This window comes from Ceratotherium simum, chromosome 11, assembly GCF_057802395.1.
Source record: "Ceratotherium simum simum isolate JZ-2026a chromosome 11, ASM5780239v1, whole genome shotgun sequence".
NCBI lineage: Eukaryota > Metazoa > Chordata > Mammalia > Perissodactyla > Rhinocerotidae > Ceratotherium > Ceratotherium simum.
The window spans coordinates 17,646,161-17,718,249 of record NC_141910.1 but is presented as its reverse complement, the minus strand read 5'-3'; the positions used below and the strand labels follow the sequence as shown (position 1 = coordinate 17,718,249).

Sequence of the window (72,089 nt, the reverse complement as noted above, 5' to 3'; positions counted from 1 at the left end):
ATGATGTCAAAATGTCACAGAATAGTGACGGAGGCTATCTGAAGGCTTCACCACTAGAATAAACATTTGAACTTAGAATTGCTGACTTGATCAGGAAACCTTCTTTAATTTCAGTTGTTTTCCTTAGAATCAGCTTAATACAGATAAGACACAAATATATGGCCAATGCTCAAACCAAAAGTTGTGTGATCATTGTTGGAACAACTACCTATCAATCATCTGCTTCTTCTACATGTGGAAATTATATGTAAGAATCTAGGCTTTACTACTTGGACTCAGGATTTACGAGTTCCTGTGTAGATAGTGCAGATCTATTTCCCCATAACATACCCCTAAAGCGTCTAGTAGCTTAAAGACTCTCCAACCTTTTAGCAGATGCCTGGACAGGCAATCCAGGCTTATGGTAAGTAATAAAATCTTTCTTTTCATGACTAAGTCAGAATCATTCTCACATTAAGAAAAATCTGTCCTTCAGCCATCCAAAATAATGTAGAAATTTTCTCTTTAAAGATCCATTTAAGAAGTTTTTAATCAAGTCCTTTCTAAATGGTTTGAGTTAATCTTCCTCTCCAGTGTTTTGTTTATACCTATAGCAAAAAAGGTATGAATCCATCCTTCTAAGACCAGAGACCCAGGAGGGAGCAGCAGCCTCAGGAAGAAACCGAGGAAGTTACAGCTCTGGTGCCCCCAGCCCATACTGGCTCCAGAGAGAAGGTCCCGAGGTCTCCTCTCCTGTTCTGTGAATACTTGGAAGAGAGGGCACAGTCTTATCTATGGTGGCCTCCTCTGCACTTGACCCAGTGCTCAGCACAACTTCAGTGAAAGAAGGAACAAATTAAAGTGAGCTCATTTGCCTTCTGGGCTCTCATTAAAATTCTGGTAACTTTAGTATCTGCAGTTCTGCTTCAAGTTAATATTTCCTTTTAACTCTAATTACATATGCTATTCTTGAGACACATGAGTGGAAGGATATTTCTTTGATATGATAAAAGAGATTTATTTTGATCCAACAGCCCTTTGTTGGATATGTGATTGGCAAATATTTTCCTAGAAATCTAAAAATACATTTTAAAATGTATTTCTGTAGAAATGGATGGTTTCCTCAGAAAAACAACTAAAATGGACCAATAAAACTCCCAAAGCTCCCAAAAGGCAAAAGTTATGGACTAAATTGAAAGTTAAAGATATTCCCTTCAAATACGTGCCTTGACGAGTGGTGTGTAGGTCCGTGCCCAGGATCCGAACCTGTGAACCCTGGGCCACTGAAGCAGAGCACATGAACCTAACCACTACACCACCAGGCCAGCCCTGGACCCTGACTTTTATGGGGAAATTCTGTCAGACTTTCAAGTAATAGCTAAGTCCTATACTAAGGAAATTGTTTCAGAGCACAAACTATAAAAATGTTCCCAGTTCATTTTATGAAGCTATTAACCCTGACACCAAAACTTAGCCTGCAAGGACTTCTAATTGTTTTTCACCTTTCTCCCTTTCTAATCTACACATTGCTACTAGACTGATTTTAACAACATGCAAATCTCATCACATTACCAGGAACTAGAACTCCTACACTGAAAGGTTTTTAAAAAAGGGGAAGATGGGCACGGATGTTAGCCCAGGGCCAGTCTTTCTCAGCAAAAGAGAGGAGGATTGGCATCAGATGTTAGCTCAGGGCTGATCTTCCTCACACACAAAAAAAGTGACTAAGTGGGGCTGGCCCAGTGGTGTAGCAATTAAGTAATGTGCTCCGCTTCGGCGGCCCAGGGTTTGCAGGTTCGAATCCCAGGTGCGGACCTACGCACTGCTCGTCAAGCCATGCTGTGGTAGGCATCCCACATACAAAATAGAGGAAGATGGGCATGGATGTTAGCTCAGGGCCAATCTTCCTCACTAAAAACAAACAAACAAAAAAAGTCACTAAAAGCAAGACAGAAACCGGAGGAGATTTACTGTTGAAAGACCTCTACTGTAACAATTGAGAATTGTCTTGGTGGCTTTTTTACCTGAGGGTACTCACCAATCCCCTGCAGGTCTGGCAGAAGAAAATGCAGCTTTATCTGCTAGAAGTGGCAGGAGACAGTGTTCAGGGCTGGCAGAGCGGCTGGAAAATTAGGGAGAAAATTCTGGAAGCAAGAGAGCTGCAGAAGAGGTGACACTCAAAGTCTGCCATAATCTATAACTCTGCCATAATCCCTGGCTAAGTGTATGTATGGGCTGGTGGGAGGGGGCCACACTGGGGGATCTATTGAAAAACGCAGACAAACCAGCAAAGAGTCAATCCTTGAAAGAGAAAACTACACTGAATAAGATTTGTAAGTTCATTGTCTTTTTTTTTTTTTTTTGATTGAGTGCATTCCCAAACTTGAGAAGTTGAAGCCTTACTGGCTTGAAGTGTCAAAGCAAAGGGCTCAGGACTGGCAGAGCAGCTGGAAATTTAGAGGAACCTCGAGGTGGATGGATCCCAAAATCTCAGTATAAACTGTCCAATTCCTTGGCTGACTGCTAAACTCCACTGGCACAAGGGCACCAGGCTAGAAAAGCAGCAACTGGAAGTTGAAAAAAATTAAGCAGAGATATTAGCTGCTACACACTGCTGGGAAGACAGAGTTTGTAGTATGAGTCCAGGAATGTTACTGCATGCTATAATATAAAAAGATAATAATCCTCAGAAGAATAAAATAGAAACTAGAGTCAATAATATATTATCTACAATGTTTAGTTTATAATCAAATATTACCAAACATAACAAAACAGGAAATTATGACCCACATTCAGGAAAAATGTCCTTCTATAGGAACTTACTCTAAATGGGGCCAGATGTTGGATTTACCAGATAAATGTTTCAAACTGGCAATTATAAATATGCTCAAAGAAGTAAAGGAAACATGGTCTCAATGAGCAAACAGACAGGGAATCTTGAGGAATGGAAACTACAAAAAATCCAAATAAGAATTCTAGAACTGAAAAATACAATGTATAAAAAGATTCAGAAGATAAACATAATAGCAGACTGGAAATGGCAGACATTAATTTATTGAGTCAAGAAATTCAGTGAGTCCCAAGCTGAAAAGACACAAAGTAAACCATACTTAGGTGCATATGGTCAAGCTACTGAAAACCAGAACTGTACAATATACAAAGAGATTATTTTACTGTATGTGTGTATACATTGTGTGTGTGTTTAATACCTCAATTAAAATATCTTAATGCAAAGAAAAGAAGTAAATAAGGATAGGACCAAAAATCAAAGAAATAGAAAATGGGACAGTGAAACATATGAAAACAAAGCTGAGTTTTTTTGTGTGTGTGTGAGGAGATCAGCCCTGTGCTAACATCTGCCAATCCTCCTCTTTTTTTGCTGAGGAAGACTGGCCCTGGGCTAACATCCGTGCCCATTTTCCTCCACTTTATATGGGACGCTGCCACAGCATGGCTTGCCAAGCAGTGCGTCGATGCGCGCCCGGGATCCGAACCGGCGAACCCCAGGCTGCCACAGCAGAGTGCATGCACTTAACCGCTTGCGCCACCGGGCCAGCCCCCAAAGCTGAGTTTTTGAAAAAGCTGATAAAATTAATAAATCTCTAGCTAGACTGATCAGAAGGGAAAAGAGGCAAATTATGAATCTCAAGAATGAAAGAGAGGACATCATTAGAGATCCTAAGACATTAAAGGATGATAGGGGATTATTACTAACAACTTTGTGCCAATAAATGTGACAATTTAATTGAAATAAATGAATGACATCAAGGACAAATTACAAAAATTAACTCAAGAAATAAAACCTGAATAGCCCAATATCAATTAAGAAAATTGAATTTGTAACTAAAAACCTTCACAGTAAAATGCATGCCTTAATTGGTGAATTCTATCCAACATTAAAGAAGAATAATATTAATTCTATGCAAACCCTTCCAGAAAACAGAAGAGTGAACATTTTCCAAATGATTTTATGCAGCCAGCATTATTACTCTGATACCAAAACTAGACAAAGACATTACAAGAAAAGAAAACCACAGACCAATATCCCTCAGGAACATAGATATAAAATTGTCAACAAAATATTAATGAATCAAATCCAGTCATATATACAGAGACTATGCCATGACAAAGTGGTATTTATCCCAGGGATTCAAGGTTGTTTTAACATTGAACAAGCAATGTAATTGAACATAGAATAGAATAAAGAAGAAGACATCATATGATCATCTCAGAAGAAAAAGAAAAAATATTTGAAAACATTTGACTACATATTCATGATAAAAACTCTTAGCAAACTAGGGATAGAAAGGAACTTCCTTAATTTGGTAAAAAGCATTTGCCCTTAAAACCTACAGCTAACATCATTAACTTAGTGTTGAAAAACTGAATGTTTTCTCCCTAAAATTGAGGGACAAGGATGTCTACTCTCATCATTTCTACTTAGCATCAAACCGGAGGTCCTAACCATTGCCATCAGGACAGAAATAAAAGGAATATGGATTGGAAAGGAAGAAGAAAAACTTTTTATTTGATGATAACATTATAGCATATATAGAAAATCTTAGAGATTCTACAAAAAAAAACTATTAGGACTAATAAGCGAGATTAGCAAGGCCTCAAGATTCAAGACGAATATAGAAAAAGAATTTTATTTCTATATACCAGCAATAAAAACATCATTTATAGTTGCACTCAAAATATGAAATAATTGATGATAAATTCAACAAAATACATATAAAATCTGTACAGGGAACACTGTAATATATTACAGAGAGAAATTAAAGAAGATCTAAATAGAGATATATTCATGTAGTAGAAGGATCAATATTAAAGTGTTAAATCTCTCTAACTCGACCTATAGATTTAACACAAACCCAATTCACATTCAAATTTTTGGAGAAATTGACAAGCTCATTCTAAAATCTATATTAAAATGCAAAGGGCCTAGAGTGGCCAAAATAACTTTGAATAAAGTAGCCAAAATAACTTTGAATGAACAAAGCTGGAAGATTTATGTTACCTGACTTAGAGACTATAACATAATTCATGAAACAAAATTGTTTGGCTCTTCTAGGTCTTTTGCATTCCCAAATTTAAAATACATAATTAAGTACGTAAAACAACTAGAATTCTCATATATTGCTGGTAGAAATATGGTACAACAGCCTGGATATTTCTTATATAGTTAAACATATACTTACCATGTGATTCGTAAAATCTCCTCTTAGGTATTTACTCAAGAGAAATGAAAATGTGTGCACACTAAGATTCATACTTAAATGCTCATAACAGCTTTATTCATAATACCAAAAGCTGAAAACAACCCAAATGTCCATTTATTGGTGAAGGGATAAATAAACTGTAGTATATCTATACAATGAAATACTATTCAATGATAAAAGGAACCAACTGCTGATACATACAACAACATGGATGAATCTCAAGAACATTATGCTAAGTGAAAGAAGTCAGACACAACAGCATGGTTCTATTTACATGAAATTCTAGAACAGTTAACAGTAAATTATTGAGACAGAAACATCAGAGTGGGCTAGGACTGGGAGGACCAATTACGAATGGTTATGAGGGAATTTTTTCGGGTGACAGCAATGTTCTATATTTTTATTGGGGTGGTGATTATACAGTAGTATCTACTTGTCAAAACCTATGTAACTGTACACTTTAAATTGGTGCATTTATATATTTACATACAATTTGTATGTAAATTGCATATCAAAGTTGATTTAAAAACTTCAATGAATTCCTATAGGCATTAGGATAAATCCAATAAGGAAAGAAGGTCTTGTAACATCTAACCTCTACTTATCTCTCCAGCTTGATCTTGAGCCAGTCTCTGCCTTACTCTCTACTCCAGCCATGTTGGGCTTCTCTTTTTCAATGTAACACATTATGCTCTCTCCCAGCTCTTGAGCTTTGTAGCTCCTCTTCTTCAACTGCTCCCTCTTCCCTCAACTCTTATTCATCCTTTAGTTCTTTCTCAAGAAAGCCATCCCCAAAATTTTCGACTAGGACCAGACCTTGGTATATGCTCCAAGGGCACCACTACTTTTTCACTACACTTTCTATAATAATAATTCTTTACTTTATTATTGATAATCATGTATAAAGTATGTTTTCCTCCTCTAGATTAGAAGCTCCATGAAGCCAGGAATATCTATTTTGTTCGCCACTCTTTTCCCAGTGTCTAATATATAGGAAACTGTTATATATTTGCTAACAAATCAAGCAAATAAAAAAATGAATAAAATAAAAATCTAAAAACCCTAAATAAAATATTAGCATATTGAATTTAGCAATATATTAAAAAATAATACATGATGTTAAGTAGGGTTTATTTTAGGAAATAAAGGGAAGTTTAGTATTTGTAATTAGTCCATTAATATATCAAAGGAGATAAATTATCTCCATAGATGGGAAAAGGAATTAGATGAAATTCAACACATCTCTCAATTAAAAAAATACCTCTTAGTGAACTAGAAAAAGGATGCTTTAACATGATAAATATTTGAAACTAACATTGTGGCTAATAGTGAAACCCTGGAAACAAGGATGCCCCTTACCACCATTAGCAGGCAACATTATTCTAGAAACATTAGCCAGTGCAATAAGGTCAGGAAAAAAATCAGAAATTGACACAGTTATATATGTAGATTATGATTGTCTATCTGAAAAACCTAGGATCATTAAATGAAAAATTTTAGTAACCAAGTTCAGTAAGGTGGCCAGTTACAAAATACATGAAAAGCAACCTATTTAAAACAATGCAGTACTGGCATGAGAATAGACAGATCAACGGAACAGATTAGAAAGTGTATGGAAACACTTAAAATTTTTGCCATATAAGAAATTACTATGAAACTGACCATTGGAGAAGCATGGACTATTTAATTAATTGTATCAGGACATTATGGACAAATGGATTCCAATATGAAACCATGAATTGAAATATTTCATAATTTCATAATATTTCATTTTGTATCTTTTCTTAAGGGAAGACAGTGATTGTTTTCTTTTCCATGATTTCCATTTTCTCTGTTACCACACCTCAACACCCCTAAACAGGCCTTACCGGCATGGTGATCTGAATGGGTTGCCGTTCTCCACTCTTGGTTGGGGCCACGCCTTCTGTGTCATATGTGCCCGTATAAACAACTCTGTCCCCATCAGGCTCTTTAGACTTCAGCTCCAGCGGGACAACCACACCACCAATGGAAATGTTCCTGCAATGGACTTGAGTTCACCACATATGGAAGGAATTAGCTTAGGCACCCTGTCCTGGTTTGGACCACAACCCTAAGCAGGAACCCTACAGGGTGTGGCTAAAGGAGACACTGTGGTATGGTAGAAAGTTCTGAAAGTTTAGGAGGCTTGAGTTCTCCAGCTAACCAGTCATGTGACCCTAGTCCAACTACTTAATCTCTCTGAACTGACCTCAGTATTCTCATCCAGAATACTTGTACAAGGCCAACTCAGTCTCTATCAGGTCCTCCTCTTTAGTTTCCATCTATGGAGCTATCAAAAACCTATCTATACCCAGCTCCATCCCAAACCATAGAGATTAGGACTCAATTGGTCTGGGGTGTGGTTTGGGCCTGCACTGGTACATTTATTTTAAAGTTCCCTAGGTGATTCTAATGTGCAGGTGGGATTGAAAACCACTGAACTAGTTCTCTCCTGATTTTTCTGTTCCAACAATCAGGGGGGCCCATGATTTGGGATACTCTTCCTCAAGCCAGTCACACCACCAGAAATTCTCACTAGCATTATTCCCTTGTGTTAGGGTAATGGTTCTCAAAGCGTAGTCCCTGGACCAGCAGTATCAGTATCACCCGCCAACTTATTAGAAAGCAAATACTTAAGTCCCACTCTAGTCCAAGTAAACTAGAAACTCTAGGGTGGGGCTCAGCCAACTGTGTTTTAATACACCCTCCAGGTGATTCTGATGTACGCTCAAGTTTGAGAACCACTGAGTTAGGGCATTGAAAAACCCTTGAAAAATTAAAGTGCAACTAGAAAAAGATGGTTTTATCATTAACACAAATTTGTTTTTAGATTAGCTTGAAAAATAGAGGAACTACCCTGAACAAAACAGCATATAGAACAGATAACTTGGGAAAAGAGGTTGCCGGGAAAGAAGGAAAAAGAAAAGTCTGGATCATGTTGAGATGCACAGAACACTGGGAAATGTGAGGGTAATGGGTGCATGCAGCTGTGGGGGATGCTGACAAATAGATGGACAAGAAGCATCAGAAACAAACGAGGCTTTGGTTCTAGGTCCTTGAATTCAGGCCCGCACCTGGAAGGCCAATACAAGTTTATTGAATTAATGACTAGGATGGACACTTAAGCTATAAAAGGTGTCTAATGGATTCAAAGCCCTCACCACCCCCAACCCCAAGCTCAGCATATGGTAGAGACAATACATGCTTGTTTATTTTCTCTTTCCACACTAGACTTCACACCATGCTTAGGTAGAAGCTGAGAGGTAAAGGACTCCACAGCTGGATTCTTCCCCATAAGCTACGGCACCCTCCCATACTGACTTTCCAGCCAGAGGTCTACTGGGTGCATCGATCTGTGGTAGCAGGGAAGAGATAATCCCCGCCACGAATAAATAAAAAAACATCGGTTTGTTGTGAGGATGTTGCTAAATCGCTGGCACCGTCACCAGGCTAAACAGACAACTCAGGGAAAAAGAAAAACACCAGGAAAAGAAACCGCGAGACTAGGCCTAGGCAGAGGCTGCCCTCTGACTTGTGGCTGCTCCTCCAGCCCTGGGGTCCCAGCCACATAAGGGCAGATGGAGGAATGTGAAGCATCCCTCAGGGAGCCCCAATAACTGCCCAACCCCCGCCTTTACACCTCATTCCTCAGCCTTTTCCCCTCCTTCAGCCTCGCAGGCAGAACGGGGCTGGACGCCAGGACCAGGGAGAGGAGCACCGGGATTGCGGTAGGTGAACCCCGCGGCGAGCTTCTCCCTCCTGCCCCACCCCAGCCGCCCCGGGGTCTGCGCTGATGGCTGGACAGAAGGGATGAGAAATTTACAAGAGAAGGCACCTCCCCCTCATCCCCCCCCCCGCCCCCGCCCCAAACCCCTGGCTTCCTCTCGCTGTTTTAAACATCCTTCACCGCAATGGGTGGAGGAAAGCGAGAAGAGAGGAAAGACAAGCGTAAGGCAGAAGAGGGGATCAAGGGCAGCAGGGACCTGACCTCTTCTCCCCATCCCCTGCGCCCGCTGGGCGCGGCGAGAGGCAAGAGTGGCCCGGGAGAGGCTCAGGCTGTCCCGGGGACCTCGGTCCTCCGCCCGTCCCCTAAGCGGGGCTGGTCAGCGGTGGCGCGCGCCCGCACTCACTCGACCTGCAGCGTGGGGGGCTTAATCTTCACCTCCACCTTGTAGGAGGAGCCGGTGAGCAGCTTGATGGTGCGGTTCTGGCCGAAGCGCTGCCCGTCCACCTTGAAGAAGACCGGGCCGTCGTTGGGCTGGATGCGCAGCGCGATGGAGAGGCGCACGAGGCCCGGCAGGTCCCCCATGGCTGGGCGCGGGGCGGGCGCGGCGGCTTCGGGGGGCGGAGGACAGCGCCGGCTGCGCCCGAGCGGCTGGAGCGCGGTGGGCGGAGAGGAAGCGCGGGGAGGGAGAGGGAGGTGGCGGAGGGGAGGCTGCCTCTAGGAGCCCGCGCCGTCGCGGCGGTCCGCTCGGGCTTCTGAGGAGCAGCTCCAGAGGCTGTGGCCCCCCGCCCCACCCGGCGAGGAAGCGCGCCCCGGAGACAACTCCGAGGCCCCGAGCTTCCCCATCCCCCGCTCCCTGTGCTGCGCCCTCCGCGCACCCGTGGCCTCGCTTCGGCCAGCAGGCCGCTGGAAGATCAGCGCAGCTGGGGGCGAGAGAGTTAATCCTGTTTACGCACCACAATCCCCTTCAGTGGTGGAAGAGGACATTTAGGCTCCTCCTTGTGCGGCGCGGGGCGGGCAGAGGAGAGGATTGGGAGGGAGGAGGTAGGTATGGGGTTAAGCGACACTGCACCAAGGAGCGAGACCTCGGAATCTGGGTACCACCTTGGTCAACTAAGGGATGTGGACACCATTACTTGCTGATCGGGCCCCAGCCGGGCAGGAGGAGGCTGAGAAGCGAAAGGGAGACGGGAAGCGGGGGGCAGGAAACCGCTAGCCAGTGATGTAAATTCCAGGAAATAAGAGTCTTTCCAGAGCTTAGGGGAAATGGCCGAGGGAAGGCGCAATTCCAGCTGATGTGGACTGCAAGCCACACTGGATTAGGAACGTGTGCAAAAGGAAAAGCAAATAACCAATACATATTCGAAGAGCTACGCCTTCTTGTGGTGTGTATTTTCATTATGCATATCCTTATCTCAAGAATGACAGTGTGTAATTAGTCACATATATTTACACATCTTAAAGGATGAGCTATTAATCCTGTAAAAGACGACTGGCTTGAAGGCATAGCTGGTAACAATGGCCAAGAGGAGGGATCGGTCAAAAGATTATTGGCAGGGCACCCGGTGCGACCCCGCAGAGTTTAGATTTGCATATTAAGCGTGATTAGAGAGTCTTCATGGCAGATGTCGGTTGACAACTCGTGATTTTGGAAGCCAAGGGAGCCAGACGTCTTAGGGCTCTACTGGGAATGGCTTCAGATAGTGGAGAGTGAGCATCTGCTTCAGCACCACCTAGGTGGATAGTACCAGAGCCCGTGATCACACCTGGGGAATGGAGAAGCCGGTTAGTGAGGACAGAGGGTAGGGATGGGTCTGGTTGGTAGTGTTTGTTCACCCAGGTTAGCATTGCTTTTCTTTAGAAATAGCATCATCTCGAAAGTGGTTTGTTTCCTACATTATTTTACAGAAATAAATCAGCTTTAGTTCTCATTTCAGAGTTGTTTGCAATGTTCCCTACACTACTCTGAATAGTATTAAATTCCGTAGTGCTGCAGAATTTTGTGTGATTGTTCACTTCTCTGACATTGGATAGATTTGCTGGCCACACCACAGTTACTGCATTAAATCATATCCCTTCTTAAAAAACTGATATATATATTCCTTACATATAAATGTATTTTGGTTCCCCAATAAGACTTTGGGGCAGGAGCTTTGCTTCTTCAGATCACCCGATAATATCTGCCACAGTGTCTTCTGCAAGGAGAATCTTCAAGTGTTTGCTAATTTAACCCAGTTGTTCAGATTTCACTAGAAGGGAGGAAGTAAGACGGGAGGGAATGGCTTAAAGACATTCCTGGCAGCAAAGGCACTTTGTGTAGTGGTTAAGTCCAGAAGCACTACAATCAGACTCGTTAAAATCCCCACTTTACTGCTTTGCCAGTTGTGTGACCTTGGGTAAGTTTCATAACCTCTTGCAAATATTTTCTCTTCTGTAAAATTTGTGGGGGGAAGCAGATGCTATCTCTCTGACAGAGTTGTTGTGAGGATCAAATCAGATGATGCCTGATTCTAATGTTAGAAATTATTGTTAAGTGGAGCTGCAGATGGTCAATAAACAAATGCAAGGATGCTCAACCATCTCTAGTAGAAGAGCCAGAGGAATGCAAATTAAATCAGTTATATCAAACTATTTTTCGCCTATCAGCTCGACAAAATTTTTAAAGACTTAAAAAAACTCAGTGTTGGTAAAGATAGAGGGAAATCAGAACTATTATAAGCTGGTAGAAAAATATAATTGCTACGGCCTTTTATTAGAAGTAATCTGATGAATTTATGAAAAGTTATACCATATATGTGCACGCTGAGTCAGCAATCCTACATTTAAAAACCTATCCTTCAGAAGAAATAAAGGCATCATTACATTGCATGTAGTTCATATGGGCATTTATTGCAGCATTGATTGTAAAAATCAAAATAGAGCATAAACTGAATGTCAAACAATAAATAAATGGCTGAATAAATTCTCATATACCCACACTATAGAATTTATGCCACTGCTAAAATAGTAAATTCTATGTTATATTAATAAGCATACTAAAACCCGTTAGTGATAAAAGTGGAATTGCTACACAGTGGCAAGCTATGGAAGCCTGGCGGCAGGCATTTTTGTCTATTCATTGCTGTATCCCCAGGATGCACAGAACAGTACTTGGCACATAGTAAGTGTTCCATAAATATTTTTTGAATTGAATTTCTGTTCTCGTTTTAAACATATTCATGTGTAAATTCTTCCATATCTTGAAAAGTAATTAGTTAGATTCGTTTGATTTGTATGGAATAATGTAAAAAGAAACAAATCTAATTGCAAATAATATCTATAGAATAATGGTATTTTAAAACATTAATAATTTTAAAATCATATAAATTTGTATGTGTCTTTATTAGCACTTCTAAAAGCATTAGAGGTACACAGCAAATATAATGGTTACTCTGGTGGTTGGGGACTGGCGGGTGATACTCTTCTGGAATTACTTTAAAGTCTTTTTAGAAATTTCACTTTTTTTCCTCAACTTTTTGTTCCACAATCCCACAATCTCAAGCCAACTTCCATCTGTGTATTGAAGAGAGTGTTGGACACGGAGTAAGATGACTTCGGTTTGAATCCTGGCTCAGCTTCTAATCAGATTCTTTATGCAATGCACTTAAAATCTTTGCAATTCAATTTTCAGTATTTGTAAAATGGGAATTAAAACACTTCTTCCCCAACATTGTGAGAATTAAATGAGAAAATGGAAAGCATTTGAAAAAATAAATTACTTTGCGAATATGAGGTATTACTAATGCTGGGCAACATGAATTGGGAATAGCATTTTCAGAACTGTAAAATGCAACTTCTTAAAATGGAATTAATAAATGTAAAAGTAACTGGAAAATTTCTCATCACTGATACAAATGTGCAAAGAATATGGAGTCTAATGGATCTGTGTTTATATCCCAGTTCTGCTGAGTACAAGCTGGGTGACCTTGAACAAGCCAAGCTACTTAGCCTCTCAGAGACCAATGTTTTCATTTGTACAATGATGATGGTAACATATATGATGCTCATAGAACCAAATAAGATTATATAAAAAACACAAAAGTATCAGTCACATATAGAAAGTCAACAAATTGTAGCTATTTTTATTTCTTTAAAACTATATTTACTGTATTTTTTAAGGTGTCTAACGTTATTACCTCAAATTGATGACCTTAAACATTGTCTGTCAACAGGGCATCTATTATTACTATTCTTTCGGAATTGGCATATTAAACCCAAATGAATGGTGGGCTTGACAGAGGAATCAGGCTGACAACATTCCATGTTCACTGTCCCAGTCTCTGTGCTGAATTCATATTATAGACTTCAAAAAGTAATCAGTGTTATGACATGGGACATAGCTGTGTGTGTTTTGGGTGTGTGTGTGTGTGTGTGTGTGTGTGTGTGTATATGCATAAACATATATGTAAAATCCAATCCCAGCACAGTTTACTTTCTTTTTCATTCAATCTATGTTCAGGTACAGTTTAATATCTGCAGGAGTTATTTCTTATTTTTATTTTTAAATCAGTGTCAGTGGTTTATGATGTGCCAGACTCCTTCCCTTCTTCTGCCTCAGGATGTCTTAGCATCAGAGATCTCAACCAGTTCACTGTACATTTGTAGTAGGACTTCCTCTCTTAGTTTTATTTGCTAGACTTGAAGACAAAACCATCCTTCTGGACCGATTCTGAAGAATCCAGATCCTACCTTAGGCCCAAAGGATTTTGTAGCCATGGCAATGAGCAATAGGCCTCCTGTTTGTCTGCTAGCCTCTAGGGGGAATCTGGTTACTTCCTCACACAGTCCACATGCAGACTCTGGCTCAGTGATGGTGATCCTAACATCAGTTCATGCTTGCATTTGTTCTGGACCAATTTAGCATGGGAATTTACATTCCAAATAAAACTTTTGCTGTTTCCCACTATGGATGTTATCGTGAATAACTAGGACAACAGTACTCACTTTTTCTCCACAGATGTAAGTAAATATTCAATTAAAACTAGATTCCATAGAGATGGCTTTCTACTCTTTCTGATATTGATACAGACCTTTTAAAAAATTCTGATAAAATATGCCAATAAAATTGACCATTTAAACCATTTTAAAATGTACAGTTCTATGGCATTAAGTACATTCACTGTTGTGCAACCATCACCAACATCCGTCTCCAGAACATTTTCATCTTCCGACTCATACTCTGTACCCATGAAGCACTAACTTCCCATTATCCCCTCCCCCAACACCCTGGAATGCTATTCCTCTGCATCTCTGAATTCCTTATTCTTTCTCTCCATTCAGGCTCCTGATCAAATGTTAGCTCATTAGAGAGGCCTAACATTAGCACCCCATGCCTTCACTCTTCTCTATTACTTTTTTCAGAGCACTTATCACCATCTGGAATTATAAAATACACATTTACTTGTCTACTTGTATACTGTTTCCCCCTCCAGCATATAAATACCTTTAGGGCAGAGATTGTATCCTATTTACAACTTTATTCCCACTGCATAGAACTGAGCCCAGCAAATTGTGGGTGTTCAATATTTGTCAAATAAATCAATGGATTAATTAATTCTTCAAAATTGCTTGTAATTATCCCATCCGTCAAGGCCCAAGTCAAGTCTTGCCTTCTCCTGAAAGATGTTACTAACTAGCCTAGGCCTCACCAATACTCACTTCCTTTGAAGTCCTACAACAACCATGGTCAACTTACAACTAGTCAACTTACAACTAATTGGAATATTGGGGGCAATAGTGGACTGGAAGAGGAGAAGATGAACATGGATAACCCAGATTTGTAATAAAAATAGAATTAGTAAAAATCTAGTATAAAAGGAATAAAATATTTAGAGTACACTTAATATTTTAGAACATATTCCCCCCCCCATAGATTCCTTCCAAAAAGTAAAGATGACAAAACTACTTTTAGGGACACAGAATGTTACACACATTGCTTGACCAAAAAATGGCCAAAGTTCTTTGTTTTTAAATAATTCAATGAAGCCCGTGAAATATGAGTTTTTCATTGAACAAAATGTTTTTTTAGAGTTCTATGTTTTCCACCATAGTCTGAGACATTGATCACAATTTTATTTTTGCTCGCTGTTCCCCTCCCCCCACTCTCCATCTCCACATTGAACAACCGCACAAAGCTGTCATTTCTCAGTGTTTATGAACAAGGTTTCCATGTAGTACACTCAAACCGTTAGTCAATGCCATTTTCTTTAATATGTTCTCCGAAAAACTCATGGTATCGTGTGCATATGGTTACTCAACAAAAAGACACATTAAAGCTATCCTCTGTTCTCAGGCTGCAAACATTTTTAGTTCAGCACAGACCAAACCAGACAAGGGCACTCATTGAGCCTTCTGTGATGGACCCAAACCATCACTACCTTTTCCTTTCTCACAGGAGCACTTTTTAAAAATGACCCTCCTTGTTCTACTCTCTTAAAAGCAACTGCCAAGTATGCAGTTTCCTTACTATTTTCCCCCTTACAATTTTTCTATTTGTTCAAAAATTTCCAAATTTTCTTCAGTGTTAAGATGCTAACATTTCGATTACTATAGTTATTTTAATAATACTTAAACTTTTGGATGTTCAACAACAGAGTATAGCTCAGACTTTCACAGAGCAGTGGCAGAATGTCTGGCTGTAGCACAATGTTATAGGTTGTATCTGATTGGTGAGGGGTTTAATGCTTAGCATATGGTCATAACATAGACGTCTTTTAATATGCAGGTGTTGTGGCGATTTTTAATAATTTTTTCACAAATGCAATATTACTGTTTATTTTATTTATTTTTTTTGTGAGGAAGATCAGTCCTGAGCTAACATCTGATGCCAATCCTCCTCTTTTCGCTGTGGAAGATTGACCCTGGGCTAACATCCATGCCCATCTTCCTCTACTTTATATGGGACACCGCCACAGCATGGCTTGACAAGCGGTGCGTTGGTGCATGCCCGGGATCTGAACCTGCAAACCCCGGGCTGCCGAAGTGGAGTGCTCACACTTAACCGTTAGGCCACCGGGCTTGCCCCACAATATTACTGTTTAAATGCACTTTAGCTGAAAGCTTAATACACCACTAGATAGTTGATACTATAATAATTATATTTGTATGCTCTTTTACATAATTCTCTAGTTTCTTTTTTTTCCACATATCTTGTGTTTCACTCAGACCGTAATTTCCTCTTCTTTTATTTACACCACAACATCTAGCACTGTTGAATTAATCAGGATTCATTTGCTAGTGGTCACAAGTACAGGAACTCAATTCTAACCAGCTTAGGGAAAGACTCTCTGGGTATATTATGTAACAAAAGGAAGCCTCTATGGAGCAGTACTTAGGAGAGGGAAAGGATCAGCTGGACCTCAGAAATACCTGAAACTAGAACCTTTAGAACCAAATGGTTGGAAAGAGATCCTCCCCAAACAAGGGGATGCTGTTTCCCAAAGAAGGGCCAGTGAAGGTACTGGGCAGGCAGAAGAAAAAATAAAAACCAAAATACATCATGGAGGAGGAACTTGAGCTGAGACGCTCCAAGTCCAGTGCCTGAACTTCGAGCACAGTGCCTGGCAAGCCTATCATCACTGACGAGCCTCGTCAAGCTAGTCAAATTCAGCACCCTAAGTATAACAACCTCGACTATGTCTGATTTTGTAGGAGACATAGCTGTGGAATTCAAAGACCAGATGGGAATTTTTAGTGATCTCTTGAAGTTTATTCTACATTTAGAGTTCTCTGATTAATTAAGAAACCAATTGAATACGGGAAGTTAGAGCATCTAGATATTTTCCACTCTCCGGCCCTGACCTCTCTTCCCATCATGCACACGAGTGCCCACAGGCTCAGGCGCCTGAAACCCCCTCACACTCACAGAATACACAGTCCCAATACTCTTCTAAATGTATAGAAGGCATTTGTGGATATTAAGAAATTCCCATGTCCTGAAATCACAAAATACGATGAGACAATTTCCTGCTAATGATGACTAGCCTGGCTCCAAGCTTCTGTCAGGATCATGTGATTGGCTTGGCGGAATGACCATTATTTTCTTGCTTTTTCTGCCTTATGCTTTACAAATTGTCATCTTGAATAATCGCAGGACCTGTAAGACTGATGAGTAAGGAGCCACAGACAGTGGAATAGATTGTGCGTTACAGAGGAAAATCAGGTGACTGGTTGAGAAACAGAGCACAGTTCTCAAAGACAAAATTGTCACTTACAGCACAATATACTGTCTGAAAAGATACTGAAAAGTGTGAATGAGGAGAGATGGGGAGTCACATAAGCAGGTTAGGAAGCAGCAAATAAACTTTTATTTTTTTTTTTCTTGAGAGGGAAAGAAACCACTAGATTCCTCAAATCTGACCAGTGTTTTATGGAAAACAATGTGAGGGAATTTCCCCCTCTTCTTTTACTAGTTCCATACGTGACACAGACATTCCAAAGGCTGGACTTAAGTCTCAGTTTCAGGGAGTGTCTGAGTACAGCAGGGTTCATGGACTGAGCACCCAGACAAGGGATTGGGTTTTGAGTCAGAGCAGAGAGGTCTTGAGAGCAGCAATATGTGAGGGGTTAGTGTTAGGATTCCAACAGATCATGGTCTAACAGAGGAGCTGTGTTACTTAACAATGGGTATGTAACAAATTAACCCCAAACTTAGCAGCTGAAAACAATATGCATTTATTATCTTACAGTTTCTGGGAGGTCAGGATCCAGGAGAGTTTAGATGGGTGATTTTGGTGCAGAGTCTCAAGCATTCAAGCTGTTAGCCGAGGCTGCAGTCATCTGAAGGCTTGATTGGGGGTGGAGGATCTGCTTCCAAGCTGATTCACATGGGTGTTGTCAGGAGGCCTCAGTTCCTCTCTGACCATTCACTGGAGGCTTCAGTTCTTTGCCATGTGGGCCTCACCACACAATATGGCAGAGATCCGAGACAAGAGCGTGCACCCATGAGAGAAATCGCAGTCTTTATAACTCATCTTGAAAGTGACATACCATCACTTCTACCACATGCTGCTGTGATGTGGGAGGAGACTACACAAGGGGTGGCTACCAGGAGGTGGAGATCATTGGGGGCCCACTTGGAGCCAAGTACCACATGTAAAAAGCATTTATTAGAGTGTTCTCCCTAAAAAATGTCAGGTCAATTCTGAAATCTTTCTAATTAGGAAGCCCAAAAGCATAGACATGTTTTTTTTTGAACAAATAACTTTTTTTTTGTGATCACTGCACTACAAATAATTAAAACATAGATCAGCAAACTATAGCTCTTAGACCAAATTTGACTCTGCCTATTTTTGTATGGCCCATGGACTAAGAATGATTTTACATTTTTAAATGGTTGGAAAAAAATAAAAAGAATAGTTGTATTTAATGACGTGAAAATTACGTGATTCAAATTTTAGTGCTCATAAATAAGTTTTATTGCAGCACAGCTATACTCCTTTGTTTAGGTATTGGCTATGGCTGCTCTCACACTAAAACAGCAGAATTGAGTAGTAATTGCAACAGAGACTGTATGGACCACAAATTCTAAAATGTTTACTATCTGGCTTTTTACATAAAAAGTTTGCCAACCTCTCATTTAAAACAACATTTAAAATAATGTCTTTGTTACTTGGTAAAAGAATATGAAGAATTTTTTTAATGATAATAGAATATGTCTTAGGGATTAATGTTAGTGTAATGAAATGGCAATATTATATTGAATCTTAAAGGCGTTCTGATATTGCTACATTCATTCAGCATATATTCAATATAATGAACGATGTGCTACACTTTAATAGATAATGAGAGACATTACCAAACACTTTCAGTGTTTGATGAGAACAAATTCTCTTCATTTGTTGTATCTAACAGATATTTAAATTGTTGTCTATTTTGTATATATTGTTATCCTTCTTCTTTAGATATATAACACAGAAAAATCAGAATATAATGACAAGCAAAACAAAGAAAAAATATCTACAGCTCCACTTCCCCCATGGGATATAATCACTACATATTTTAGTGTTTATCTTTACACTGTTATTTTAGTGTATATGTGTGTGTATATATATAGTGAGAGAGAGAGAAATTGTGGAACTTCCTAGAGCTTTTAGTTTGATACAGTGTATTTTGCATATCCAAAAATATAATATAGTATGCAATGTTTCCCAAATGTATTTTGACTGCCAAAACTCTTTCCTCAAAAATATTAATGTCACTGAGTACAGTAGAGTTCCATAAACGAGTGTACCCATAAGTATTGAGAAATACTGCATCTAAGGATAGTGCCTGTTTTGTCTCACTTGTTGAGGGTATAGAACAGATTCACACCATTTACCATTAGTTTTTAAACTAAACAGAATCAGCTTTTATTTTGCTCTAATTGTGTGTACTGTACTTAGGGGGATTATTGCCTCCTGCCCAGTGTGGACTCCCTCTTTTCTCTCCTCCAGATGACTCGGCCAGGAGAATGAGAGTTGGTCCAGGGTTTCTTTCTCACAGCAGTGGCGATAGGTGTGGGGCAACATAAATTCATGAACACTTGGCTATGACCACACAGGAGGAAAAAAAACCAAATGGCTCAGTGGTTTCAAACGGCCCTTTCTATTCACCCCTCTTTTATGGTAACAGAACCACCCTGTACTCATTTGCACTGGTTGTCTGGCCCTGCCCCATTCCATGCAGTCTTAGTGGGATTTCCAAATACAGTGCTCCATGCTGGCCAACACTCAGGAAAAAAAGTAGTTTGGAGACGAGTCAGCCAATGGTCGAGTCCTAGAGAGTTTGTCCTTGATTTCCGTTGCTGGGGGCTGAGGGCCACCAAGGCTCCTGTGCATTCTGCGGCCTGGGCGTTCTACCTTGAATTATGGGAACACTCCAGTATCCCTCTAACAAATATGTTTTACTGTTTAAGAAAGTGAAGGGTAGCAGGATTTGCTACCCCCAAATATGCCACTTTTGCCTAATGATTAATTTGAGCTGAAGGCAACTGAGAAGAGCAGATATAAAAAAACTCTCTGTCCTCCCTCTATTTGCCTAAAAGCAGGACATAAATTTGCATAGGTGTCCCCTTCCTCTCTCTACCAGGAAGGTCAGAAGTTAATCACCTAGACTACTCTAGACCCTTATCAACCCACAGATGGCACCAGAGGAATCTACATAACAAACCTTGCTGAAACTAGCCCTTATCTACCGTTAGTCTCCCCTCATATTTGCCTTCCCGTAATTTGCTGCCCCTGGAAACTCAAAGTCCTTTTCCTTTGTCTTTTCATTCTCTAAAAAATTATTGTTCTCTGCTAAGATGCTATATAAGCCCAAGTTCTAATCACCTCTTTGAGTTACTCATCACTGGATACTCCCATGTGTAAGTGTGATGCATGTGTTAATAAACCTTGTTAATCTGTCTTTTGTCAGTCTAATTTGCAGAGCCCAAGCCAATAAATCTAAGATGGGTAGAAGAAAAAGAATAATTTCCTCCCCTACATAAGTCAGAGTCAGTTTTCCTTTCTGGCAGCCAAATAACAATAGAGTTGGGCTTGGGGTGGGGATAGTATAATTAGAGAATGTACATGAAGGTTTTAAAAGTAACAGTTTCTTTTTTAAAAAAAAAATTTTTTCTTGTCTGTATTTCCTAAAATGAATAATGAATATATATTACTTTTATGATATGAAATGATATGATCATTGATAATCAAGCTATTTTTACAAATAGGATCAGAGACAGAGATGGGACCAGGCACCTGGGATGGACTGGTTACCACAACTAAGCCCTTAGCCTAGATCTGACTTTTCTGAGAGTTAAGGAAAAAAGGTGAGACAGGAAACATATGGGTTATTTAGTCTGATAAAAAGAAAGAAACATATTTTTCTAAAGAGACAAGGTTATTCCTGGCACTGAATTTAAGAAGAAATTTTGTATGTGTGGGTTTTTGTATAAGGTACATTGAGTAATTTAATAGATATCTTAAAATGTGATTTTGCAAAACACAGAATGTTTTTCAAATGGATTTTTTATACTAGTATGCTATAAAAACTAAGAAACTTGGGGCCGGCGCGGTGGCATCGTGGTTAACTTCACATGCTACACTTCAGCAGCCCGGGGTTCACAGGTTCAGATCCTGGGCGCAAACCTACACACCGCTTGTCAAGCCATGCTGTGGTGCATCTCATACAAAATAGAGGAAGATGGGCACAGATGTTAGCTCAGGGACAATCTTCCTCAAGCAAAAAAGAGGAAGATTGGCAGTGGATATTAGCTTAGGGACTATCTTCCTCATCAACAACAACAACAAAAAAAACCTAGGAAACTAACCTTAAAACTTATCAGAGTGAAGACATTTCTGCACGAGAACAAAATAACAAGATCAAGGTAAGTTTCATTCTCCAGTTATTACTTAATTTAGGTAGTAGACCTTAGCTTTCACCTACTTTAGAGCCCAAATCAAAATTTCATTGCTTCTTTCAAAGTAAATCCAAATTCTCATTATTTTTAACATGGATATATTTGTGGTTAGTTTGTGATTCACATTCCTCGCCAAATAGCAGAAACTTAATCAAACTTGTCTGGTAGATTTTGTTCCTCTTCCCAGTTACCTTTTCCTCTTCTTTTTCTTCCCCAAATCACTACAGATCCTCTCTGTGGCCCAGGTTTAGCTCTTATCCTCAGCTGAGGACAATCCAGCTCTTGTCTACCTTAGTCAATAAAACAAAAGCAACAAAAACAAAAGCAAGTTATTCAATAAAATCTCAAGCAAGGCCCTTAATGCCTTACCAACCTGCCAAAAGAGACGTCTGAAGGACTTCTGCTCTTGACATGATGCTGGAACAGTGTTTTTTTTTTTTAGTATTGTAGTTTTTTCTATATTTTATTTTATTTTGTGAGGAATACACTTGTTAGCCCTAAGCTAACGTCTGATGCCAATCCTCCTCTTTTTGCTGAGGAAGACTGGCCCTGGGCTAACATCTGTGCACATCTTCCTCCACTTTATACGGGACGCTGCTGCAGCATGGCTTGACAAGTGGTGCGTCGGTGCGCGCCCGGGATACGAACCGGCGAATCCCGGGCCGCCACAGCAGAGAGCGGGCACCACCAGGCCAGCCCCTGGAACAGATAGTCTTAAAAGAGCTCTCTTCTTACAAAACAACTAGAACCTACAGAAAACACAATTTTTTATTATATTGTGTGTATCACAGGAAACAGGGAACTTTCCAAAGGAAAAAACAAAATAAAACAACAAAAACCCAAAGAATCTCAAGTGCCCCTGAGAAGGTAGAGTAGAACAGGAGGGAAATGAAATTGCAGTATCAATCCTGCATTCCAGAAACTGTGCTGTTAGGCATAGATGGCAAGATGGGGGGGGGGGGGGAGGGAGGAATGGACCTGGCACTACTGATGCTCCAAATATGGATTAAAAGTAGTTGCAGAATTGTAGCAGTTCCTGGCTCCCTGAAGAAGTTAATGAATATCGTATTTGGAGGAAGCATCCTCAACTTAGGCCACACATTTTTCAACAAATAAATGTCAGCTTACAAAGTTTACTAAACCCATGTAAAGAAAAGGATGAGATTCCACACAAACAATAAACAACAAACTTAGACCGCCAAGACCTTCAGATATTAGAATATCAGGTAGGAAATATAAAATATCTTATGGATGAAATGTTTAAAGAAACAAAAGATGAAATCACAAAGATGAAGTAGGTCAAAAGAGACTATAAAATATACTCAAGAGTCTATGAAAAAGAATTTAAAACCTGGGGAGACCAAGCAGCAGCAATCTATTTCCAAAAAAAAAAAAAAAAAAAAAAATCATAGATTTGGGGAAAAAATCAAATATCCACCAGCAGTAGAATGAATACATTTTGGACAATAGAATACCATACTTCAATGAAAATGAACTAACCAGAGTTGTATGCAAAAACATAAGAGGACCTCTCAATGCTGAACAAAAGAAACAAGACGTTAAAATATACAAATAATAGAATTTCATATAGTTCTAAAACAAGCAAAATTAAGCTACAGTAATCAAAATAGTTTGGTATTGGCATAAAGACAGACATATAGACTAATGGAATGGAATAGAGAACTCAGAAATAAACCCTTTCACTTATGGTCAAATGATTTTCAACAAGAGTGCCACGACCCTTCAGTAGCGGAAAGGACAGTCTTTTCAACAAATGGTGTTGAGTAAACCGGATATCCACATGCAAAAGAATGAAGTTGAACCCTTACCTTATACCATATAAAAAATTATCTGAAAATGCATCAAAGACCTAAACATAAGACCTCAAACTATAAAACTCTTAGAAAAAAATATATGGGAGAAATTTTATGGCATTGGATATGGCAATGTTTTCTTGGAAATGATATCAAAAGCACAGGCAATAAAAGTACAAATATATAAATTTGACTACATCAAAATTAAAAACTTCTCTGCATCAAAGGACACAATAGAGTGAAAAGACAACCTATGGAATGGGAGAAAATATTTGTAAAGCTTATATCTGATAAGGAGTTAATATCCAGAATATATAAAGGATTTCTACAACTCAACAATAAAACAAATTAACACTATTAAAAAATGGGCAAAAGACTTGAATAGACGTTTTCCCAAAGAAGATATACAAATGGCCAAAGAGCATATGAAATGATGCTCAACATCATTGATCTTTAGGGAAATACAAATCAAAACCACAATGAGATATGATCTCACACCTGTTAGGATGGCTGCTATAAAAAAAATCAGAAAATAGCAAGTGCTGACAAGGATGTGGAGAAATTGGAACCCTTGTGCACTGTTGGTGGGAATGTAAAATGGTACATCTGTTTTGGAAAACAATATGGTGGTTCTTCAAAAAATTAAAAATAGAATTACCATATGATCCAACAATACCACTTCCAGATATATATCCAAAAGAATTGAAAGCAGGGTCTTGGAGAGATAATTGTATGACCATGTTTATAGCAGCATAATTCATGATAACCAAAAGATGGAAGCAACCCAAACGTCCATCAACAGATGAATGGATAAACAAAATGTGGTATACACATACAATGGAATATTATTCAGCCCTAAAAAGGAAGGAAATTCTGACACATGCTACAACATGGATGAACCTCGAGGACATCATGCTGTGTGAGATAAGCTAATCACAAAAAGACAAATATTGTATGATTTCACTTATATGAAGTATATAAAATAGTCAAACTTATAGAAACAGAAAGTATGGGGGCCGGCCCTGTGGTGTAGCTGTTAAGTGCGCATGCTCCGCTGCTGGCGGCCCGGGTTCGGATCCTGGGCACGCACTGACACACCGCTTGTCAGGCCATGCTGTGGTGGCATCCCATATAAAGTAGAGGAAGATGGGCACGGATGTTAGCCCAGGGCCAGTCTTCCTCAGCAAAAAGAGGAGGATTGGCATGGATGTTAGCTCAGGGCTGATCTTCCTCAAAATAAATAAATAAATAAAAAATAAACAAACAAAAAAAGAAACAGAAAGTATGGTAGTTGCAAGGAGCTGGGGGAGAGGGAAATGGGAGTTGTTGTTTAACGGGCATAAAGCTTCAGTTTTGAAAGATGAAAAGTTCTGGAGGTCTGTCGCACAACAATGTGAACATACTTAACACTATTGAACTGTACATTTAAAAAAGGTTAAGATGGAAAATTTTATGTGCATTTTACCACAGTCAAAAATTTAAAAAAAAAAGCAAAATTACGATACTGGTTAGTGATATACTTTTATATGTGTATTTATATGTGCACATGAATCATAAAGGAAAACAAGAAAATGATTATCATGCAGTCAAGGCAGTGGTGATCTCTGCGGGGAGGGAGAAATATGTGATGGGGAGGGGCACATGACGGTGTCTAGGATGTTGGGAATATTGTGTCTTGACTTGGGTGGTGATTGCACACATATTCACTTCATAGTTTTCCTTTAAATGTTTGTATCTTTTGTGCATATGTATATATATAACTGTTTTTATGTTTCCTTTAAACTGTGTATATATGTATGTATTTCTATATCTATCTAGAGAAGGAGGAAGGGGGAAGAGATAAAAGTACGTAAAACATATAAAGAGTTTAAAGAAAAACTATGAAATGAATATGTGTGTATGTATGTGTATATATATGTATTAAATTCTTATTGCTGCTGTGACAAATTACCACAAAGTTAGTGGCTTAAAACAACACAAATTCATTATCTTACAGTTCAGAGGTCAAAAGTCCTAAAATAAGGTGTTGGGCAGGATGGCGTTTCTTCTGGTGGTTCTAGGAGAAATCCCTTTCTTGCCTTTTCTAGCTTCAAGAGACCACCTGCATTCTTGACTCCTGGCCCCAACCTCCATCTTCAAAACCAGCTGCATAGCATCTTCCAATCACTCTCTCTCTCTCTGCTTCTGTCATCACACTGCCTTTTCCTGATTCTGACCTTCCTGCCTCCCTTTTATAAGGACCCTTGTGACTACAGTGGGCCCAACTGGATAATCCAGGATAATATCCCCACCTCAACGTGCTTAACTTAATCACACTTGTGAAGTCTCTTTTGCCACGTTAAGGTAACATAGTCACAAATTCCAGGGGTTAGGATGTGGGCATCTTCGGGAAGCTATTGTTCAGCCTACCACAAAGTGTTTGTTTAATTTTTTTGCCCATTTTTGTATTGGGTTGTTTTTTATTATGGCATTTTGAGAGTTCTTGATATATTTTAGACACAGTACAGATATGTGATCTGCAAATATTTTCTCCCAACCTGTGCCTTGTCTTTTCATTTTCTTAGTGATGTCTTTCGAGGAGCAGAAGTTGTTAATTTTGAAAAATTCCAGTTCATCAATTTGTTTTTCTTGTGGATCTTGAATTTGCTGTCATATCTAGGAAATCTTTGCCTAACCTAAGGTCTCAACAATTTTTTCCTACTTCTTCTGTAAGTTTTCTAGTTTTGGGTTTTACATTTAGAGCTAATATCTATTTTGAGTTAATTTTTGTATAAGGTGTGAAGCATGGGTCTTTTTTAGGACTGTGAATCTTGAATGAATGATGCAAATACTGAACCAGAGTCAGGATTCTTTAGCTACAGTGGTGGTTAGCGGTGGGTGTTCTGCACTAGCAGCAGATCTTGGCAGTGGTATTCCTTCCAGAGCACCCTTGATTTCTGTCTTCAAGTAGGACAAGGCAACCAGACTGGAGAGAAAAATTGTATTTGTGTTCAACAAAACATAAAAAAATCCCCAAACAACAATATCCTGAAAAACATCAACAACAAAGAAAAACACCTTCCTTAGAAAGCAGTTTGAGATGATAAATATCCTTGTCTCTAGGACATTTTAAAATGTTTAAATAAAAGATTTATTACAGGTTGTGAACAATATTAAGATGGATTTACATTGTTCCGCGTATTTGAGGAGTTATAGGAGGAAAACTGGACGGAACAGTGTGGTTTTCATTTAGCCCAATGGTACTCAAATTGATGTACAGATTGATGTCCCAGAATATTGCTTGTTTGGCTCGCCACTTAATGCAGCTCTTTGTTTATGTGTCTCTTCTTGGGTTTCCATAAGAGAAAGAGATTCCCCCTTATTATTATATTCTAATAATATGTTCTTATTTGGTTAAAATTTGGGGAATGAAATATGATTTCTCAAAACACTCTAGACCTTTAAATGCTTAAAAATTATTTTTCTGTTCATTTTTGCCTTTATGATGTTGTCCGCCCTGTTTATTTTATAAGTGATGACATATGGGTTTACATGGATAATTTCTGCATGACTACTCTCAAATGCTAAATGCTACAGGATCTCCCATCTCTATGGCAGAACGTTGGCCTCGGCACTGGGTAGATCTGGATTTCAATCCCAGCTTTGGCACTTATTAGACTTTAGAGAGTTGCTTAGTTTCTCTGAGCCTCAGTTTTCCCTTCTGCAAGATGGAGATAATGATACCTTCCTTGGATGCGCAGACTAGGTGCTTTGTAAACACAGCTGTATAGAGGAGGCCATGGGCGTTGAGAGGAGACAGAACTCTGGGCTGGATCCTGAGGGGTCGATAGGATGCTTTCTCTGACCTTTGCTTTTCATCTGCTTTTTTGTCTCTGTGACAAAGTACCCATCCCTCCCTCACTGCCGGCCTTTGCTGTTGCCATGGTGATCCAGGTTCTATTTAGCCAGAGTTTGTGATGGGACAGATTGGTTTTGGGATTTGTGAAATCTCACTCTCTAAAATAAGGACCAGGCAGTCACGCCGCAGTAACAACACCGTGTTGGGTGGAGCTTCTGCCACCTCTCGGTCATGCAGTAAGTGGAGAGCCTATTGCCAGCCTGGCTTGGTACCAGGTCCTGAAGATCCTGGTTTATCCGGGAGGGCGGTCACCTGAACTGATAAGATACAGCAGCTGCAGATTGCCGTTAGCTTCTCAGTGTCCCTTTCCTTTAGTTTATTTTTCACACTGCGTGTCTTCACGTTCTGCCCTTTTCTACTGTCAAATGCTTGCTCTGAGATTCTTCATTCTAAGTTGACATAGCCGAAGTCGTTCAGTAGGCATTAAACTAGAGGTTCGTATAATTGATTTCAGAAAACTTTATTATGGAAAATTTCAAACATAAAAAAGTAGACAGTACTCATCACTCAACTTCAATAATTATCAGTTCATGGTCAATGTTTATCCCATTGCAATTTCACCTTCAACAATAATTTTGAAGCAAATCCTAGAAATTATATCACTTAGTCTATAAATGTTTCAATAGAAATATTCATCTAAAAGATAAGAATTATTGTGTGTATTTAACATGACCACAATACCATTTAACTTGACCTTGGAGATACTCTTTATCACTCTTGGAGAAGTTATGAAGAATAAAATTATTGACTTGTACTTCTTCCCATGAAAGTTTAACTGCAACAAGAATTTCCCTCCTGTAACAAACAACTAGAAAATTGAACAAAATGTATGTAACAGCTATCTTCAGACGGTGGACAGCAGGCAACACGGGACTGTGAAGCCTGAGAGAGGGAAAATAAATAAGATGAGCCCTATGATTTTCCAGCTTACTGTGTGAGACCATTTCCAGGCCGTGGAGCAGGAGGGAGAACTGAAACAGAACCTAGCGATCTCACTGAATTGAGGAGCAGAGATCAGAATCAGCGGAGACTGGCTAGAATTTGCAGGGCAGAATATCAGTGAGGAGGGGATCGGAGAGAGAAAGTGAGAGTGCCCTGGGTATCTGCAGAGCAGGCCCCTAGATTCCTTGGCTGACTACTGATCTGTGCATGTGTGGGGTGAAATTCCGTGAGACCAGGAAAGAACCACCAGAGAGCAGTAGGTTGAATAATTCCTAGAGCTCACACAGGGCTGGGAATAGTTCATTTCTACCAGCCATAGAAGAAAGACCTTTGATATTTGCAGCTTGTTGGTTGGACTTTACCTTGACTTGGGGGAAACAGGCTGTTAATGGGCTAAAGTCATAGAAAACATATGTAGATGAATGTTGTCCAACATAGACACCCTGATACAGAAACCACACCATGATAACCAGTTAGCAGGAACAGGCTCCTATTACATCACATGATAATTTTGAGTAATATAAAGATAGGCAATGCTGTTACCCCATCTTTTAAGGTTATTTCTTAATGATTTTTAACAATTCTTGGATCATCCGTAAGCTTCTCCTCATCTGTCCCATTTGCTATGTAGGAAATTGAAAAAATGTCTTTTTCTCTGCTTCAATATATATATATATTTAGTTATGAAATGGGAGTTGTTTGTTGTTATCTAACTATGATCAGAAAGCTTAGTACAAACTCCTTAAAACCCAAGTTATTTTTTATCCACATCCCTCTCTCCAAAACCTATTGATTGATATTCAGCAACTTGATAGGGCAGATCAATTGGATTAATTACTTTCAGCTATATTATTTTCCAACCTCTCTGTTCTGGTGGGATCAGTAGGATTTTATGCTGCTTAATATCTGCCTATCTACTGCATACCACTCCCAGCTTCTGCTTCTGCCTTTTTTTTTTTTTTGGTGTGGCATCTGCATGTCCCTCAGAGCACCTAGAATACTACACTTCTGGACGCCGGTAATGGAGATATCCCAGTAATGTTTGCTGGATAGTTTTCTAGTTCAAATTCATTATTGTCTGTGATATACAACCTAGTTAATCATTTATAGACTTTCATATATGATAGAGCAGACCAACAACTATTTTCCAAGAAAAATCTTTGTGCTAGCTTTAAAAAAATCCTCTAACCATCAAATGCAGAAGTGGTGTCTTCATCTATTAAGGTGCGAATTACTTGTGCGTTTGACCAGAGGTAGCCTGTGCAAACAGAAGCAGTATTATCTTTCTACACAATGGTAGCATGCAGTGTCACCATTGTGCACTTTGCTCTTTTTTACTTAATATATTCATTCATCCATTAATTTATACTTTAAATATTGTTTGTAGAGTTCTTGGTATGTGCCAGGACCTGTTCTACGTGCTGGGGAGGAAGCCTGCCTTTGGGTGCTTTGTGCTGCCACCAGCAGTAGTCCCAGGTCCGGACCGGCCATCCAGCTAGTAGGACTCAGTGGGACTGAGTCTAGCACTAAGTTTACTCTGTAGACGGAAGCAGGTCAGGGAAAACATCACGCAAAGCATCTTTGGTCTCATCAGTGACCCAGCAACTCCATGCAGGGAGCGCAAACATAGCCAAGAGGTCAAGGTATGTGTGGTTCATCTTGAAGCAGAGAACGTACTGCCCTAGTTCCCACCTGTCTCTTTATATGATTCCAGTTATGGAGCCCCAAGGCTTGGGTGCCAATTCACTGCTCTCCCAGGAAACAAGACAGATAACCAACTCGTGATATGTAACAGTCCTTTGTGCAAGGAAGTGGTGCTATGAGAAGGCAAACCCAGGATCATCTCCCAGAGTAGGCCTGCTGCTCGCTCTTTACTCACACGTACACGGTCGAGGGGGAGACAGACAAAACAAACAAGTACATCATAAGGACAGCAGTGGTATATTATGATGACCAGTAAATGAGAAAGAAATAGAAGATGATGGAAGGTGCTACTTTATACCTTAGTGAGGGGAGTTCTTGTATATTTGTCATTTGCACACAGGTAAGTATAGCCATAGGACTTTTGCTCAGAAGTAGATTTGCTGGGTCAAAGAATATATGCTTTTTGTAATTTTGATAAATATCGGCATATATCCTGTAGAGTTTGCCCTACTTTACACTCCCACCAGCCTCGTGCCTGTTTCCCTATACCTCCATCAACACAGGGTGCAATCTGACTTTGAATCTGAGCCATGTGATATGTAAAGAATAGCACCTCATTGTTCCTTTGTGATTCGTTTTATTATGAGTGGGTCACACATTTCTTCATAAGTTTAAGAATCACTTGAGCTACCTTTTCTGTGAACTGTCAGCTCATGTCTTTTACCCATTTTCTATTGTCTTTATCTTATTTCTTTGTATGAATTCTTAGTACATCAAGGAAATAAGTTTTTTGTCTGGGATATGTAATAAAAAATTTTTTTTCAATTTGACATTTGTCTTTGTGCTTTGTGGTGTTTTTCTCATAGACAATTTTTTTACTTTTATGTCATCTGTCAATCTCTTATGGCATCCCCATTCTGGGATTATAAAAATAATTTTCTCTCATGGTAGAACTTTCCTGATATCATTTTTAATATTTACATTTTTGTTCCATCTAGAATTTATTTTGGTATAAGGTGTGAGATGTGGAATCTAAATTTGTCTGTTTTTTTCCATATGGCTATCCATTACACCTTCAAGATTTATTGAATAACCACTTGATAGTATTTCAAAGCATATATATCTGCTCTTAATTGGCCACCTTGAATATGCACACTTTAGGCCTTTGCCAAAGAAGATAATCTCAAAATTTTTGTGGCTCAACTTTTATCTTAAGCACTGTAATGCAAGATGATTTACATGGAGGATCGTTTGAAGGATATTCATCTGAGATTTTGTATTTGAAAGAGTAACACAAACCTTAGATGCATTGACATCTGTCCTTCCCACAAAGAGGCGAATTATTTCTCTTTTGTTATTGTTCTTAATATCCTAGAAACTAGGTGCTTGAAGAAGATCAAACTATCCAAAAACAAACAAACCAAATGTCAGTGAATTCTGTTCATTTCATAGAATCACACAATCTAGAGGTTGGAAAGGAATTTAGATGTTAGCTGGTCCAGTTTCCCTTCCCAGAACTATTTGGTAAATATTTAAATAAACCCAAATTTTAACTTTTCTCCATATAAGTGAGACTAAGATGTCTTTTAAAGAAATGGAAAGTCTGTTCCAGTCAGAATGAAATACATACATATTATTTCTAAACTTTAAAGAGTCAAAATATTTTCAGAACCAAATCATGCTATAATATTTCATTTGGTTTCAATTCCATTGGGAAACAGTTTCCTCCACCTTTCATGGCAGGTCAGCTGCTGGAGGGCGTGTGATCTTGCTGCGATCCTGGTACCCCACCCCGCTCTGGTTCCCACTGTGTCCTGCGCAGTCAGGCGGTGATCAGCAATGACTGCCGTTGCCACAGAGAAGACGTTGTGCTGACCCAGGAATAAGAGCTCTGCGCTGATGATGTCAGTAACTTTTAAAATAGCTTATTTAAAAATCTCTTCAGTGACCTCAGCTACACTTAATGCCACTTAGCTCATATCTGGACGTGGGCAGGAAATGTAAGAAGGAAGGGTGACAAATGGAACTCCAAGCAGCTGTATCTTTAGAAGCCCATTTTAGGAAAGAACTTGTCTGAACAAGTTGAAGATTGAAGATACCCTTGGTATCCAGTGACTGTGATGCAGATATAGATCCTGCAACTCTGGGGAAAATCTAGCCTCACACAACAGCCTCACACGGTATTTCTCAAGCTCTGCGCATGCCTTCTATGATGGGAGCTCTGGCCCCCATCCTTGTCCCCCATGTATTTTGGAGATTCTGCAGGAGATGCTTTACGGACCCTGCCCTATCCGTTGCCCTGGGTTTCCCCTAGGGGCCCTCGGTGCGATTCTCTCTGGCAGCATGTGATGCCTGCTGAGGTCTGCTGCACCCAGGCTGTGGATGCCTGATGCCAAGGATGCTGATGCCTGCACTGAGAACACGTCCCCCCCACTTGCAGAGCCCAGGTGGGGGGGCTGCTGCCAGCAGAAGTGCAGAAGTGTAGCCCCCTGAAAAGCTGTGCTTTGTCTTCTGGAGACTTTGATGTGCTGAAGCTACACAAAAGCAGGGGGCACTTTGGCATTCATTAATGCCATTCATCTCTTAATTGGACACCAAAGCTATCCTCTAAAATCTCCAGCACTCTCTACCTGTTACTACTGAAATGTTTATGGACCATTATTAAACATGCTTTCATTAAAAATTTGACAATTTATTCCACAGCAGCTAGATAATCACAAGACTTGGCATCTTTTTTAGCTTAATAACAGTTCCAAGTGTGCTGTGTGAAAATTAGCACATTAAGTCTCCAACTGGTTCGTGTCCTGTTTTTCCCACTTATTTCTATTGAATGACATTATTTTATTCTATATGTGCTTTATAATTCATTTAACCAAACTTTTGTTTGGTTCTAAAATAAAATCTAAAATAAATATTCAGAGTTTTCCCCTTAACTTCTCATTATTATAAACCATGCTGCAAAGTATATCCTCCTGGCTATTTTTTTCCCCCCCACAACTATAATTATTTCCCTAGGGGGAAAATTCTTGATCGCTGAGTCACAGGGGTTGTGTTTTGTGAGGGTTTTGATACACACTCTCTAGTTGCCCTATCAAACAGTGGACCTGAGTTACACTCCTGCTGTGCTCTTGACAACTCTGGGTAAATCATTACAACGAATGCTTATTGGATTGGAACAAAATTACTGTACAAAATTACAATGCACATTGTAACAAGTTCAAATGATATAGAAGTGATTAAAGTGGAAGGTGAAAGCCTTACTCCTTACAACCCCTTCCCACGTCCTGAAACATTTGGTACAATGTGAACAGTTTTGTATGTATCCTCCAGACACTATTCCGTGCATAGGCAGATGGAAGGAGGCAGTTCTGAGACTTTGGCATCTAGCTGCCCTTGTTACTGCCCAACATGGGGCCTTGTGCTCGCCGCAAGACATGCCAATAGTCAAGAGGCAAGGTGGTAGGAGAAAAAGGACTTTGTTTTTACAGCTTGCTAGCAAGAGGGAAGATGGCTGACTCATGTCCAAAAGAACCATCTTAAGGGGGCATGAAACCTTACAGCAGTTATATAGGCCATTGGGTTATTGGGGAGGGGGTTAGGAATGTTGACCTTCTGGTGTTACAGACTGGGAGTGCCACACCAGATCTTTCAGTTTTCACTGATGATGGCTATCAGCAAAGATTCTCTGTTTGGGGGTCATCACATTCCTAAGGAACTCAAAAAAACAAAGTTACCACCTTATCACAGCTGGGAGGTACATGCACAAGCAGGGGTCGTAAAATCTCCAGAGCAGGTAGATCTCCTGGAGGGTGCAGACCCAGCTGGGTTAGTTTGTCAGAGGTCATTCAAAGTTACAACAGGATTTTTCTTTTCTACAATATGGCTTCCCTTATGTCAACCTTGTGTTGAGCCAGTATCACTCTGATATGATGAATATAACCTTGTTGAAATATAAAATCACTAGTTTTAATGGAAAACATTAATTCACTCTCTTTCATTTCCATATTTATTTCATTTGTTTCTGTACTGTTTGAAATGTTTACAAGTTTGTATTATTTTGGTAATCCAAAAAATCCACAAATGTATTTACAAATATGTTAGAATTGGGATAACCTTTAAGGGATGCCACCTGGTTCCCAAAACCACAAAAAGGAAATTTGTTATATTTATTGTAATGGATGCATATTACAGAGTACTGAGAAAACCGTTAGAAATTTAGTTGAGGATTTTTCTCTTGCTGTCTAGATTTTTGAAAACAAAGGATCATACTAGAGCCTATTTATTTAATCTGCAAAAAGCAGTTCTATCTTTCAGATTAGAGGTGGGCAAAATGGCCCACGAGCTAAATCGGTCCTGCCACCTGTTTTCATATGGCCTGCAAATTAAGAATGTCTTTTACATTTTTAATAGTTGAAAAGTCAAAAAAATATTAACTTTTGTGACACAAGAAAATGATATGAACAGAGTACCAAATTTTCATTGTTATGGCTTCAAATTCTACATTGCAACTAAACTTTAAGAACCTCCTCGAGTTTTGGTGTGGTTTGTGAGAAGAATATCCACAATCATCTAAAAAGGCTGTTAAAGTCTGCTCCCTTTTCCAACTATGTATCTGTGTGATGTCATGTTTTCTTCATTTACTTCAACCACAACAACATATCCCAACAGTTCAAACACAGAAGCAGCTATGAGAATCCAGCTGGGTTTTATTAAGCAGGACATTAAAGAGCTTTGAGAAAATGTAAAATAATGTCACTTGTCACTATTTTTTATTTTAGAGAACATAATATTTTTCATCACAATATGTTATTTGTGTTAACATGTAATGATGTTATTACTGTTATTTTAAAATGAATTAGTGAATAATTTTTTAACTTCTCACTTTTTAATTTCTAATTGGTAAATGTCAATAAATAGAACCCACATAAACCAAAGCTCTTTCAGGTGTTCAATAATTTTTAAGAGTATAAAGAGGTCCAGAGACCAAAATGTTTGAGAACTATTTCTCTACAAACTAAACCTTCCATCTTCTACTAGAGCAAGAATGGGCCAGTCATTGGGCTGTGCTGGCTGGGAGAGAGTGGCAAGGCAACTCTTTCAAAAACAGACTTTCAAATATGATTTTTGCCACAGCCCACACTCTGGGCCTTAGGAAATAGGCTTCCCATTGATGTCCCTGCCTGTAAATTATTAGAGTTATTTTGATTAATTTTTTGGTTGGTTTATATACTACATCAAGTCCTTTGATTTTTTTTTCCAAAGGGTATATGAGCGTATACTCTCCAAGTCCTTACACATGTGAACATGTCTTATTGAGTCTTTGAACATATATGATAGATTTGCTGTGAGTCTGGGACAATTTTTGTAGCTAGTGTTTTGATTCTTCAATTTGGTTTTCTGCAGCTCTCATCTGCTATTCTTTTGAACTATTGAACTTGTAACCACACATTAAACCAGACCTTGGAGTTTAGCCAGAAAGGAGCTAACGGGTGTTAAATACCTTTGCATTCTGAGTGAAGTTCTGGACCAGGGGTTGGCACACCTTTTCTGTAAGAGGCAAGATGGAAAATATTTCAGGCTTTGTGGGTCATATGACCTCTGTCACAACTGTTCAACTCTGCTTTTGTAGTGTGAAAGTGGCCATAGATAATATGGGGACAAATGAGCGGCTGTGTTCCAACAAAACTTTATTTATGCACTGAAATTTGAATTTCACGTAGTTCTCATGTGCTGCAAAATATTTTTCTTCTTCTGTTTTTTTAACCATTTAAAACTTGAAAAAACATTCTCAGCTGTTGGGCCCTTCTAAAAACAAGTGGCGTGGGGAATGTGACCTGTGGGCTGTAGTTTGCTCACCCCTGTGCTAGACTATTCATGTAGCACTCGCAGAAGTTACCACAGGTTCTACTAACATCAGCCAATCACCCAGCTCCTGCTTGTGTGTTGAGATCGGAAAGTTGGGGAGAGGATTTGTTTGGAGTGTGGTCAGTGTGCTATACTCCCCACCCCCATGTATCTCCCCATTTGGAAGAAGAGGACATGCTCCTCTTATCTGAGACCAAGTGAGAGAGGCTTCAGGGGGATTTTCAGAGTGCTCCAAATCTGAAAGGTTTAAGGAAGGGAGGCCATGGGTGGAGTTGCCCCTACTAGGAGGCAGAGACGAAAGTCCCACTGCCTGGAGGCCTAAGAGCTTAGATTCGGGGGCCAGATGCAGACCTCTTGAGGGGAAACCTGCCTGGGGTTGGCTTAAAAAGGATCCTGGGGGACCAACAGGAGGGATGAAGGGACCCTTCATGGAGATCTTGTCTGGTGGAACTTGCTCCTGAGGCTGAGGGGAAAGTGATAAGAAACATCCAGAATGGAGACGTTGTCCACATCAAGGGAGTTGTTGTCATCTGTCTCCTATGGCAGAACCGGGATGAACATTTTAGGAGAGAAGAGCCAGCCGTGCTGCATCTGCCATGCAGGGGCGCCAATGCTAGTCGGTGGCTGTGCCAGCCCGGCAAGACCTAGTCCAGGGCTGACCCAAGTGGACTATGGCCCTGGGACAACTAGACGAGTACGCCTGCTCATGATGAGTCCACCTGAAAGGAGTCTGCACTGTAGGGCATCTTCCACGGTCCCTTACGTTATCACGAAAAGCGGAATTTTTCAAATTAAGTTTTAATGATGTACAAAAATGAGGAGTTAAGGCACAGTGCCGGATAGACTCTCCCCTCCTGCTAAGCACAGGAGCTAAGGCAGCTGTTCCAGATGTTCTCCACCCAAGGACAGGTCTGATGAGGTGTATTCACCTCAGGGTCTCCCTTAGGCCCTGAAGAGATCAGAAAATCCAATTTAGCAAACGGTTGAAGGAGCCAGGACAGGGTGAAGAAACCAATCGTAACATTCCCCCTTCACTTCATGTTTCAAATTGGGGGTGAGGAAACACCGTAAATTGAAAAAAATGTTTGGAGTGCTTTGTATTACACTGGACCAGGGTTATGCGATCGTTAGACAGCTGTGGATTTTTTTTTTTTTTTTTTTTTAAGCTAAGAGTTCTTGGGAAATCTGTGGAACCTGCTCAAGATTTCCTCTAAGGGACAGAGAAAGAACTGATTGTCAGAATGAAGAGGTCTGAGAAAAAAAATAGGTGCTTTATGATTGCATCTTACTGGGTCCAGCTCCCTCATGAACTTGTTACATCTGGAACTATCAAACCTTTTCACCTCTGCTGATTTTTCTGTTTGCTTGTTGTCTGTAAAGAGAGGGATCTATGCATTTCAATGTTAAAGTTGAGATGAGTTCTGTCCCTGTTCATATCAGTCAAGCCCAAATAAAAGAAGTAGGGAAAATTTTAGATTCACTGTTATTTTGTTTTGAAAGACCAGAGGCCTAGTTGTTTGGAATAGCAGCCAGGAGTCAGAAGTGGGGTGCTTCCCAAGGTTCTATTTTTGTTGCAGCTGGTAGTTTTCTGGAAGAATTCCCCAGGGTTGCAGCTAGCTTATAGAGCACCATTGTGAAAATTAGCAGAAGGCACCCCCTCCAAGCAGAGCAACCCCATGGCCACAATGCCTTATTGGAGGAGGGTACTATTGCACAAAAGAAAAAGGCACCCCTTCCCCAGGGTAGCCTCAACTTGTGTTGGAGCGCTGTGCTTAGGGAATTGTCAGACACAGCTTGGATCTCAGCATCCAATCGCCCCCATGGCTGGTCACCATTGTGCAGTAAGGAGACTGCACAAGTGGTTTGTAAACCTGCAGCTCCCCCAGCCCACCTTTTCATTGGAACTATTGCCCTCCTCTGTAGACGGCGGTATCCTTGCCCCTGTCTCCTTTAAGTGGTCCACTCTCTGCGCAAGGAGTGAGCTGGCAGGCAATTAAGTGCCCAGCAGCACTGTTCCACGAACTTGGTTTGCTGTACTTCTCTGAATGTTCTAGCGGGACCAGTATTTTGAAAATTTTTGTGTCCATCAACTTTCAGCAGTCCACACCTCCAACAGGCTAGTGTTCTCAGCTTGCGCATATTAGTGGGATTCTTGGGGAATCCATCCTCTTAGTTTTTGGTTGTTGTTGTAATACCTTTATTTAACAATATCTTTAAAAATCTGAAATTTGAGTGCTTTCCATCTTGAGACAACCAGAGAGTTATACACTGCATTAAAATCTTGAACTTAACAAAGGCGCACACTTTTAAAGCAGTGTTCTATACCTCTGTAATCCTCAGCGGGAGAGGAAGAACTGACAAAACAAAGTTTCCATTGGAAAAACAGTTCTTACTGAATTTAAAGCCTTTCTAATCAAACAGAATGTGAACTTAACAATATGGAAATTATTGCATCAGAATCTCCATCTGTACATGATGAAAATTAATAAGATGAAGCTGAATAGGAAATTCTTTTTATTAAAATATCCTTTTTATTTTAGAATAGTTTTAGGTTTACAGAAAATTTAAACAGTACTGAGAGTTGCCATATAGTCTACATCCAGTTTCCCCTGTTATTAACATTTACATTAGTATGGAATATTTGTCACTACTAATTAAGAAATACTGATACATTATTATTAACTAAAGTCCTTACTCTCTTTAGATTTACTTAGTTTTTCCCTAATGTCCTTTCTCTGTTCTGAGATCCCATCCAGGGTCCCACATTACATTTAGTTGTCACGTCTACTTAGGGTCCTCTTAGCTGTGATAGTTTCTCAGACTTTCCTTGTTTTTGATGACCTTGACAGTTTTGAGGAGTCTTGGTCAAGTATTTTGTAGTATATGTCCCTCAACTGAGGTTTGTCTGATGTTCTTCTATGATTGGATATCAAGGGTATATACTCACCATCTGACTTGTCACGGTTGCTGTTGACCTTGATCCCCTGGCTGAGACAGTGTTTGTTAGCTTTCTCCACCATAAAATGCCTCTTTTTTCCTCTTTCCATGCTATACTCTTTGAAAGGAAATCACCATGAGAAGCCCATAATTAAGGGGTGGGAATTGGTTCTCTATCTTTTTGAGGGTGGAGTATCTACATAAATTATTTGGAGTTTTTGGAATCTTGGAATAGATTTGCCTATTCTCTCTCATTTATTTATTTATTCAATCATTTATTTATCTATTTTATACTTTGAGCTATAATCCAATACTGCTCTATTTATTTTGTTGTTCAAATTGTTCCAGTGTTGGCCATGGGGATCTCTTTCAGTTGGCTCCTGTGTATCTTTGACATAATCCCTCATTGTGGTTTTACTTTTTGTTTTTTTAATCAAAAATTTTTTAGCACTTCCTTAGTTTCTGGCACTACAAGATGCTCCAGGCGTATCTTGTATATTTCCTGCTCCACTCTTACAATCATCTATTTCTCTAAGGAGCCTTAATTCCTTTTATTGGAGAATAGTAGATCAAGATCTGGGTATGAGGTGTGTCTTAGTCAGTTTAGGCTGCTATAACAAACTACCACAAATTGGGTGGCTTATAAATGACAGAAATTTATTTCTCACGGTTCTGGAAGCTAGAGGTCCAAGATAAGGGTGCCAGCATAGTTGGATTCTGGTGAAAGCCTTCTTCTAGGTTGCAGACTGTCATCTTCTCATTGTCTCCTCATGGCCAAAGAGCAGAGAGAGAAGGAAAGCAGGCTCTCTTGTGTGTGTCTTTTTATAAGGGCACTAATCCCATTCACGAGGGCTCCACCCTCATGATCTAATTACCTCCCAGAGGCCCCACCTCCTAATACCATCATATTGGGGATTAGAATTTCAATATTTGAATTTCGAGGACATAAACATTCAGTTCATAACATTTTGCCTGTTGCTAATGGGGTGTTGTTGCTTCTAGGCCCTCTCAGCTGACAAAGCAAGGAAAGTCTTTCTTTGAAGCAAATGAGTATATGTATGTTTGTGTATATTTTATATTTCTTTTACTATTTCTACTTGAATTTTATGTCTGAGTGTCTGTTGGGCAGGAGTTGCTCAATATGTGGGCTTGGTTCCCCATTTTGAGCTGGAGGCCCATTGGGCACCAACTAGATATTCTCTAGTGGGTTTACATGAATTAGACAACTTAAGGCTTTCCTTTTGTTGGGAGATAATTAGCCAGGAATCTCTTGTGTTTCTCTCTAACTTGCAAGCAGAGGCTTTATCTTTTCATGGATGTTTGTATGGTGAACAACATCCTTAGAAGCTAGCGATAGTGTCTCTTTCCAGAACAAAGGACAGATTTGGTTACTGTCCAGTATAACAAGGATAATGTCTCCCTCCGAGGCAGAGTTCAGGCAGGTTTACTGGCAGCCCGTTATAAAAGATCCCGGTTCTCTAAACTCTGAGTTCCTCAGCTGTGATGCAAACCTCCTGCACAAGTAGCATCCATCTGGGCTGCTCCGCCTTGCCTCATAGCACTTGGGGGCAAGAGGAACCAAACAAACGTGAGGCTTATCCTGCTCACTGTGTTGTCAGCAACAAAGTCCTTTGTCTCATCATAAAGTCGGGAAGTCTTGTGTCTTCTGTCAACTTCCACGAAACTGTCGCAGGCTATCTTATTAGCTTGCAAGTTGCATAAACCTCAGACTCTTCATAGGTTTCGTTACCTTTGTCTTAATTTAGGTTTGGCACTAGCAGTATTCTGATATTTCTTAGCCAAATGTAAGGTCTTTTTTGAGTTGTTAATGCTAAAGAATAAATTTTTTAAAATTTAAATTTAAAAAATAAATTTAAAAAATGTTTGGAAATAAAATCATGACTCACATGTAATAAAATGAAAATTTAATTTAGCTCATGAATTATAGAGGGAACTAGCCAAATGTCTCCACTGGTTGAAAGAAGAAGTCAAAGACAAATTTATATGGAGTAAAGGAATGTTAAAATCAATTTACAAATGGACAAAAACTGGCTTTTTCCATGGGGGATGGGAGGGGTAGTGGAGTGGAGTCTATTGAACCTCCATCAGACAGAATTTATTTGCATGTCTATAGACAAGAATTGTTTACATTGCTATCAGTTATCCACATTTACAAAATTGGAAAATAATTCAAATACAAGGAAAAGCACAAACTCAATAGAATCAGATAACCTGGAGGAAAGGTGTGCTGTAAGTGATGCGTAGTTTTCCACTGGAGACACGCAGTCATCTTTTTTGCTTAATCCAGTCTTAAATTTTCCTTCCACTAATAAAATGTACTATAAGAATGTTTCCAAGGTATTGATCCAGGAGAATTAAAGGGAGGACAGAAAGAGACTTTTTAAAGTAATCCTAGACACACATACATAAACTATTAGAAGAGATTCTAACTATCTGATGTGGGAATGGGATAGACAGAGCAAAAGAGCATTTGCTTAAACTCTTGTAGGAGAAGAGGGAAGTCCTAAACATGTCATTGTTTCAGACACTTCCCTCTACTGACCACTAGGTGCTGCTAAGCAGGCATGACGACCTGTCGCAGGAGGAGGAAAAGCAGGCATGGCAGCATCTAACCCATCCAGGGTAACGTTCAGCTGATTCACACATTTGGGAAGCTCCTTGGCGGCAAGACATTTTTACCTAGTCCAGAGCCTGGCACATACTGCGTTCAATACACATTTCTTGAAATGAATTATTCACAACATAGACAGTGCTTTTACGCTGTAGGCATTGAAGAAATATGATACTTTGAAGTAAAGATTCTTTAAGACCGCTGGTCACGTTAGGACAAAGAGAAAACATTACACATTAGAAGTCACTTGATTAACTAAACAAAAGGAGATAAATTCAGCAATGAAATCAGACTTGGTAAATCTATGAACTGTTTTCCATTGCCTATAAAAATATAGACACAGCAAAATACTTGTTTAAATGCAGACGTGGCAAATCACCCTTTTATTTGTTTCTGTCTTGCTCAGGGTCATCAAATGTTGCTTCTCCCACTCCCACCCTCTAAAACTTTCTAATAATTTCTGACTAATTTTGGTGCAATGAGAAACTGATGGCAAGCCATTTATAATTTTTTGTAATCTTACCTTAGCATAAAATGAAAAGCAAAAAATAGAGGGCAATGACTGCTGGTTAGAGACGCAGCTGGAAGGAAGGGGGAGAGTGAATCAGGAGGCCCTCAGAAAACCCCAAGAACAGATCTTCTCCTGCCCTGACTTTCCTGCTTCCTCACGTGCCTTCCTGGACATCTGTCGGTTTTGCCTGCTGAGGGAACTTTCACTCTTCTACCGTTAACAGTGCCCCGATTTCACTTTGGAGGACAAGCCCCTCTCCTACTGGGCACTGTCTCGATGGGGCTGTCAGTTCATGTGCTCCCCCTTCAGATGGCTGAGAGTAAGCACTAAGCCAGCGAGGCCAATCAAAGGCCGGGTCCCTGGAAACTATTGTGGAGCCTGAAAACCACAGGAATTCTTTCAGCTTGGTGTTGCAAAGAGACCATCCATTAATTATTGCTTCCTGGAACCCCACAGCTTCCCTGGTTTCTGTCCTTCCAAAGACCTAAGTCTTCATTTTTCCAAGTCTGTGAGCCACCCCACACTCTTCTAGTAAATTCCTATTTGCATATAATAGCTAAAGTAGGTTTCTACTGACCCCAGCCAAAGACTGCTGACTGGTGTAATGGGGAAAGGGAACAAGTCAAAGATCTAGTCCTGTTACTTTTACAATCTCTGTTGAACTTATCATTGAAAAAAAATCAGCCCTAGGGTAATGGAGACACCTTGAACATGAGGAATCACTAACATTTATGGAGACTTACTATGTTCCAGACACTTTTCTAAACATTTCAAGTATTATCTTATTTAATCTTCAGAATGACCCCATTGAATAGATGTTATTATCCCCATTTTACAGATGAGAAAACTGAGCACAGAGTGATTAAATAACCTGCCGATTTTCACCTGGCCAGATTAACATTCTCAAAGTTTGTTCCATAAAACGCTAGTCTGTCAGAATTGTATTAATTTCCTAGGGCTGCTGTAACAAAGAACCACAAACTGGGTGGTTTAAAACAACAGAAACTTACTGTCTTACAGTTCTGGAGGCCAGAAGTCTCAAATCAAGGTGTTGGCAGGGCCATGCTCTCTCTGACTGCTCTGGGGGAGAAGCAAGAATCTTGCTTCATCTAGCTTCCGGTGTTTGCCGGCAATGCCTGGCATCCTTGGCTTGTAGAGGCATCACTTCTGTCTCTGCCTCTGTCATCACATGGCTATCTTCTCTCTGTGTGTCTCACTTCTCTTCTTATAAGCACCTTTATTAGTCATATTAGATTAAGGGCCCAGCTCCTCCAGTATGAGCTCATCTTAGCCAATGACATCTGCAGCTACCCTATTTCCAAATAAGGTCACATTCTAAGGTACCAGGGGCTAGGACTTTTTTCGGGGGGACACTATTCAACCCATAACAAGAATGTTAATAGAAACAGTTCAGGGGCTGGGCCAGTGGTGTAGTGGTTATGTTCGCACACTGCTTCAGCGGCCGGGGTTTTGCGGGTTCGGATCCCGGGCATGGACCCACGCACTGCTTATCGAGCCATGCTGTGGTGGCGTCCCATACAAAGTAGAGGAAGATGGGCATGGGTGTTAGCCCAGGGCCAATCTTCATCAACAAAAAGAGGAAGGTGGGCATCGGATGTTAGCTCAGGGCTAAACTTTCTCACCAAGAAAAAAAAATCAGTAAGAAAAAAAAAAAGAGAAACGGTTCGAAAAAGAATTCTGTGGTCAAATAAATTTGGGAAACACAAGATTAAGCACTATTACAATAAGATCCTCTGCTTTGGGAAAGTCTTTAATTTGTTAACCTGAAGGAAAGCCACCAAGCTGGGACTATAACGTACAATTTCTCAAACGTGTTTGAGTATGGACTTCTTACAGGACTACTGTAGGGTTAGCGTTCTGTGTGACACGAGGTTCCCAGGCCTGATGGGAGGCAGCAGTGCTCTGATGAGGTCCCTTCCGACTCTGGTTCTATCTCTTACCTGCTGTGTCACCTTCACCTTGAGTCAACTGCCTCTTCTCTGTGCGTAAGTTTCCTTATGTCTAAGATAGAGACAATAAGATACTTCCCCTGTGGGTTTCTTGTAAGGACTACAGTCAATGGGGTAGGCTGAAAAACACCTAGTATGGAATGGAATGGCATGGAAGTAGGCATTCACTGGTAATATTGGTTACCTTTGTCATGCTAACCAGACAGTTTTGCATTTCTTAGCATTTCTATTAAGCATTTCCAGGATCTCAAGAATAATTCCTAAACCAGGACAATTTCTACCAATAAGGTTTTCTTGCTCATTTTCCCCTTCTTTTCATCATTTTTTTCTTCTCTTCAATAGAATGATTTTCTTTATGGTAATAAAAATTTACATTGGGTAAATATTCAACCCCACTGTACTTTTTAATAAGTCTCCAACATCAGCAAAGAACAGGTTGTTTCTCTTTGCAGTTCCTTATTCTGATCTTCCACCCCAGTGAGGGGAAGAGGATGTGATCATGCGATCGCCAGCAGACGGGAAATTGTGAAAGTGACCTCGCTCTAGAAAAGCAGCCCACAACTGCCTTGGCTCTCAGAGGAGGCTGAGCTTCTGAGAGGACTCATTTGAGAGTGGACCCAGCCGTCTGTCCCTCGGACATGGAACCAAAGCGGATCAGGGAGGGCTACCTTGTGAAGAAGGTAAGCAGAAGTGCCACCTACAGGAGTGTCACTGGAGATAAGGTTGGGGAGGCTTGGAGTCCAGCTTTGGACCCTCTTCCCACTCATTTTAGGAATGTTTAGTTCTGAACCTACTGGGTTGAAACAGGAGAGCATTGCAGCATGTAGAATGATGGAGAGGAGGAACCAGTACTTGTTCCACCGCATTCTGGTTCTTAAAGTGAACAAACCCAGCTCAGGCGTCAGCATAGCTTGATCTTGTGGGACTGAGAATTCCAGACTGCAGGTTCTGCAAGGTGGGAGCCTAAGGGAAATCCCTCATGATTTAGAGCATCTTTTTCAAGAACCTCTCGTGAGTGTTATGCTGGAAGACTCAAACTCTTTTGGTGTAGAGGTTACTTGGAGAGACTGTTCATTTGTTATTTAAATTCCCCTCCCCCTCTTTTTTTTTTTTTTTGTTTGGAGGGGAGGAAGAAGAAAATGATTAAAGATAAGCTGATATAATGATACAGTAACTGTAGCTTATTTCATGGGCCGTCCTGTTAGAAATGATGCATTAAAAACTTTATCTTTTTTTATTGGGCTGAAATCTCTTTCTTGGCAGTTCTTTGTGAATTTATATTATATGCTCTTAGGGTGGTAGGTGGATGCACCACTTTAAAGATTAGGAAATAGGGACATATGTGTACTCAAAAATGCTTCATTTCACTGGGGTGGCGTCAGGAAACTGAATTTTGTTAACACTATTGGTTTTTCTTCTGATGGTGGGCATATGCCGTGTCACTGTGAAACTCCCAGGGTGGTGAATTCACACCAAGGCTTGCTGGTATCCTGTGGGCAACACCTCTATAACCCAGTACACTCATGCTGATCTAAGTGAGCTCAGAAAGTCAGAAATAAACTGAAATCTGTACATTTCTTCAAATGCCCAGCTTTTTAATTGAATGAGCGCCTAATGTGACTCTGTTTTAGGCCATTCATTAGTTTAACATTTTAGCCTAAAATGTTCTACTGATAAGGAGGTTAAATAGGATACTTTGCTGCCTGATTCTGTTTTGATTTAAAGCTGAAAGGGACCTTAGGTTTTCTTGCCTCATTCTCTCATTTCCAGAAGAGGAAACTGAGACCCCGAAGCTAGGTGATGGCCCAAAGTCACATGGCTGTGACAGAGTTGGGACCAGAAACTCACTCTCTGACTCCTGGGTTTCAGACTGAGCTCTGTCAAGTACACTAGGATTTTTTAGAGTGAATTTAATCTGTTAGGGTTTGTAATGTATCTGTGGTAGTGACAGTTACGAGTGGATGCCGGAGAATAAATGAGCCCTCAGCTGCAATTTTCTCTGGCTAGCCGTAGCTTGAAACATCCTTTGGGAAAGACACATATATATACACAGAGGTGGATGTAGATTCTTTGCCATAGGTGCCAATACTCTCTTTGAGAACTAGTGATAATTAATGTTGACTTATTTCTTTCCTTATTGCTTGGGCTAGTATCCTGAGAAGAGCAAATGGATGGAAACATTTTCTGCAAGGTTTTTTTTTAAGCAATTAAAACATCTTGCAATGAAAATTGCTATTATTGAGTTTGTATACTCACATTTTAAACTCTCTAAATCACACAAAAAATAGAAGACTAAATCTCTAATATGTGAGGCTGCCCTACTAGAAAATGAAGATGAAAGAGTTAGGCTTGCCAAGCATATGGACTTAAATTAATAAATAGTTTTTTATTAGAATTACAGTGAGAGTAATTCTCTCAGGTCATGGCTTGTAAAAGTCAATTTAGAAAATGTAGCTATAAAAAAACATAGCAAAATTTCATATCGATATTTCCACAATTTACATCTTCCCTAATTTTCATATCTATCATTTGCATCTTCCATAATTTTTGCATTTTTCTCCGGGAGTTTTTGAACACTCCCTGTTGTAATGTATTAAGATTCTCTAATTTGTTGTCTTTAAGAAACGCTTGGTTCAGAAACATCCCCTTTGTCAGCTGTAGAACTATACCTGAAGCCAGAATTTCCCAGTAAGGTGCTGAAGTTCTTAATTTCTTTAGACATTAAGTTTCTTTCAGTTACTTTATATATGTAGATTACAATGTCAGGAACCTAGCCCATGCTGGGTGCTACTTACGTGACCATGATTATTAGTATCAGTATTGATATACTACACTTCAATAGTAAGGGTCCTCTTCTCGATGCTAATGAGGATTTGTACTGGCTCCTGGGTTGGTTGCCAACTTAATAGTGAAGAAAGAACTATGAAACTCTTTCTCTGACAAGGCTGCAAGACACCTTGACTACAGTTATTGATGTTAAAGCATGACAGGTAATGATATATGAATCTCCTTTCATTCACCTTTTTTTCTCATGCAGTTTAAGATACCTGGGTGCTGATAAAAAATATCTTTCTACCTATGTCTTGTTATATGAAATAACTTTATTGGAGAAAAAAGTGTTTTACCTGGAAAAAATACATTAGAAAATGCTGGTGCAGAGATTTTGTCAAGTCAGAAATCTTGGGGTCAACAGTCAATGGCACTGACTATAAAATGTTTCTGCTTTTCTTCTGTGCAAGATAACTGCCCACATTTCACAATTCAGGTTTCCTCCTTTGCTTTCTGCCTAAGATCTTTAAATAGAGGTAATAGTTAAGAGAAGGAGGGAAAAAACATAATCTGTCATTTTGCAAATTTTTCATTCTAAATAAAACCCACATTTCCTTGCCTCAGAGTCTTGCCACTTTTGACTTTTTTTTTTTTTTTTTTTGTGAGGAAGATCAGCGCTGAGCTAACATCCATGCCAGTCCTCCTCTTTTTGCTGAGGAAGACTGGCCCTGGGCTAATATCTGTGCCTATCTTCCTCCACTTTATATGGGATGCCACCACAGCATGGGCTGACAAGCGGTGTGTCAGTGCACGCCCGGGATCAGAACCCAGGCTGTCAGCAGCAGAGTGCGCGCACTTAACTGTTATGCCATGGGGCCGGCCCCTTGACTTATTTTTTGAAGTACTTAGAGCCTACCATGTAGCAGCTAGTTATTGTACGAACACAATCTCATTCAATCCTAAACACCCTGTGCAGTGCTATCCTTATCCCCACCTTACAGATGAGAAAATCGAGGCTCGGAGAAAATAAATCACTTGCCCATAGTCAAACAACTCGTAAGAGGATGGGGATGACTTAGGATTCAAACCCAGGCCTGCCTAACAGCAAAGCCCATGGTGTCATCGATCCCATGAGGCACTCTGAAAGGCAGGCTCACCCTAGCCAGCAAAAGAGAGGTCAGATGAACTTACCAGAGCCAAAGTGGGCCTGGACAAATTGTACTGTGGGCAAGATTGGGTTTAGTAACTTCACTTTCTCTCTGATTAGGGGTCTACTTTCCAGCCAATAGACATATTTTGGAGGTCTTTGAAAACATACTATTAATTTGGATATGTTTATAATCATAGCTTAAAAAAAAGAGAGTGGAGCAGATTACACAATCAATAATGTAGACTCCACCAAGTTTTGTTCCAAACTCACTTTGTTCCTAGAGGTTTACGGAGCAAACTATCGTTTCTATGACTACCAATCCAGTAAGCCTTTGGAGCAGCAGGACTGACCCAAAGGGTGACTTAGGGATTTGGGTGGCTTGTGAGCCTGGTGGGAAGCACAGGAATCGGGGTGGTGGGCAAGAGAAGGACAAGGGGCACGGGCAGGAAAGAAAAGGGCTGCAGAGAGCTGTGGTAGAAGGAGGAAAGCCTGGGGCAACAGAGAGCAAGAGTCAGGGGTCTCGGGCCAGGAATCCTTTCATACAGCTACCTTGTCCTCCAGACACGATACCGTGAAATAATCCCCAGGCATCTGCACCCGTTGATTCGCCATCATAATAGCTAACACAGGTGGTGCTTACCCTGCAGCAGGGCCAGTTCTAAGCATTTAATGCCTTAATGTATTTAATACTTATAATAACCTTACAAAGTGGGTACAACTATTGTCCTCACTTTACAGATGAGGAAACTGAGGTACAGAGAGGCAGAGGGCCTTGCCTAAGGTCACACAGCTATTAAGTGGCATAGCTGTTCTGGAACCTAGTAGTGTTCTGGAACCCAGTAGTGTTCTGGAACCCAGTGTCACAAAGAGCCATGCCTAACAACGCTCCATGTGGCCCTTACAGGCTCATATTGCAGTGATTTTCTTTTCCAAAGCACTGTGGTTGTGATGGGTGGTAGCCAGGAGAAGCTTATGCCAGAATGACGTCACAGGATTGCCTACAAACTGCGTAATCTTATCTGTCTATGTGGTTACCATTTTTTAAGCACCTACTACTAGCTTTAAGTATATTATCTCATTTAAGCTTTACAACAATGGGAAGTAGGTACTATATTATCTTCATTTTATAGGTGAGGAGACTAATGTTTGGAAAAATTAAGTAACTTGCCTAAGGCCACATAGCCTGGAAGAGGCAAAGTTGAGATTTGAACCCACATCCCTAAGACTCTAGAAATCACGCTGTTAACCATTCTGTGCTATTTCTCTATTGCTCACCTGATATGTTTTTATTGAGAAATTGTCCAACCTGAAAGAGTTTATTAATGTTCAAGATATACTACTGAATAGATTAGTTTCCTTGCCTTCGAAGAATTTAAATAGGCACAAAATGACCATTTATCTAGGATGTTATACAAGTGATTCATGGATCTGGTTGGAAAACTAAATGATAGAGTTTATGATACAGCAGAAATAAGAACTTAATTTAATGCAACATCAACTTAAAATAACATGTCCCAAAGTGTGGGAGAATACATGATACTACTCACAGTTCTGCTTTAGTTAGATACATAATTTTGGCCATAATGTCATTTTCCTTTGTATCCCAGCTATATGTCAACATAGGAAAAGAGAAGTGTGAGGGAAAGGAGAAGTTAAAGGAGGTGTCTTCAGTCTGTGGGAAGTGTGTGGGAGGGGTTCTAAACACCAAAACCAAATTGCCCCACCCCTCAGCAATGAGTTGTGACTTTCTTCTGTGAAGCTGCACGTACACAGGAAGGCATGCCCCAGTTGGTGCCTTTGTCACACTAACTGAGCTGTCCATCAAGGTCACACTCTCCCCTGTTAGACTGTGAACTGTTTGAAAGCAGAGACCACGTCTTGTTCCTGACACCAAAGGAGCTGCTCTATCATTATTTGTTGAACAAACATATCTCAAAGAAAGAAACTTGCCTAAAATAGACTCACCAAAACCAAGGAATCAGGGGTCCATATTACAGTAATTTTAATGTATTAAAAAAATTTCCAATGGGGTATTCATTTTTAGATGATCATGTTAAATAAGTTGTAAGATTTATTTCTTTTCGGCTTACAGGTGAGACCCAAGGGTTGGCAGGGGCATCTGGAAATAGAAGGCTAAAGGGATGGTAGGGACCATAGGCTTTTTTGAAAGAGATGTGTAGAATCTCAGTGTTGAAAGTAATGTTTAGTATTTAAATAAGTATTTAATTGAACTTCCCATCTGGGGCCTGTATTTCTGTTACTAATCTGTTAACACGCATGTTTGAATACCTGTTGTGTCAGGGAACTCACTAATTTAACTTTCTCCCTTAAGTTATGCAGCAAACTAGTTTTTCTGGAACCTCCACCTATTGGGACTTCAAAACAATTCATGACAATGTTCCACACCTTTGAAAACAGTCTTCATCTGCTCTGCCTGTCCCCTTTTGGGCTACCACCTCGCCAGTTCCTTCTACAATTCCCCAGCAGAGGTGCCGTCTTGTCACTCTCTTTTGAACAGGCTCTACTTTATCTGCAGCTTTGAGGTTTGCTGAACTCAAGGTCATTCTCCAGGTGTACCTGATTACAGGGAATAGGTGATATTTATGGGGCACTTACCATGTTCTAGATATTGCGCTAAGCAATTTACATGCCTTATTTCATTTAATTTTCCAATAATCCTAAGAAATAGCAGCATTATCTCCATTTGCCAGATGTAGAAAATAAGGTTTAAAAACTTGCTCAAGGTCACATTGCTAGAAGGTGGCAGAGCTGGGATTTGAGCCTAGGCCATACAGCTCCAGATCCCGTGGTCACCTACTGGTTGTGCTCCACTTAAAGTTAGAACGTTATTTTCCTCACTTTAGATTCTATGTTCCTATTTATATAGACTACAAGGACTTTAGGCTTTTTGACAGCCCACATTGAACTGCTGACTCATAGAGCTCCTTTTTCTCATATGCTCGTTTCCCCAAATCTTCACCAATACATTTTCTAAATCTTATTTTTTTAAAATTTTATTTATTTATTTATTTATTCCCCAAAGCCCCAGTAGATAGTTGTATGTCATAGTTGCACCTCCTTCTAGTTGCTGTATGTGGGACGCGGCCTCAGCATGGCTGGAGAAGTGGTGCGTCGGTGCGCGCCCAGGATCCGAACCCCGGGCCGCCAACAGCAGAGTGTGCACACTTAACTGCTAAGCCACAGGGCTGGCCCACATTTTCTAAATCTTAAAAAAAAAACTTAATAAAGAAAAAGATTATATCTTATTTAGTTTTAATTTGTATTTCTTTGAATGCTGTTGAAGCAGTACGTTTTTATGTTTATTGGACCCAGGCATTCCTTCTTTTGAGAATTATCTGTGTATCATTTGCCCATTTAAAAAAATTGAGAGTGTTTGTGTATTTCTTATTGATTCTAAAGAGTTTTAAATAATATATTAAGGATATTAACCTTTAATTTTATGGTAAGATATTATAAATATCTATGTATTGTTATTTGCTTTTCAGTTGTTGCAGTTTTTGGGTTTTTTTACTGTACGGAAGTTCAATTTTTTTATACAATCAAATGTCTTGTCCTTTAAGATTTCTTTTTCTGGTGTCATACAATGTCAGACTCCTATGCACTAAACTATACCAGTCCCATGATGATGAGCAATTATGCACTGGGAAACTTTAAATCTGACCCAGCATCTAAAACCAGCCCATTGTAACATGTAGTTGTATAGGTTTTGGCCTATAATGGGAAAGAATAGACATATTCTATATATATATGTGTATAAAATCATAAAACATATCTATTATATATGTACAAAATTATATTATGATGTGATTTATGATTTAGATATATTTCATGATTTTATATATATATGAGGTTATGTATATAACTAGCTAAGTGGCCTAAAAAAGTCAATTTAGATTCCAGAATTACTCAAAGTTATGTAAGAACCAAAATGAAGATGGCATGTGAAGGGAAGTGGAAAGAGCATAAAATTAGAAATCAGGAGACCTGGATTGTAGTCCCAGTTCCACGTTAACTGGTCAGATGTACTAGGCCCAGTCCCTTAACTGGGCCTTCTTGCCTGTATGATGAGGGTGTTAGTAGATGATCCTAAATGCCTTTCTAGCATGGACATTCCATGATCACACTTCCAGACTTGCTCTTGGGTGAGCACCAAGAGAGTTGGGGACAGAAGGGGGTAAATATAGGGGTAGCCAAGGGGAGGTGCTGTCAGGATACTGGAGTGAGAAGCTGGCGGCTGCAGTGGTGGCTGAAAGGAAAGAGATCACCCGTAATTCCATCATCCTAACCTAACTAACCACTACCTGGAGGAAAGTTTCTTCCTTTATAAGCGGTCCTAGTTCTCGTGTTTTGCGGAGCGGAGCGTCAGCCTCCTTCGAGTGCATAATGACCCTTAATCCCAGATGACACACCCTCCTCTAACTGAGTTGACAGACCCCCGAGGCTACGTTGGAATTAGGAAAGTACAAACTCACTTTGAACAGTTGGCTCCAGAGGAGCTTTATTTAACGATCAGCAGAAGGACTGCAGTGCTGGCTGACCTCTCCCGATTATCCCAATTCCCAGGTCAAAAGCCCCGAGTGGCTGTGGCAATTATTAATCTTCGATAGACCTGAGGTAGAATATGAAATTTTAGACTTGAAAGGCATTTTAGCAGTAATCTAGTCCAACTTCTTACTCCTAGCCCTATGAATATATCTTTTATTATTTTCAGTTATTTTAATTTTTTGTTAAATAGCCTTGTCTATATATTTCCCTAAAAGTGTATTCCAAATTTTAATATATAGTAGTGTCACATGTTGTTCATGTATTTATTATTTTTTCCCAATTATTTTGAAAAACTTCAAACCCACAGAGAAATGGGAAAAATAGTATGACCACCTGTCTACTCTACCTAGATTTATCAATTAATACATGACCGCATGTGCTTTCTCTCTCCCTATCTCTATATTTCTATATACATATACACACATATTTTTATGCTGAGATATTTGAGAATAAGTTGCTGACGTTATACTACCTTACTCCTAAATACTTCAACACATATCTTCTAAGAATTAGACATTCTCCACAGTTTTCCAAGTTGGATGTACCATTTTGCATCCCGCCAGGATGTATGGGAGTTCCAGTTACCATCCGTGCCACGTCTTGCTTTTCTCAATATTTTTAAATTTTAGATACTCTAATGGGTGTGCAGAGGTATCTCATTGTGGTTTTAATCTGCATTTCCCTGATGAAAATGAGGTTGAACACCTTCTCAGAGGTTTTTTGGATATTCTTATTAATGAAATGCCTCTTCCAATCTTTTGCTCATTTTAAAATTAGATTATACTTTTCTTATTGATTTGCAGGAGCTCTTTATATTCTAGATATGAGTTTCTCTCAGATAGATGTAAAACAGAGAGGCATTTGATTGAAATTATTGTGTGTGTTGGTATAGTGTCTGACCTTGCCCATTTTTTAAAAAGGGGAAATAATCTAATATTAGCATGGATAGTTATTCTGCCTGTGCAGAAAAGAGGTAGTGTGTTTTAATAAAACATTTTTTGAGTAACTAAAACAAAGGAAACAGTTGGACAAACAAGACGCTAGCCCCACAAGTATTTATCGTCTTTACATAAATAGTCTTCCTTTTCAGCAAATGGACCTTTATATAGAGGCTCTTTGTATTTTCAGATAAGCAGCAGGATCTGCTGGGAAATGGATGATAATTCTATTTTGTGGTAGTCATGATAGGGTGACCTCATGGGTCCAAAGATGAGAAGCATGGAACCCTATTCTCTTCCTTTTCCAGAGCCATCCCAAAATATAGAGAAGAAAGAGAGACTTTCTTGATCTAGTCAGAATGGTTAATTTATTGCTGCAGGGGCAGTTGGCATTAACCCAAAATGAAAACTAGTTAAGTAAGGATTTTCCTGAAGGCCACATTGACATGGAGAGTATCACTCTGGCATTATAGACCATTTTGCAGGTGATTTTCACACAGCTTAGCCATGCCCATGCACAAGCCTGCTCTCTGAGTTTCTTCTTGACATTTATATTCTGATAAAATCTGATTGGAAGTAGCTGCAGCTAGCGTGCCACTATTTACGGCCTCCATGCCCATAGTTGACGCAACTATTGGATCATGACACTTTTCCAGTGGGTCTAGCCTCAGGCATCAGTTACTATTCACTCTGAGCTGGCACTTGAGATAGAGTCTCTTTGCCATCCCTAAGTTGAACTGAACACAATGGGCAGGGTTTGGAACAGAAAATAAGCCATTGAAAATCAACCCAATATGCACAAGAAGGAAAGTAGAGATCCATACCATACTCCCTTGGTAATGGCCTGTGAGAGGCTTATGGGCTGATTATAGATCTGTATACATTTTATCTTAAATTTTTTTTTTAAAGTTCCAGCAGAATGGCAGTCCTCTTCTCCCCTGAAATCTGCTTTCCTAGCAGCCTGGTCACACAAATGTGGGTCATCTGTGCCCACGCTGGCCAAAGCTAGGCTATTTACCAAATCCTGCACCAGCCGTAGAATAATTTCAGAAAACTTTGTTACACAGGTCTTTTTGTTGTCATTACAGGGGAGCATGTTCAACACCTGGAAACCCATGTGGGTTGTATTGTTAGAAGATGGAATTGAATTCTATAAAAAGAAAAGTGACAACAGCCCCAAAGGAATGATTCCTCTGAAAGGAAGCACACTAACTAGCCCTTGTCAGGATTTTGGCAAAAGGATGGTGAGTTGACGTCACTAGTGAGATGAATGCTGTGTCAGGCACTGACCTTTGAGCCTGTGCACAGCCTACAATGTGAATGGTGCTCCCCGGGCCAGTCCCTCGCACCACAACCCACACTCCACCCCGGGCATTTTGGTCTCTCTTGGCCAAGCACTTCCAGAATGGGGTTGGGCTCAACTGCTGTGCTTCATAAGGGACCTTGGCCCCTTGAAAGGAGTCATTCCTAATGGGATGTGTTTTGATTTTTAGTTTGTGTTTAAGATCACTACAATCAAACAGCAGGACCACTTCTTCCAAGCAGCCTTCCTGGAGGAGAGAGATGCCTGGGTTCGGGACATCAAGAAGGCCATTAAATGCATCGAAGGAGGCCAGAAGTTTGCGAGGAAATCCACCAGGAGGTCCATTCGACTGCCAGAAACCGTTGACTTAGGGTGATTTTCTGTGTTTGCTTCTTTCCACCCCTTCTTCCCCGGTCCCCTCCCCGCCTTTGAAGAAACCTCACAACAGATCCTGCTCCAAGTCTTGCTTTGGTCCCCTCTGAAGGCTGTACCCACTATTCCAGGTCAATACTGGCTCTTGGTGATGTTTACCTGGGTCTGAAAGAGTAATCATGGCCTCTCCAAGGCCTGACAGCTGAGGACAGGAGGCTAATGCAGTGTATATTCCCTCATTTTGGGTAACCTCGGCAGAGACAGAGACAGAGAGACAGAAAGAGACAGAGAGATAGAAAACGAGAGAACTTACTGCATTTATGAAGTAGCCATAGTAAGTTAGTCTTGAAAGAAGGCTTGAAGATCTCTAGATAGGTAGGAAAAGGCAGGGGCTATGTGTGTAAGTAGGTAAGGTTTCAAGTTCAAGTTCACACTTTCACACAGTCAGCAAGGGCCAGCTAAGGTGGAAGCCGTTTGTGCCCTGACCTGGTTTAATGGCCTTTGATGTTGGCTGGCTTGGAACTGCAGATGACAGTTGTGGCCTAAATGTTGTTAGAGGCTCACAGGTAAATTCAGCCTCTGATAGGGGTTGGGAACAGGGTTCCTTCCTTCCTGCATGTTTTACATCTTCTCCCATCACATGAGCCCCTTTCTCTAGGAGTCTCTTTGCTTCTTGCTAATTTTGCTTTTATGTCGAGCATTCCCTGAAACAGGAGCCCTGTCAGGAAGAAATCCACGTTGGCTGCTTAAAATGTCCAACAAGGATTCTATTTACAAAATTAGCGGCCGGGGGGGGGGGGGTGGAGTTCCTTAACAGGGACTGAAGAGACCCCTTCTGCAAGCCTACCACAGGACTTGGCATGTCACAGGAGTTTGATAAAGTTTATGCCTTGAGCTTGGTGAGAATGAGCACCTTCTCTCACCAAGGAAGCTTTTTGGTAAAGACCCAAGAGGAGGTGCCTAGTCTGGCTACAGCTGCTGAATGGGGTCGTCAAGAGACCACATTTCTGGCCACAGCTGTCAGAGCTAAATGAGAACGATACTTGTGCGTTGGGGAGCCACAGGATACATGAGAGTGGCCTTCTGTTTTGTTGCTTGCCATTTCTGTGATAAGGCTATCTTTAGTTTATTTCTTCCAGGAAAAAAATAAGAATTTCCTAGTATTTTGCCTTATCTCTTATGATTTTTAGAATACGAGATAAACTTAGTCAAAACATTCACTTTCTTGGAGGCAAATGTCTACACCAGATGGTCTCTTGAAGGACTTAAAGAACTGGGACATGAGGATTGAGGGACCTTAAAGATCTAGAACGTGTGTGGAAAATTTGCCCCAAGAACCTTTAATCTTCGGCACCTAACTGGGGGCAACTCTCTATCTCAGGCACTAAATCGACAAAGAGCTTAAGGAATTTAAGAGACGTTAAGTACCTTCCTAGAACATTTTGCTGAATGCTGTGCAGGCCAGAGAGTTATGCAAATATAAACTCTGCCCTTTAACTACTTATGATCTAATGGACAGATTAGGCTCAGGGGCCGCCTGGGGAGGGGGGAAGCTTGTGCTCACGGCCAGCCTCTCCAAGGTGGCCACTTCCAGAGAGGACTCGTCATTCTGAAATGCTTCCCACTCATCCGTCTGTTTTCATCTCCATGCAGTGCCTTGTATTTGTCCATGAAAGACACTGAAAAAGGAGTAAAAGAACTGAACCTAGAGAAGGACAAGAAGATTTTTAACCACTGTTTCACAGGTAAAAGGCCTTGCCAGTCTGAAACGGGGCAGCTGGGGTAGGCAATATGGAGTTCTTGCTCAGCCTTATGTGTGGGGTGGGGGATGTGGAGCACGGCGAGCGGATGGGGTCATAGAATGCAGACTGGTGAACATGAGAATTAAACTTCCCCAGCGTGGAAACAGAAGGAAGGGTAGAAAAGAACTTTGTTGTTCAAGAGAAAGTTTTGGAAGTTCCAGCTGTGTCAATCAAAGGGTCATTTTTTTTTTTCAATAAATGGAGTTATGTTGAAATAGACACAGAGTTGAATAAGATGATAAATAGGCATCTAGATATGCAATGTAAGATTTAAGTGACAACGTTAGGGATGTCTGAGGCTTTACAGCTAAAGTGTTATGAGTTTAGGTAGATGCCACAGTGGTTAAAAAAATGTTCTTTGGAGCAAAACTGGTTTGGTTCAAATCCGGGCCCTGGAACTTACTAGCTGGAAAACCTTAAGCCAATAACTTGGCCTCCCTATGCTTCATTTTCCTTGAATATAAAATGGGGATAATCATAGTGCTCCTACTTTATAGGCTTGCTGTAATGTGTTTAGAACAGTGCCTGGCACACACTCAGTACTATATGGTGCAAGCTGTCAATGTGGTTATTAGGATTAAGAGGTCACATGTCTACACAGACAATCAAGTCTGTAAGTTCAGAAAAGAGAAAAAACTCAGCGGGTTGTTGGGATGAATAGAAGGTAGTGCCTAAATTTTACCCTGAAAGACAGGTAGAATTTCATTAAGTATTTGTAGGAAGGAATTCTGATGAGGAGGCTGAGCAGAGGATGCTGAAAACAAAGTTATGGGGCAGAGATATGCAGAATATGCATCCAGGAAAAGAAAATGACCAGCCTGGTAGGGGTGATAGTTCATTAGGGGGCAAAATGGGACATATAGTTTGGGACTGCGCTCGTCAGATGCCTGGCATGGCTTCCTTATGCTGACAAGAGAGGTCCAGGGTGGAAAACTCTGAGAAGATATAGCAGATGTAGAATCCAGTCTACAGATAATCCATGAAAATGGGTCAGGTCAAGGTCAGGAAGGTGAAGGGGTAGAGTGTGTGACCTGGGGTAACAGGGTAGTATATCCCATGAAAATTCAGCCTCAGAGAGTTAAGAGAGTAACCTACTAGCATCAGAAAAGTCGGGGCTGAGATTTGGGATCAAGATACCAAGCCATGGGCGGTGGTAAGTGAAACTGACAAGAGCAACTCTAGCAGGACTGAGGTCACAAGACAGAGCCTCAGGCAAAGGGAACAAGGAGGGGGTTCTGATGTAGATCTAGGCACAAGGTCCAGGCCAGACTTATTCCCTGTGTAATGTATTAGAGTCTTGGAGTATCGGACTGGAACTTAAGTTCTTCCCGTTGAAGATCATGGTGAGTTCTAGAAATTCAGGTGGGCTCGAGCCTTCTTGTGGGAGTCAAGTGGTCTCAGGGGAGAGACAAAGCTACAGCAGAGACTGGGACCTAGGCATGCTGACGTGATGGAGGACCTTGAATGTCAGGTGGCAGGGCGGCTAGACTGAACTTGTCTTTCAAGCTTCAGCATGCCTAGCTGAACAAGTATAAACGAGGGTTAGAAGACTTAAGCGAAGACCCATTGCAGGTGTAACTCAAGCCTAAGGTCATTTAAGCTCTCTGAGCCTTAATTTTCTCATCCTTAAAATGAGGTCTGCAATTACTGCCCTACCTCTTCTACAGGGTCTCTGTGAGGATTAAAAGTAGAAATGCAATATCAATTAGTTTATCCTTCTAGAGAAAGAAAAGTGGGCAAAAGCCTTTCATTTCCTATATGAAATTCACAGAAGGCTCACTAACCAACTGCTCTTACTCCTGTTGCAGGGATGGCATAGCCTACTGCTCTGGCTTCAATGACCCGGGGCTAGCTGCCTGTTATGCTAGTTCCCTTGTTGGCTACATTTGTAAAGAGTATGCTGTTTGTAATACAAAGCTTTGTTGTAGCCTACTAATAATGCAATTGATGGGTCAATTTCGTTTTATTCTCTTTGCACTCCTCTCTTGAGGCAGAAGTTTGATGAAATGGCTTCTCAAGGTCCCTGCTAGACTCTGCAAAGGTGTGACATTCAGTGCAAATGATACCATCAAATTTTAATTTAGGATACACATACCTGATCATGTTATTTCTTGCTTAAAAACTTGCAATGGCTCCTCACAAATTTCTTAAAGAGCCATCAAAGCTCTCCCCACTCACCCCAGGCCTTCCTTTCTCTCTTGTCTTCTTTTGCCTTCTTTCCACCTGCTCCTCCCCTCGTCCCCCCATGGGGCTGCTTCATGCCTGCGTGCCTCTGTTCATGCTGCCGCTCCTTCAGCCTGTACTGGTTCCTCTCAGGCCCTGCCTCATGTGCTTGGGAAACTCTACTCATGTTTTAAGCCTGGGCCCAGTGTCACTTCCTCTAAGAATCTTTTCTAACAGTGCACACACAGCCCTTCTTCTGCCACCCACCCCTTTCACACCTTCCTGCGGATTTGACCCAGTATCTCCACCATACTGACCCATAGCAGAGCACTGGTTACAACGGTTACTTTTCACCCATCTCTCCCTTTTATATTGCCTAAGGGAGCCTCCCCAGTACCCATCACCATACTTAGCACCTATTAGATGCTCAACAAATGTTTGTTCGTTAATGGAATAAAGGAGTGGGTTAGTAAAAACTATTTCTTTAATGCATGCACTGCTCCTTAAGGAGCATGTAGGTGTTTTTAAAAACAGTTTACGTGGTTCCTTTTGTTTCCAGGTATCTATCCCATGGATTTCATTTTTCCTTCCTGGAACAGGGAAGATGAGTCAAGTCAGACACTTGGGTGCTCTGGAGCTCTCCAGGGGTGACTGTCGTGGCTTGTGCTTCGGAGAGGAGAGTTAATCTTCTCTCTGATGGTCCCATCTAGGTAACTGTGTCATCGACTGGCTGGTTTCCAACAAGTCTGTTCGCAATCGCCAGGAAGGCCTCATGATTGCTTCCTCACTGCTCACTGAAGGGTACCTGCAGCCTGCTGGAGACCTGTCCAAGAATGCAGCGGATGGAATTGCTGAAAACCCTTTCCTGGACAACCCCGATGCCTTCTACTACTTTGTAAGTGAGAAAAGCTACCCATTTACTCTTCCTGTAGTGGGGGCTGCCCTGGGCAGACTCTGGGTTGATTTTGGTTCATATCCACACATGTGAAAGAAAGGGCCCAGCCCTACAGAGAGTTGTGAGATCGCTGACCTGACAGCTGTCCCCCCCTGCAGCACCTGCCACATCCAGTGAGTCAGTTTAAAGGAAAATAGTGTTTACTTGAATAATTTTCTTTGAATTGACTTTTTTTGGTGTGTGTGTGAGGAATATCAGCCCTGAGCTAACATCCATGCCAGTCCTCCTCTTTTTGCTGAGAAAGACTGGCCCTGAGCTAACATCTATTGTCAATCCTCCTTTTTTTCCCCAAAGCCCGAGTAGATAGTTGTATGTTATAGTTGCACATCCTTCTAGTTGCTGTATGTGGGACACCACCTCAGCACGGCCCAATGAGCGGTGCATTGATGCGTGCCCAGGATCTGAACCCGGTCTACCAGTAGCGGAGCGCGCACTTAACCGCTAAGCCACGGGGCCGGCCCCTGAATTGACTTTTTAAACTTTGCTGTATCTATTCTTATTCCAAGCAATAATTCATTTATAAAAACCTATTAGGCCCTAGTACATGCCAGGCACTTTCCTAGACAAGGAGATACTGCTGTGAAAAAAAAAAATAACAGGCAAAAATTGTGGCCCTCAGGGAGCTTTCCTTCTAGAGAGAGATCTGTAAAATCAAATGTGCTAGTTGTATTTTTCCAAATATACATTAAAATACTTGACTCCATACAAAATGTGATTATCCACATCCCTTCCCCCAATCCCCTTGTCTACCTCCCGTGGTATGTTTACCACAGACTGGGAAATACTATATTATGCAACATGGACCCAATCTTGGGCCACGTGAGAAATGCAGCAACAGTGGATTTCTAGGGGAATTTTGGCAGTTTTGTTTCTATTTGGGGTCAGAGCAGAAAAGTTAGGAAGCTACTTAAGAGAACCATCCTTCTTACAAAAATGAATTGAATGTCTTAGAGGGAGTTTCATTTCACTTTGGGGGAAGTTCCCCTGTCAGTATTTTTTTTTTTTCAGACCTTTGATCTGGTAGTTTATAGCCGTTTAGTTGTGGGATTCTAAAAATACTCATCATAGTGTCTCCTCTTTCTCTGTGTGATTCATTGCCCGCTTATAGCTAACCAAGTCCCAGTTGCCTCCTGACCTCAGAGGATGAGGCTTGACACATGCTCTTGGTCTTCTCAAAGTAGAAGGGGCTGAGGTCTTAATGGAGATTGTGTTGCACAGTGTCATATAAATTAGCCAACTCTGCTTTCAAGGGTGTGGCCGTGAGGTCCCAAGAGAAGGAAGGCTTTGAAGGAAGAAATATGCTGAGCTAGACTTAGGATACAGCTTGGGAAACCCAAGAAAATGAGAGGATACTGACAAGATCGCACTTGAATGGAGGCAAGAGAGCATCTAGCAACAAGAAATAAGCATCTAGAAATAAGAAAAAGGAGGAGGGGAAGCAAGCTAACCAAGGACAACCTTTAAGGTTCAGGTTGGTTTATGAACTAGAGGAGGAAGAAGGAGCTGCTTACCCCAGTGGCTGGAGCCGGGGTGGGGGCGGGGGGGTGGAGATGGAGATGGTACAAGTAGCAATATGCCTAAGATTGGGAAAATAAACTTGCTGTTTGGTTTCCTGATAGCCAGACAGTGGGTTCTTCTGTGAAGAGAATTCCAGTGATGATGACGTGATTCTGAAGGAAGAATTCAGAGGGGTCATTATCAAACAGGGATGCTTACTGAAGCAGGTGAGTAGCCACCGCTGTTCCCTTCTAGTCTTTGCTCCTTACCAGGTCCTTTTTATTTCTAAATTACCAAATGGTGTTTCTTTTGGCCAATAGTCAACTAGAAAATGAAACCCACAGAGTGAAAGATAGACAAATAGCTAAACAGATGATTCAAGTCTATTTTGTCTGATATGAGTATTGCTACCCCAGCTTTCCTTTCATTGCCATTTGCATGGAGTATCTTTTTCCATCCTTCACTTTCAGTTTGTGAGTGTCTTTAGGTCTGAAGTGTGTCTCTTGTATGCAGCATATATATGGGTCTTGGTTTTTTATCCAATCAGCCACCCTGTGCCTTTTCATTGGAGCATTTAGTCCATTGACGTTTAAAGTAGCTATTGATAAGTATGTACTTACTGTCATTTTTTTACTCGTTTGCTTGGTGTTTTAGTAGTTCTTCTCTGTCATTGTCTTCTTCTCTTGCTCTCTTCCCTTCTGGTTTGGTGGCTTTCTTCAGTATTACGTTTGGGTTCCTTTCTCTTAGTTTTTTGTGTATTTATTGTAGGTTTCTGGTTTGTGATTACCATGAGGTTCATATATAGCAACCTACATAGACAGAAGTCTATATTAAGTTGATGGTCTCTTTAGTTTGACCTCTATCTGAAAGCTCTACTCTTTTATTCCCCTCCTCCCACATTTTATGTTTCTGATATCACATCTAACCTCTTTTTTGTGCGTTTGTGTCTGTTACCCTCTTATCATGGAAATAGATAATTTTTCCTATTTGCGGTCTTCTCTTTCCCTCTTAAATAAGTCCCTTTAGCATTTCTTGTAGGACTGGTTTCCTGGCCGTAAACTCCTTCAATTTTTGCTTGTCCTAGAAACTCTTCATCTCTCCTTCCATTCTGAATGATAACCTTGCTCGGTAGAGTATTCTTGGCTGTAGGTTTTTTCCTTTTAGCACTTTAAATGTATCGTGCCACTCTCTTCTAGCCTGCTAGAAGATAGCTGATAGCCTTATGGGGTTTCCTTTGTATGTAATTTGTTGTCTTTCTCTTGCATTTCCAATCTCTTAGCTCAGTGGTTTATAACCTTGGTTCATATCAGAATCCCCCGAGGGAGTTAAAAAAAATTTCCTCTTTAGGTGCCACAAAAACTAAACCACCCTTGTGTTCACCACTGGGAGTTAGCTAGGGTTAACCTATATAGAAAGCTTATCATGAGACAGGACACTGTGCTCCACACTTCACAGGTGGGAAGTAGCTGTGTCCAACTGGAAGTCAGTACCCTGCCCACCCCCCCACCCCCCGCCTTCTCCCCATTTCTCCCCTCCTAGAGGAAATAATTCTACTTGGGTGATGTAGCAAGTTTCAGGATGAATGATATTGGATTATATTCAATATAATCCTTTTTTATATAATTCATTCTGTTATGGCAATGAATAAAATATCTAGTTTCTCAACCACATGTGGATTCTTTGATAGGGAGGGACAATGTGTTATATGTGTTTTTCTCATATCTGCTGCAGAGTTCAGCATCCTTCTTGGTCTATAACAGGCAATAAACATTTGTAGAGTTAAATTGAATATAAGTAAATGACTTTGACAGATCAGCAACAATTCTTGGAAACCCCAGGCACACATGCATTCCTTAAAATCTCTCAGGAAATATTCATTAAATGAAAGATGGCCAGATACCCGCTTACAACCATTAAATTCTTCAATGTATCACATTGTGATGCCTGTGAGGGCTTAAAGGCAATATGGCGGTTGGCCATGGTTGGCTGATTTCACATCCTCCTGTTACCTTCCTCTTCCATTGACTCTTGAGAACTTGGTATTTACCTAGCGATTGCATAAGAGAACATGACATGTGTGTCTGCAGGTCAGGAGGAAATGGTGTGGCGTAGAAATTTTAGGTCCTCATCTTATGGGTAACACTAGCTAAGGCAAAGAGCAGGAATTCATAAAAAGAATTTTAGAAGTTAACACTTTGCAAAAGCCATTCTGGATATGATATTGCAGATAGACATATTCTCTGTTTTCCTGTATGACTTTACAGGTTTCTTGGCTCCATTCTTCAGGCAAGTAAAGGGCTCTTTGGAGATGAGCTCCTTGACCAAATGCTCAGCCAAATAATTTAGACCCGTTCTTGAAAGCTGTCTTTAAACTCCTCTGACCTGGTGTTAAGAAGGAGGCACTGTTTGCTAAAATCACATATGTTTCATTGCTTTCTATATAAGCACAATGAAAAATATTGGAAAATTTTCATATATATACGCTTGTCAATATGTGTCAATTTGTTATAAATAACAAATTATATTCTTTGTATTGGCAAGATAGAAACTATGTGTCTTCCAATCTAATATTTTTTGGCTTCTAGAGTTTAAATCATTTGAGTTTTTTGTGGGAAATCATAGAATCAGGTTTACCATGACATTAATAAAAAACTGCTATAAGTTCATTGAAATAACTGGGTAATTCAAGGCCATTACAAACAGATATGAAGGCACAGTGCTGGGCATTGGAGGACCAAAGATAAACAAGACATGAATCCTGCCCTCAGAACCCACAGTCCAGATAGTGTCAGTGTTTAATTCTACTGGGAAAGGCCAAGTCCTATTTTTCTTTTTCATGTCTGTCACAGCAACTGTTCCTTCTCATTTCATTGCTGCTACCTGATGTTAGTCCCTAATAGTTTTATGCCCAGATTGTTGCAATCACTTCTTCTTCTTCTTCTTTTTTTTTGTGAGGAAGATCAGCCCTGAGCTAAGATCCATGCTAATCCTCCTCTTTTTGCTGAGGAAGACCCGCCCTGAACTAACATCTATTGCCAATCCTCCTCCTTTCTTTTTTCCCCCTTTTTCTCCCTAAGGCCCCAGTAGATAGTTGTATGTCATAGTTGCACATCTTTCTAGTTGCTGTATGTGGGATGCCACCTCAGCATGGCAGGACAAGCGGTGCGTCGGTGCGGGCCCGGGATCCGAACCCGGGCCTCCAGCAGCAGAGCGCGCGCACTTAACCGCTAAGCCACAGGGCCGGCCCCACAATCACTTCTTAATGACCTCCTTTTTATCTTATTTTCTTTCCCCTGGCTTATGTTTAACCTTGCCTGCTGGTCCATGCTATATGTTGTCACCATATTAATCTTTCTAAAATGTGATTGTAAATTTTTCACTTCCGACTCAAAAGTCATCAGTGACAACTGCCATCTTTTATTTTTACTAAGTCTCTTTCCACTTTTCCAACCTTGCCTCTGCTGTTCCTCATGAACTCTGCCTTCTGGCCAGCCTGGCCTTATTCACCAAGGTCTGAATATGCCTTGTGCATTCCTCCTGCTGCTTTTTTCTTGTCAACTGTCTTCCCACCCACCTCCTTCTCACGCATCTAACTCCTATGTGTCCCAGGTGGATAAGTGTAGGTCTTTATGAGCTTTCTTTGACATCCCAAACCTACAATTACATATCCTTCATTTAATTCTTTTGAAACCCATTATCTATATCAATTATTGCATTTGGACATTTGATATTTCATATTTCGACATAGGTTATAAACTCTTTGACGAGCAGGACCATGTCTTAAATCTCTTCATAGCCCCTACATTACCTAATATAGTACATTGTACATGGTACTGTTTTATTTATGTAATGCTAAAGCTGAAAGACAATCTTAGAAATAATTTAATCCATAATTTAATAACATCCAAATTATTCATTGGCTCTGGTGCTATTTCTCTGACAAAGATCTAGGTTGGAGCCTGGTTCTTCTAGAGTTAGTATTTCATCTTTGTTTTCTTTTTTCAATGCAGCAAAGACTTATTAAACATAGATACTCTGTGTACAGATGCTAAGAACTCATCATTCCTTTCCTTATGTTGATTCTGGATACAGGGGCATAGGAGGAAAAACTGGAAAGTGAGGAAGTTCGTTCTGAGAGAAGACCCTGCATATCTGCACTACTATGACCCTGCTGGGGTAAGACTCCGTGGTTGATAAATCTATTCCACTAGAAGCCTCCACAGCATCTATTCATTGAGCTTCCCATTCCCCTTTCTGCTCTGTTGATTCCCTTTTCCTCTTCACTCTCCCACATTTTCTCCCACCATCCTCTACCTTTTCCTACCTCCTCTTATTGCAAAGATCTGAGATCTTAGGCTTTGAGGCCAGCATAAGCTCAGGGATGGAAGAAAATATCACTGTATTGTCATTTATTTGGTCAACTCAACATAATTTTTTTTTGTTTGCCCCAATCTGATATTTTCAGAGGAACCAGTCTAACACTTTGCTCTTGGTTTAACATGCAAAAAAGTGATAATTCCACTTCCAGACCAACCTGGATGACAGCATTAACTCCAGCCATTTAGGCTGTTGATTATTCAGAAGGGGGTTTTTTCCTCAATAAAATGAGCCACCTCTAAAGCATAAAGACAACTCCATACGGCTTGGGTCCTCAGGCTCTGCTTGCAGTGCGGGGCTCTCTGATTCCCTCCCGTGAGGGTTATACTACTGTGTTAGCTGCATGGGGCCAAAAAGCTCTGCAAACGAGCTCTTCTCTCATGGGACGTGGTGATTCAGCCTTTCCATCTCCCCTGCCACTTCCCTCCAAATATGAAGCTCAGAGCGACGCCGAGCAGCTCCTCACCCAGCTTCCCTGGGTAAAGTGGGGGGTGGAGGATCTGGAAAGGGTTTCCTTTAATCTCCTTCTTCTCTTTTCTATTTTGGGAGCCCTGATCTATACCAGAGTGAGTCTGTGTGGCTTTTGCACCAACAAGATAAGGTATATCCATGCACTCTGCTTAGGAAAACTACTGAAGGACTCATCTCTTCTAGGGAGAAGAGCCCCTGGGAGCAATTCACTTGAGAGGCTGTGTGGTGACTTCAGTGGAGAGCAACCCAGATGGTAAGAATGAATTTTTGTTTGAGAGAGGTGTGGCTACTCAGGCTCCCTTCCCACACCTGGACATCCTGGGCCAACAGCAGTCACTCACTTACTCACTCGCTCACTCAATCAGGCATAAGCATGAAGGAATTTCTGTCTGAAGACCTGGGAGACACCAAGAACTGTTCTCTCCCAACTGCTGCCCTGGCTCTCCCCTGGGTCTTGGGGAGTTGGAGTGGCTTTGTGGAGGCCTTGAGTAAATCCTTGAGCAATGCTGAGAAAGATCCTTCACTTCAGAACTAGTTTAGATGGAGAGACCTGGTACCTCCTGACACCTGTGATTGAGCCACGACATTCCTTAAAGAGGGCCTTTTACATATGCAGACCAGGAAATCTCCCACAACAAAAGGAACATTGGTGCAGTGAGGCAGTGTGGTGAGTGGAAAGTGCACGTGGGTTACGGTGAGGTCTGTGCCAGTTGGTTAGCGGCATGACCTTGGGTGAGTCGCCTAACTGATGTGGGTCTAGTTCCTCCTCAGAGGATGAAGGGGTCACCAGATGACCTCTGGATCCCGGATCACAAGTCTGTGATTTGGTGCGTGGAATACCCACGTTGGCGTAGACTGACTCCTCAGGTGCGGGATGAGTGGTCTCACTGGGGAGATGTGGTTTAGACTCCAACCCTGGTTTCACTCCTCATTGTGGGTTTATGATGTTTTAGAGGCTGACAGGAAAACACTACAGCTGCAAAGCCTAGATTTTTACTGCCCCTGCATCTGCTCACTCCCGTCTCTCCATAGAATTATGCTTTACTTTTGGGGTAGGGAGCATGTTTCTTTTTGATTTGAGGTGGGTATTTTAAGTCTTGTCGCAGTCTTGGCCAGTTTACTGCCTTTCCATCTTTCAGCAGAGACTCTAACTTAGCGGTTGATAAAAACAAGTTCAGGCTATCCTGGCGGTACCAGCGATGGGTCTCATTTTTTTTTTTTTTTTTAACATATTAGGCTCAGCCCTTGGTTTATATTATTAGCAGAGGAAAGGTACTCACTAAACACTATTAGAGGTTACTCATTAAATGCTATTGGTGTGCAAAAGTGAGAAATTTAGTTTGCTTGTAAACTATAAAAGAAAATGTGTCTCCTTGAGTGTTTTGCTTATTTCTTCAACACACATACACACATGATCATACAATGCACCTATCTATATAAAGACTATATATATAATTATACAATGAATATATACGATCATACAATGATGGCAAGTTTGAAAACCACATATTTCATTTTCTTAGAACACTGAAAAAACAGAGATTTCATTCCTTACAGAAGGAGGGTGAACTAGGTAGCCTTTCAGGTGCCCGTGTGCACTGTCATTCACTCGCTCTTTCACCAGGCAAGAAGAGTGAAGAAGAGAACCTCTTTGAGATCATCACAGCTGATGAAGTTCATTATTTCTTGCAAGCGGCCACCCCCAAGGAGCGCACTGACTGGATCAAAGCCATCCAGGTGGCCTCCCGGACTGGGAAGTGAGGACACATCTGCAGCTCCTCATCACCCTCCCGAGGGAACTCCATGGATAAGCTTAGTCCAGGACCTGTCCGCTTCCAGTGACAAGTCAACGAGAAAGGGCCCAGGGGTGGGAATTTTCACCTGCAGGGGTTCTGAATGTAACTAACCACACACCATGTGATGTTCACCTGCACCCACCACGTCGCTCGCTTAAGCCTCTCTGCCACTCTCCGTGTCCCTCAAGCAGATATAACAAGCTGTGTGGCCTGGGTATGCTGCTTAATCTCTCCAGGCCTCAGGTTCCCCTTCTGGAAAGCAAAATAGTTGAATTAGGAGATCCCTGAGGTCCTCCCTAGCTTAAAAACCAAAAGCCCTGTGATTCTAATACCCATGGAAGTGTCTCCAGTTGTCCAGCTGATGTCCCTCCTTGGCAAAGTCTTGGCCTTCAAAACCTGAGACAACTCTCCTCTTTAAAACTGTTCCCAATCTGTACTAAGAGTACTAGGCATAAACCTCTTCTGGTCTCTTTCGCCACCTTCCCTTATTCTTGGCCACAAGATCATGTAGCAAAATGAAGGCGAACTCTCTTCTTCCTTCCTCACTCTACCCAGAAGATTCCTGAGAGCCAGCGCTGCAGTGGTGGCTTCTGTCGCTTACTCCAGCCTGGAAAGTTATGTCTTCTGAGAAAAAGACCTGAAGAACCCAGGAGTAGCCAAGGGTCTTTTCTGTGCGTTGGAGTCACCCAGCATAGTCGTATTCCACTTCCACTCGAGGCTGACCTGAGAAGAGTCTATCTTTGTGCCTTTCTGGAGTATTTCTTTACCATTTTTTATAATTAGAAGGAGGAACTCCAAATCTTCAAGATTCTGTTTCGTTTGCGTGTTTGCAGAAAAAAGTGGGCAGATGGGTTCCCACCATGGGTTTTCTCCATGGGTGAGGGGCCTGGGCACCTGCCTGGCTCATGTGTCCCCCGCTGCTCCAGAGGGTGCGGGGGCTGGACCGCAGGCCGGCAGATTGAATGATGGGTTTATACAAAGACAGCACTGAAAGGGCTTAAGTCTAGACAGAGCTCGTGGAGGCGGCCGTGAACGTTGTGAGCACCTGCAGTTGTCCAGCGAATGATATTGTGCTTGTGTCTGAGCGTTAAGCACAAGCTGTAGTGGCTCCGGCTTGGCCTCCGAGGGGCCTCATGAACCCATCAGCCAGCGTGATCTGACCTAGATTCAAATCGGGTACCTGTTTCCAGTTTTTGACCCTATCCACTAGTGATTTAGTGATTCTAAACCAAACTTGAATATGTGTGGAGTATTTTCCAACTTCAGATTTTTAATTTTAAGCCCCCAGTGAGGAAAAGAGAGTAGGAAATTCTTCCTGACTTTATCAGCTCCTCTCTTTCCCTCCCCTAATTCTACACAATATCCATGAGGTTATTCCTACTCCTAGATGGTTTTATCAAGGGCCTAGAGGTAAAAGACTATCTTTTCTCTGATTCTTTAATAAACTGTCTTCTTAGAACATGCACAGTAGTTTTTCTACGTTCAATGTGAAAAGTATTTATTAATGTGGAGTCAAATTTATGTTTTGAAATAAACATGACCATGTTTAGTGACTTTTTGGTGTGATGACTCTGAGGTTTTCCCTCCCATTAATGACTCTCCTTTTCTATAACCCACTTGCACTTACTGAGAATAATACCATCTCTCATCTCTCAAGTCATCCCAATGACTTCATGATTTTCTTTTTAACAAAGTCAGGCAGGGAATAATAAAAATATAGGGGAAATAAAGATAAGGATCTTCCTATTCCCTAAGCCTATACCACTAATTTTTAATTTATGAGACTTTGATTATAGCGTTCAGGCAAGCAAAAGAGTCCATAAATGGCCATTAACTATTAAGGATACAGAAAACTATTTACATTAGGGGAAAATAAGTTTCCTACTGAAAGGCTGCTAGGTATGGTTGAGCAGGATGTGCACTGCTCAACTCCAGGGGGCATTTTTCACATTGTCGTCTAGGTGACTGTCACTCCTTGAGATTTGCATTACACGGTCTGCACATTTGTCCACAGTGGTCTGCAGAGAATTCAAAACATCATTATGGCTTTTTAACGGGGACAATTGATTCTTGCTGGTGTAATGAAGATGTCACTTGCCAAAGTAGATATTCAGAGTATAGGCATAGATGTTATGTCTGAACCTCTTTGGCTTAGAAATCATCCTCAGGCCCTTTCAGGCATAGTAATAGGCAAATCCACATAGGTCTGAGCCCAGAGTGACAGACATGTTCCTCAGTGACATGGATGAAGGAATGTCAATCCCATCTGAAGAACATTCAGAGCCCGAAGGAAAGACTGCTTGGCGTTTACTGAGGATTCTAACGTAGAGTGGGGGAAAAATAAATTGTAAGATAATCAGTTGTGGAAGAATTAAGAAAGTACATAAAAGGAGGAAAATGTCTTCTTGAATCATGTGACTGACAGCAAGTCAGAAAAATAAAGCATTCAGTCTGAAAAATCTAACACCTTTTTGAGAAGAAAATAGAAGGATGCATTATAAGGTGAGAATCTTACCTGCGGGTAGAGAATACAGTACCGATTTAAGTAAAGATGTGGTGTCTCTTGTAGACCACACACACACACACACACACACACACACACACACACACAGTGGCTAAAATTCTACCGGCAGGGGATGGCTTTCAAAAAGCAGAATGAGGAACTTGCTTAGATTAAATTAACCAACAGTTTCTCAGTGCTTGTTGGTAGACATTAAAGGAAGCTAAACAGAGCATCAGCATCGTTTCCTTTGGATTTTGTGTGAAGCTTGCTGTGGACAAAGCCCTCCCTGCCGCCACCCCATGTCAGCCTTAAGGTAAAAAGAAAACCACAGAAGGAATTCTTTAAGATTTCAGGCTCCATTTTTGTGTTCTGCTCTGAACAAGGAGTTTCAAAACTGCGTAGGGTGGATTAGGAGATGTGGGAGAGGAAAGAGTGGGGGAAAGAAGAAAGTTAGGAGAAAGTTAATTTAACTTGCTTGAAAAAATAAACTTAGCTTGAAATGATAGCCCTCAGTGATTTTGGCTCAGATTCAGGGCAGAGGGAAGGTAAAATTTAGACACCACTAGACTTCTCTAGGATGGAAGGAGAAACGAGGATGGGAGGGGAGTGTGCGTGATACCACATTTGCTCCTTGACTTTTTGAGCTGTGTTAAGTTTCAAGAGGAAAATGCACGTGGGTGTTTATAGGGAGGTCGTGTGACGCAGTGGGAAATGCAGTGGTCTTGGAGCCTGGGACCTGGGTTTGAATGCCCAGTCAGTGACTTCCTGCATTTGTGACGTGTCTGAATATTGGCTTTTTCAGCCCTGCAATGAGAATAATAATCTCCCCTCATAAGGTTCTTGTTAGGACTTATTGAAATAACACCTGTAAGTCACTGGGCACGTGTGGAAACTCAACAAACTCTAGTTTCCTTTCTTCTGACCCCTCTGCAGCAGGGCTACAGTTTGCACTCCTGCTTTTTGTTTTTTTAAATAGATGGGAAATATTTTTACCAACATTAAAGTTAAAAATACCAACAAACCACTTGACTCCCCACGGCCTGCAGTTTAGACATTGAAGCAACAGCCTAGCAGTTAAGGCCCTTCACCAACCAGCCCCTCTTCCCCAGCTGATTTCTCCTGTGCCTGCCTTCCAGTGCACACACACTGCCCTCTCACTGGTCCCCGGGAGGACTGTCAGGCTTCTGTAGCCTCCTCTCGCTCACACATCCCAAGGCCTAGAATCCTCTCTCGTTCCTGTCTCTTTGGCTCTCTCGTTCTTACTTCTCCTTCAAGTTTCAGCCTAATGCCTTAGCTCCCCCCTCTCTCCTTGTACTTCCCTCCACTTCCACGGCAGATCCTATGCCTCTGAATTTCTCCACCGTTTATGTGCACCAGGCAGTTAGCAACAGTCGCATACCGTGTCCGTTGAAGTTGTCAACCATGCTTCCTGTTTGAGGGTCAGGGTCTAAAAGTGTCTGTGTTTTACAATTTTTTCAATCCCTCCTAACATCTAGTTCAGTGCTTGTGTGTAGTAGGCGCTTCTTAAATAGCCGTTGGTTGGGTGATGTGAATGAAGTAATTACCAGCCGCAGTCAGGAGGTTCCTTCTACGCTGATGTGAGCTTAGGGAGATCACTGCAGCTGTAAGAGCATACACTTTCAGTTTGCTGCCACCATTCTAAGTAGCTTGCAGATACGATCTCAGTTAACTTTCATACCAATCCTATGAGATGCATACCACATTATTTCCATTTTATGGATGAGGAAATTGTGGCACAGGGAGGTGAAGTGACTTGTCCAAGGCCACCCAGCTAGGAATCGTCAGAGTCGGGGTTCTAGCCTAGTCTGGCTGGCCCCAGAGTTCAT

At 40.9% G+C, this 72,089-nt stretch overlaps 2 protein-coding genes across 2 annotated transcripts in view; one reads left to right on the top strand and one right to left on the bottom strand.

Annotated features, from left to right (window-relative positions):
- The window catches only part of CNRIP1 (cannabinoid receptor interacting protein 1), a 20,938-nt gene extending 11,312 nt beyond the window's left edge, over positions 1–9,626 (bottom strand). The window contains exons 1-2 of the mRNA XM_004435603.3: positions 9,353–9,626; positions 7,070–7,220 (exon numbers count right to left, since the gene is read on the bottom strand). Coding sequence (XP_004435660.1) covers positions 7,070–7,220; positions 9,353–9,531 — 330 coding nt within the window. The 5' untranslated portion in view covers positions 9,532–9,626. The remainder of the gene's footprint in view (positions 1–7,069; positions 7,221–9,352) is intronic.
- A 34,441-nt stretch (positions 9,627–44,067) lies between these two features.
- PLEK (pleckstrin) lies at positions 44,068–69,292 on the top strand. The gene is made up of 9 exons (XM_004435602.3): positions 44,068–44,260; positions 54,092–54,247; positions 54,497–54,678; positions 56,332–56,423; positions 59,354–59,538; positions 61,218–61,322; positions 65,188–65,271; positions 66,127–66,196; positions 67,568–69,292. Exons 1-9 carry the CDS (start codon positions 44,219–44,221, stop codon positions 67,702–67,704), a joined length of 1,053 nt encoding a protein of 350 aa, XP_004435659.1. The 5' UTR covers positions 44,068–44,218; the 3' UTR covers positions 67,705–69,292.
- Positions 69,293–72,089: the final 2,797 nt, after the last annotated feature.

Coding starts and splice junctions, on each gene's coding strand:
- PLEK (XM_004435602.3), top strand. CDS start 44,219: ATGGAACCAAAGCGGATCAGGGAGGGCTACCTTGTGAAGAAG. Junction 44,261..54,091: donor AGGGCTACCTTGTGAAGAAG/GTAAGCAGAAGT, acceptor TTGTCATTACAG/GGGAGCATGTTCAACACCTG. Junction 54,248..54,496: donor AGGATTTTGGCAAAAGGATG/GTGAGTTGACGT, acceptor TTTGATTTTTAG/TTTGTGTTTAAGATCACTAC.